The sequence below is a fragment of the Ipomoea nil genome, unplaced genomic scaffold, assembly GCF_001879475.1.
Source record: "Ipomoea nil cultivar Tokyo-kokei standard unplaced genomic scaffold, Asagao_1.1 scaffold1416, whole genome shotgun sequence".
In the NCBI taxonomy this organism is placed as follows: domain Eukaryota; kingdom Viridiplantae; phylum Streptophyta; class Magnoliopsida; order Solanales; family Convolvulaceae; genus Ipomoea; species Ipomoea nil.
In genome coordinates, this window is record NW_017617844.1 from 1,273,917 (window position 1) to 1,346,005 (window position 72,089).

General features: G+C 37.3%; 3 protein-coding genes and 1 long non-coding RNA gene across 5 annotated transcripts; 3 read left to right on the forward strand and 1 right to left on the reverse strand.

The window, feature by feature from the left end:
- Positions 1–16,043: 16,043 nt before the first annotated feature.
- LOC109187023 (zinc finger protein 862-like) lies at positions 16,044–17,246 on the reverse strand. Its single transcript, XM_019337181.1, has one exon. It carries the CDS (start codon positions 17,244–17,246, stop codon positions 16,044–16,046), a length of 1,203 nt encoding a protein of 400 aa, XP_019192726.1.
- Positions 17,247–20,936: 3,690 nt separating this feature from the next.
- On the forward strand, positions 20,937–38,086 carry LOC109187059 (cytochrome P450 87A3-like). Of its 2 annotated transcripts, none has more exons than XM_019337210.1 (9): positions 20,937–21,215; positions 23,587–23,902; positions 24,934–25,083; positions 25,197–25,445; positions 25,552–25,641; positions 26,644–26,722; positions 26,825–26,931; positions 36,504–36,631; positions 37,962–38,086. In XM_019337210.1, the coding sequence occupies exons 1-9, from the start codon at positions 20,968–20,970 to the stop codon at positions 38,050–38,052; spliced, it is 1,458 nt and encodes a 485-aa protein (XP_019192755.1). In that variant the 5' UTR covers positions 20,937–20,967; the 3' UTR covers positions 38,053–38,086. The 2 variants fall into 2 exon arrangements, with proteins under 2 accessions (XP_019192755.1, XP_019192756.1); XM_019337211.1 differs by lacking the exons at positions 36,504–36,631; positions 37,962–38,086 and adding exons at positions 33,732–33,802; positions 35,293–35,393.
- Positions 38,087–39,659: 1,573 nt separating this feature from the next.
- On the forward strand, positions 39,660–41,945 carry LOC109187055. Its single transcript, XR_002055213.1, has 2 exons — positions 39,660–40,185; positions 41,729–41,945. It is a non-coding gene; the product is annotated as an uncharacterized LOC109187055 (long non-coding RNA).
- A 2,037-nt stretch (positions 41,946–43,982) lies between these two features.
- Positions 43,983–46,455, forward strand: LOC109187024. Its single transcript, XM_019337182.1, has 6 exons — positions 43,983–44,221; positions 44,326–44,488; positions 44,648–44,897; positions 45,036–45,150; positions 45,318–45,686; positions 46,134–46,455. Exons 1-6 carry the CDS (start codon positions 43,983–43,985, stop codon positions 46,453–46,455), a joined length of 1,458 nt encoding a protein of 485 aa, XP_019192727.1.
- The last annotated feature ends 25,634 nt before the right edge of the window (positions 46,456–72,089 follow it).

The window sequence follows — 72,089 nt, forward strand, 5'->3', positions numbered from 1 at the left end:
GTGACAGTTGTCGCGAATCCGTTGGAATTGCCTGCGGGCAGCCATGCTCCGCCGGTGATCTTAGGGAGCAGCTAAATTGCCGCGCTTTCGGGGAATAGTCAGCTGCACGTATCGTGCGTACTGTCGCGCCGGCCCCTGCACCTTCAGGTGTGAACACGCCAGCGCCTGTAGCTCAGGCCCAAGCCAACTTCATAGAGTTGATTGCTCAAGCCTTTGATGCGTACGTGTGCGGGCGTGGTCAGGCACCCCTAGGCGAGGTTCAATAACCTGCACGATCGGCTCCTGTAGAGAACCCCCGGGCAGAGCTCAAGCGTTCAGAGCACTCGGGGAACCATCCGCCCGTTGATCAACAAGCAAACCGCTCGGTGCACTCCAGACTTGGACCGGCGGCCCCGGCGCAGTCGGTCCTACAACACCTGGGCAAGCAGACAGAGCAGCACCTCCCTGCCCTGTCAGCTAGAAAGCAACCGCGAGCCCTCATCCAGAGGAGGTTGATCGAACGACATTGGCGAGGAGCTATGGAGTGGGTCGAGGAGTCATTCGCTCCGCCCGATCCCGGGAACCCCAAAATAGTCTGTCTACTCGCCGCTTTGCAGGAGTTGCGACTGATGGTGGAAGGGAGAGATAAGTTGGTCACTGACAGCCTCTTGACCCCCTCACCCTTCTTAGCGCAGGTGCAGGCTTACAGGGCGCCGGTCGGGTTCAAGCTGCCCGATCATCCTACTTATGACGGCACGGGGGATCCGCGCGACTATGTCGTTAGCTTCCAGGCCAATAGGCAAGTAATAGGGGCTGGCGCCCCGATGATCTGCCGAGCATTCTCCCTGACACTGACCGGACTAGCCCAGAGATGGTTCCTCAGGCTCCCCCCGGGATCCATCAATACCTTCGAGGAGTTGGGAACCCAATTTCGGACACACTTCTCCGGGAGCATGAAGCCTAAGCGATATATCTCGGACCTGGCCAGAGTGCACCGGGATGAAGGGGAATGCTTATGCAAGTACATTGCACGGTGGCAGAAGGAGGCGCAGGCAGTAGATGGCCTGGACAACTAGACAGCCCTGGCATTCTTCATCGAGTCCTTGAGAGCATACGGACACTATAGCCGATTGCTGGATGAGAATCCCAGAACATATGCAGAGGCCATCCAGCGGGCCAATCAGCTGGCCGACACTGAGGAGAGGGTTAGGCAAAAGCACAAGCAGGAAGTATCTTTTAAAAGACCTCGTGCAGATAACTCTCGCGAGGGGTGAGCGACGGAGGAAGGCGGTACCCGTGTGAGAGCTTGCCGAATCACGGATTAGGTAGGAGCTCCAGCCCTCCAGCCAATGGCACAGCCTGTCCATGAGGTCCGCGCCCCGTTGCCTCCGCCGCCGCCCATCCGGCCGGGAGATAGGCCCCAGGTGGTCGGTAGGAACCTCCCGCCTTATTGCCGGTACCACCGCACAAGCAATCATTCCACGGAAGAGTGTGGGGGTTTGAAGGAAGAAATTGAGGCGCTCATCAAGCGTGGCCGGCCGTTGCCCCCTAACCAGTGGCGTCGGCCAGGCTCAAACAAGCAGAAGGGGGCGGCCGAGCAAGATGGAGCGAGGACCAGGAACAAGGGTAAGCAACCCCTGTGAGAGGATGACGGAGATCGGAATTGGAGGCACAAGCCTGTGATAAACATGATTGTCGGCGGCCACGAAGGAAGCGACTCTGCGAGAGCCCGGAAGACACGTGCTCGACAGCTATACATGGGCGTGATCCTTCCAGGAACCGGACCTTAAGAATTTGTGCAGGGAGCCGATTGTCTTCACGGACGACGACCTACCCAGAGGCCCCGCGCCTCATCGAGATGCCTTGGTTATCGCGATGGACATCCAGGGGTTAGTCACCCGGTGAGTGTTGGTCAACACGGGCAGTAGCGTCAACGTATTGTATTTTGAAGCCTTCCAGAAGTTGGGCTTGCGCCGGGAACAGATGTCACAAGTTAAGACCCCCTTAGCTGGGTTTACCGGCGACGCAGTCGAGGCAGAAGGGTGTGTCTCTTTCACCGTCGAGCTGGGCACATGGCCTCAGCTGAGAAGAATGGAAATGGATTTTGTCGTCGTTGCTCTGTAGTGCGTACACAACGTTATCTTCGGCCGACCTAGCATAAAGGATCTGGGAGCCTTGATCTCCATCGAGAATCTGTGTATGAAGTTTCGCACACTGACTGGCGTCGAAGTGGTGCGATGTGATAAGAAGACGGCACGCAGTTGCTACCTGCAGGCCTATCGAAAGGTAGGTCAGAGTTATGACCGGGTGAACACTATCGATCACCAGGTGTCTGGCCGACCAACAGAGCGCTTGACACCAGCGGTCGAGCTGGAGGAAATCATCCTGGAAGCTGAGTATCCCAATAGAGTGGTCCGAGTCGGGAGTGGCCTACCTACCTCTGTGAAGCAAGCAGTGACGGCAATCTTAAAAGAATACAAGGAACTGTTTGCACGGGGGCCCGAGGACATGTCGGGAGTCGATTGATCAATCATAACTCACCGATTGGCGGTTGACCCTGGCCTCAAGCCCGTGTCTTAGAAGAGGATGCATCTGTCAAATAACTGCAGGGAATTTGAGAAGAAAGAAGTGGATGCACTGCTAGCCGCAGGGCACGTTCGGGAGGTCAAATACCCCGGCTAGCTAGCCAACGTGGTGTTGGTGCCCAAGCCGCCGGCGTGGAGAATGTGCGTCGACTACACAAACCTCAACAAGGCGTGCCCAAAGGATCCGTTCCCTCTGCCCGGGATCGACCAGTTAGTCGACGATACGGTTGGTTGCGCCCTGCTCAGTTTCATGGACGCGTTCCGCGAGTATCATCAAATATTCATGCATGAATTGGATGAGGAAAAGACCACCTTCATCATCCCGGACGGGGTATATTGATACAAGGTAATGCCTTTTGGTCTTAAAAATGCTGGAGCCACCTACACTCGGATGGTGGCACGATTGTTCAAAGGGCTGATGGGCGGATCTATGGCCGCCTACGTGGATGACATGCTTGTCAAAAGCAAGAAGAAACGGACCACGTGGAAGACTTGGCGGATTGCTTTAAGATCATGAGGAAGTTTGACCTGAGGCTAAATCCCAAGAAGTGCACGTTTACGGCCCGCGGAGGAAAGTTTCAAGGATACATGGTCACTTGGCGAGGAATCGAACTGAATCCGGAGAAAGTGCGGGCCATCCTGGATATGCAGCCACCCAGCATTCTCAAAGAAATGCAGCGATTGACAGGACGGATGACTACCCTCAGTTGATTCTTGTCTAAGTCTGCTGATAGGGCCCTCCCCTTCTTTGAAGTTATGAAGAGGCAAGGCGTGTTCTAGTGGACTAGAGAATGCCAGGAAGCCTTCAAGGGCGTGTTGAAGGTTGTGTGCCCAAGCCGGTGGGCAAGATGGTTTTGGATGCCACAAATCTCCGGAGTTGCAACCTGTTTCAATTGGACGATGGTGACTACATCACTCTTGAAGAAGTCACGAGGAAAGCCCCTGCTGAGAGGAGTTCTTTGGTTGAAGAGCTTGAGATCCTCGTTGGGAAGCTGAATCAAGCGATGCAGAGTTTGGGTGGGGACGCTGAGGAAAGTGACCCTGAGAGCGAAGAGAGCTTAAGGAGGAAAGAAGTGAGGACTAAGAAATAGCATGATGCCATGACACACGAGGAACGTGTGATGACCCTCCTTCGACAGCAGAATCGGATGATTGAGGAAGGCTTCTCCTTCATGAAGGCCCAGTTTGTTACCGTGAACCAAAGGCTGGATAGGTTGGAGGCTAGTTCTAGCAGAGGTAGATCCAAGGAAGATTCGGATGAGGATGCCGAGGATTCGGATGATGATTCCTCCTAGGCCGGAGTTTGGGGTAAGCTCGTTTTCCTTCTCATTTGGTTGTTGCCGGTTGATAGTTGTTGCTTGTTTAGTTGTGTGTTTGGTTGTGCTCTTTTGTTTGCCTTGGTTGTTAGCTTGTTGGTTGTGTTGTTTGTTTAGTTATTTTGCCTTGTTTGAGCCTAGTGGATTCTTGGATTAGGATTAGTTTAGCTCGGTGTTAGATAGCCTTATATTGTGGCAGTGGTTGTGTTGCTTGAGAAGCCTCTTTTGCGACCATTGAAACCTTGCATTTCTTGATTCTTGAAAACCTTACACCTCTTGATCTTTAAAGCCTTGATCTTGCATATACACTTGTCACCTTTTGTACAATCTTTGTTTCGTTGCTACCTTCTGTTGAACCCGTTGTGCCTAAGCTTCGGGGACGAAGCTTCTTGTTAGGGGGAGAGGATGTGACACCCCGTAAATCTAAATATCGATCAAGGATTAATTGAAGAATTAATCCAAGTTTCCTTGCTAATCCATTTCTAAAAATCCTGAAATTTGATAGTCGAGGGACTAGATTTTGACTAGTCACTTAAGTCAAAAGGTTGTACCTTGTGCTTCTTGAGTTGTGCCCTTGTTCCCTTGTCTTTCCAACATAGTAAGGGTATAAATATCTTTTCACCTAAGAATTGTGATTCAAGCTAACCTAGCAAGACTTTCTCATTTCATTCATCTTTTCAACCTAAAACTCAAACACTCTAGCCTCTCTCTAAAATAATTTAGCTTCTTCTCCAAGCAAGAAATTGAACTCCTAAGCCTTGCAAGATTTTCTACCAAGATTCCTACTTTCTCTTTCTTGAGCATAGGAAAGGGTAAGATCCTTAGCTTTTTGGTGTTTTTAACCTTCTTTTAGGTGTCTTTAACTAAAGTTAGGATCTTTTTGTGTTTTGGTTTGTGTAAGAAGTTGGTGTGGAAGAAGAGCTTTAGGAAAAGGCTTTTAAAGGTGGAAAGAAGAAGTTGTTAGGCTACAAAGGTAACCCATGCTATTCAAAACCTATTTTCTTACTTAAATGATGATTCTTGGCTTCTACATGTTGTTCTTGTGATGATTTGTGAGATTTGATGCATGATCTTGTGATGATGCATGTTTAGAGCTTTTTTTAGGTTTCTTGAATGTCATTGCTTGGCTATTTCTTGAGTTCAAGTCATATCATTGTTGTGTGTGAGATTTTGGGTATTTTGGACTTGAACTTGGCCTTGTTGTTGATTTTTCCCGAAGGGAAATTTTGGTGTACAGGTTGTACCCCGCGGGCGGAACGGTGGGGAGTGGCCTACCCGCCACCCCACCAGCGAGGAACAATGGCTTTGGTGGGGTGTTCCCCACGGGCAGACCCATGGGTGGGGGTCTACCCGTGGCCAGACCCGCGGGGTACGTTGTGGACTTGGGCGAGGATTTGTTCCCCATGATTCTTTCTTCTCGGTATTAATGTTTTGACCTCCCATTGTTGATTTATTGGACTATTTGTGGGTCTTCTTGATGTTTCGTATGTCTAGAACGATGTGTTAGGAATCCATGTAGGATTTGGTGTCTTGAATCATGCTAAGTGTCCAACTTTGTGATTCATTGGGCTAATCTGAGTCTTGAATGTTCTTTGGAACTAATTTTGGTTTACCCGTTTGACAAACATGCTAGTTTGATGTTGATATGCAAGTATGTGTGGTTTGTTCCTTCGTATTGGGATTGGCAACTTGTGTTGACAATCAATTGGTGTTGGATTGTAATCCTTTGTTGTTGAGTATGGTCTCATGTCTTTGTTGTGATCTTTTGATTGATTCCTATGGTGTGATCGTATGCAAATCGTTGTACCCTTTGTTCATACTTGATTGGGGCTGTTGTTGAGCCTTAGTCTTGTTGGTAATGATGTTGACTTTGTGTGACTATGATTGAGATTGGTGGTTTGTTACTTGAGCTTTACTCACGAGATTGGCGGTTTTGTGATTATGATATTAATGGTACCCCCGTGTACTGAGAGTTCGGCGGTAATGTGGGTGGTGCAGGTAGGGGGGGGGGGCGACAGTCCCCGAAGGCATAAGGTTGGACTCAGAAGTACAGGGTGACACTAGGAGGTAACGGTTGGAACTGCGATAAGGCCGGGGGTAGCCATACGGTTGGGACAGGGCATAAGGTTGGAACTATGAAACTTGTGACATGTAGTTGTCACTGTGTGATTGTGATTTCCTTGCTTATGAGCATGTCTTGATGTGTTCTACCTTGTGAATGGTAGGATACATCCTGAGTTGTGTTGTCTATGTTGGTTGTGGTCTTGTCTTTGTTGCGAGGTTGATGATCCTCGTTTTTATTGAGAGTATGATGGTCTTTGATGTTGACTTCCCTCCTTGGTTTTAAAATGATATATATTGTATTTCTGTTTCAAATGGTTTAGGAGTATATCTATCTATATTATTCCATTTAATGCGTATTGATGGGTTACCAGCATTATTTGCTGACCGGGTGTTATTCCCATGTTTTACAGGTTTTGAGTAGATGTCGAGCGCGCTAGATGTGGATGCTAGATAGAGTAGCTACCATGTTTAGACGTTTATCTTTTGTTGGCCTGTGTGCCTAGATTAGCGGCATGTGAGCCTAGACTAGTGGCCTGTGTGCCTACACTTATGCTACCTTTTGATGATTGATAGTTTTTAACCTGTGCACCCATGGTTTATGGATGTGGCATAACATCTCTCCGATTTTAATTAGTTTCCGCTGTTGTTTATCTTGATGATTAGATGTTTACCTTTGAAATTAAGTTTTTAAAATGTTGAAAAATCGGGGGTGTTACAGATGGAGCTCACCCAATACGGAATTGAATACGCCATGCGGCCATCCATCAAGGCGCAAGCCTTAGCTGACTTTATAGTAGAATGCTCCGCCTACCCGGTCGAGGGCTCATTGGTCGAAGGCCAAAAAGCAGTGAAATGGTGGGAAATACATATTGATGGTGCGGCCGGCTCCAAACACTGCGAGGGCGGGGTAATGGTCACAACCCGGAAGGATTCCGCCTGTACTACGCCTTGAGGTACAACTTCCAGACTTCGAATAATGAGGAAGAATACAAGGCGGTTACCGGGGGGCTGCGACTAGTCATCCCCCTCCATGCCGCCAGGGTGCGTATAAAGACGGACTATCGCCTAGTGGTCAATCAGTTGAAGAACGAATGCGGGACCAGGGAAGAAAGGTTAGTACTTTACAAGGACGTGGCCGATGGGTTGCTAGATAAATTGGAAGCCAATGAGATTACTCACATCCCGCGAGTGGAGAATACGGAGGCAGATATCCTATCTAAGTTGGCTTCGGGAAGTACACCTCCGCACCTGTCAGTGGCTTGTCGCACCGAGGTCATAGAGCGGCCGAGCACCGAAGTGCTCTCGGTTTGCACAGTTTTCTGGGTGTCCTCTTCCCCGCCCGGCCACAAAACTTCCTCCGATTGGCCGTGGTTTGCGGACATGGTCAGATACAAAGAGAAAGCAGAGTTGCCCAACAAAAAGGAAGACACTGATTGCATTGGGAAGAGGGCTCTGTCCTATGAGTTGGTGGACGGGTTGCTCTACAAACGATCCTTTCGGGGGCCCTGCTACGTTACCTGCCTCCCGAAGAAGCTAAGACCGTGATGGCTACCGCACATCGAGGGATCTGCGCGGCCCACCAGGGCGCCAACACATTGTTCCAGAAAGCACATCGTTCAAGGCTATTACTGGCCGACCATGGTAAAGGATTGCGTCGAAGAAGTGCTAAGATGTTCCGTGTGCCAAATGTTCGCTAAAAAGGGCACCCGACCAGCGACCTTCTATACACCAATCACCACGGCGATCCCATTCGCCAAGTGGGGCATCGACCTGCTCGGACCGCTCCCCCGGGCGCCCGGGCGCCCGGGCGAGTGCGCTTCTATATAGCGGCCGTGGACTATTTCACTAAATGGGTAGAGGCAGAGCCCTTGGCGACTATCACCGAGTATCAGTGCCGCCGCTTCGTTTGGAAAAACATCATATGTAGATTCGGGTTGCCCGAGCAACTGGTAACAGATAACGAACGGCAGTTTGATAACCGAGCCTTCGCAGCCTTCTGCGTGCAGAATGGTATACGGCACATCAAAGTATCTGTAGCCTACCCCCATGCCAACGGAAAGATTGAGAACCTAAACCGCATCCACCCTCTTGGATGGGTTGCGAAAGAAATTGGAAGAACTGGGCGGCATGTGTGTCGAACAGCTAGAAAAGGTATTATGGGCTTACCGAACAACCCTGCGGAGGGCTACGGCCAAAACCCCCTTTGCCTTGGCATACAAATTCGAAGCAAAGGTCCCGACGGAACTCTTAGTGCCCAGCCGGTGTGTCTTACTGTATAATGAGGAAGGCAACGAGGAAACATTGCGAATTGAGAAGAATTTCTTAGAAGAAAGGCGAGATGTGGCTTATGCTCGGGTGGTCGAATACCAGCAAGCTGTCAAGCGTTATCAGGATAAGAGAGCCAAGACTAGACACCTCCAAGTAGGGGATCTCGTGTTGAGGGAAAAGACGGCTAGCCGACCCACCGAAGGGGGAAAAATGGCGGTCAAGTGGGAAGGACCCTACCGGGTAGCGAATGAAGTTTACCCGGGGACTTACCAATTAGAAACTACGGAAGGAGAGCCCTTGGAGCAAACATGGAATGCCCACCATCTTAAGAAATTCTATCAGTAACCAAACAGTTGCATCTGTCTCTTAGTATTTATCCTTCGACTAGTTCATTGTAGGCACACAGCGTGTAACACCCTGGAATTTCAACAACATTTAAAACCAAATTAAAGCTTAAGAAGGAGATGCAGTCTAAACATTAACATAAGGAAAGCGGAAGCTAACTACACAAATCCGGGAGATGTTATGCCACACCTACACAACATTAGGTGCACAGGCAAACGCTAACAACTAAGCAGTCTAACAGATCAACTACTTAGGCTCACAGGCCTCAACGAATATTAAAAGAAGAGATCTAATCTATCTACGGGCCACTAGCGCGCTCTCCAAAGCTACTCAACCTGTAAAAGATAGAGATAAGGGGATGACGCCCGGTCAGCGAATAATGCTGGTAACTCACCAATACGCGTTAAGTATTATACATAGATAGTATATACAAAATCATTTTCGAAACAGAATACTGTATATATAAGTTCAAAGCAAAAGATAGAAGTCAACCACAAGACTCTATATCACTCACAACAAAGATAAGGGAAACATATCCCAACACATCAAGAAGTAACAATGATAACTAGGGATGGCAATTCAACCCACCCCCGATGGGGAAAACCGATCCCTGCCCCGACGGGGGCGGGTTCGGGGATTGTTTTCGGGGAACGGGGGCGGGGATGGGGAAAATTTCCCCATCCCCGCCGGGGACGGGGACGGGGACGGGGAGGGCATTCCCCGCCCCAACCCCGACCCCGATCCCCGATCCCCGTCCCCGTCCCCGAATCCCCGTTTAAAATTATATATAATATATATAATATATAATATATAATATTAATAATAATAAAACTCTCAGGTGATGAACTACGTAACCTGCTTGTATTTTAGGGAATATAGTCGTATAGCACTTTAACTCTTCTTTGACTTTGGGCAATGATCCTCATTTTGACATCATCAAATATATATATAGGGGAGTCACTGTTGAACATGCACAATAGCTATCTTTTTTGATATTGCAATGGGTAAAGCTTTTATGTTTTTTTGGATTTCAATCATGCTATGAAAGCTTTTGGAAAAGCTGCTTGCTTTTGATAATCTCACGCGTAGAAAATGCTAAATAATCTTGCTATCAAATATAATAAAGCAGTCCAGGAAGAGGATGAGTTCCCACGAAAGAAGCTGGGCATTGCAAATGTGGGAAGGCAAGAAGCCAAGAAGCTTCTGCTGACTTCTCAATTTAGATAATTTTAGTCCTTTTTTTTTCATTGGGATATTTCAAAAAATGAAACGGGGATTCCCCGTCCCCGAAAAATCCCCGCGGGGACGGGGACGGGGAATAATTCTCCATCCCCGCCGGGGAACAGGGCGGGGACGGGGAACGGGAAGAGATTTCGGGGACGGGGACGGGGACCCCATTCCCCGCCCCCGCCCCGCCCCGTTGCCATCCCTAATGATAACACAAGAATGGCTCAAGGTGTATTCTACCATCACTCAGTAGAATATCACCCGACATGCACAACACAAGAGGATAAGAGACACACACTGGCAACACATGCCTTCATGACATCACTCGTCACGAAATAAGGAAACACACAACGGCAACACATGCCTTCGTGACATCACCCATTAGGAATCAATATTCCTTGGAGTCAGCAACACAGCTCGATTCATAGTGGATCAGTGTGGAGGGCTCCAAATCATCAACCATCATGCTTCACGTGGTCATCGCAACGACCCGGATCACATGCAAGTGTCATCGCAATGACAAGGACCGCAGCCCAATGGAAACAGAGCTAGCAACTTTAAGTGTATACACCCCCTATTAAGATTCCAAGATCAACGGATTAGTTACCATCTCTGGCAACGGGGATAAGTTTCCCATTGTACCCACAAGTGTCCAACGGTCATCCGGAGCTACACTACCAGTCCGTTCACACATAAGTCCCCACACTGTCCACTTTACCAACTCAAACATCTCATCACATCAATTCATGGCCACCATGAGGACCATTGTCGTACCTTGGTGACTAATGTCCCATACCATGAATCGTGCAATCCAGGTACAGCCACACACACAACACCATCACAGGAATCAATCAACGGATCACAATGAAGATATGAAACCATACTCAACAAGGAATGGATCACAATCCGACAACAACGATGATTAACACAAGTCATCATCAAAATAGGATAGGACAAACCACACACGCTAGTGTTTAAATACCGAACTAGCATGCTTTTCAAACGGGTAAACCCAACATAGTTCCGAAGAACACACAAGACTCATCATGGTTCAACGAATCACAAGGTTGAACACTTAGCACGATTCAAGACACCAAAATCTACATGGATTCCTACCATATAGTTCTAGACATACGAAACATCAAGAAGACACTCAATTAGTTCCACAAAAGAACATCGGGAAGTCAAAACATCAAATACCGAGTCAAAAGAATCACGGAGAACAAATCCCCGCCGAACCCCAAAATACGTACCCGCAGGTGGGGCCACGGGTGGACCCCCACCCGTGGTTCTGCCCGCGGGAACACAATTTCCCACACGCCTGTACCCCGCGGGTGGGGTGGCGGGTGGACGCCTACCCGCCGTTCCGCCCGCGGGTACATACCTGTACCACAATTTATCCCTTCGGGGATTTTCAACACCAAGCTCAAATTCAAGTCCAAAACATGCCAAATCTCACCAAATACAACAAAATGACTTGAATCAAAGGAATAGCCAAGAAATGGCATACAAGAACCCTAATAACAAGCTCTAGATATGCATTTTAACAAGACAATGCATCAACACTCACATTTCATTGCAAAATCATATGTAGAATCCAATAAATCATCATATAGGTAACAAAATAGATTTTGTAGAGCATGGGTTACCTCTTGTAGACAAAAACCTTCACTTAACACTTCTCAAAGCTCCTAACAAGGTTCACCTTCCACACCCACTTCAAGAACACACCAAAAGATCATAAAGATTCTACCTTTAGAAAAAGATACCTTAGAAAACACTAAAAACACAAGAGGAACATAGATCTTACCCTCCTAGATGCTCAAGAGTAGGAAAGGTGGAATCTTGGAGACAAACTTTGAAGATCTTGGAAAGTCTAAACTTAGCTTGGAGAGAAAGCTAGCTAGGTTTTTAGAGAGAAGGGAGAGCTTTTTGCTTTGAAAGTGTTAGGATAGAAATGAGAGATGTCTCCTAGGTTAACTTGGAATACAATCATGAAGGAAATGTCTTCCTTACCCTTACTAAGATGAAAGAGTGTAAGGGAACAAGGGAACTATTCACAAAGCTTTAGGTACAACACTTGACTTGGGTTGACTAGTCAATTACTAGTCCCCGACTATTGAATTTTCGGGAATTTAAAGGATTAAATTACCAATTGGATTAGGATTAATTACTTAATTAATCCCTAAATAGAATCCGAATTTACAGGGTGTCACATCAGGGACTCATAGGCAGCCTGTCTCGCCCACTAAGGGACGACCGTTTTGATGTTCCTCAGGGGCTCGTAAGTAGTCAGCCTCGCCCACTGAGGGACTTGGCCGTTTTGATGTTTCTCAGGGGCTCGTAGGCAGCCAGCCTCGCCCACTGAAGGACTTGGCCGCTTTGGATGTTCCTCAGGGGCTCGTAGGCAGCCAGCCTCGCCCCTTGAGGGACTTTACAGTTTTGATGTTTCTCAGGGGCTCGAAGGCAACCAGCCTCGCCCACTGAAGGACTTAGCAGTTTTTTATGTTCTTCAGGGGGCTCGTAGGTAGTCAGCCTCGCCCACTGAGGGACATGGCCGATTTGATGTTTCTCAGGGGCTCGTAGGCAGCCAGCCTCGCCCACTGAGGGACTTGGCCGCTTTGGATGTTCCTCAGGGGCTCGTAGGCAGCCAGCCTCACCCACTGAGAGACTTAGCCATTTTTATGTTCCTCAGGGGCTCGTAGGCAGCTACCCTCGCCCACTGAGGGACTTAGCAGTTTTTGGTGTTCCTCAAGGGGCTCGTAGGCAGCCAGCCTAGTCCACTGAGGGACGGCCATTTTGATGTTCCTTAGGGGCTCGTAGGCAGCCAGCCTCGCCCACCGAGAGACTTAGCAGGTTTTGATGTTCCTCAAGGGGCTCGTAGGCAGCCAGCGTCGTCCATTAAGGGACTTAGCAGTTTTGATGTTCCTGGGGGACTGGTAAGCGTCAGCCTCACCCCGCGAAGGATGTGGCCACTATAGAGCCCGACCGAACAACATGAGCGGTCAGCTGTACTTAGAAGATAAACAAGCCGGGAAGAAAAGAAAGCAGCTGATAGACAAAAAGCCCGAAGGGGAGATTACATTCAAAAAGGAGCAAGAGGGAAGGAAATGGACAACTAGACTACTCAAGCTTCACCCCTGCCCAGCTGGAGCGTTCTCTTGGTCGGCTCTAGCTTCGATTCGAGGATGTTGCGAAGACACATAGGCGCTCTCTCGATCATAATGAGGGTCACAACGCAGTCTTGTTCAAGCTTAAATTTGCTCCACGGATATACCGAAAAGTTTCTAGAAATCGAAACCATCATTGACCGGTACTATATCTGTGAAGAATACGTTGACTTCGTATGGGTTCGCACAGGTGATGTTTCGAAGACGAAGTCTACTAGATATGCACCATCCCCTCGATGGGTAATTGAGGAGGGGCCGTCATTCTTTCGAATCTGTACTTGCTTCACTGGTGAAGCGCCCATCAGATTCTATGCTAGCAAAAAGGGTCTCTTGTAGATTAACCCCCCCCCCCCCGCCCAACCACCCCCCCGTACGTGCTGGAAAGATTGGTCTTGCTGCAGTTGACCCCTGTTGGCGGGTTGCTTTCTTGACACAGTAGTGGCTGTACAGAGCCCGGGAAATTTGGAAAGGCTGTTGAAATAAGGACTGGGTAGCCTCTACCCTAAGGTGATAACAGTAGGTGAGGAAGGCGACTGGCGAGCAGCGAGAGTTGGGCGTCAACCGACCGGGCATTATCTTGAAGTGTTGGAGAAGAGAAGGAGAAAAGACGGGAAAAGGCTGAGAAGCGCAGAGAGGAGAATAAGGAGGAAGAAGGGTATTTATAAGGTTGGATGAGTGACAAGAATGCGACGCATGTCTCGGATTGGACGGACGGGAGTCATTGATGTTACATTTGAGGTGACGGTTACAAAGAGGCATTAAAGACCCAACCAGCGGAATTAACGGAAGAGTCATGATTACTCTTATCGCAGCTGTATCACTCCGCAGAACCAGACAGGAACGACGGGATAAGTCGGGAACGGCGGGATAAGCCGGGATCCCGCCCGAGTTGCAGACGCGCCCGGGCAAGCCGAGAAACTAGGCGGCCAGGATGCTTGGGGAACTTGCGTTCTCTTCCTTCTTTTCTTTACTTTTTCAAGTTGCGGCTGAAACCTAAAAAAGTGAGGGACTGGTGATAGATACCCCAAATCTGCTGCCTAGATGGGAAATCAGACAAGGCAGCCAGACCGGGAGATGGCTCACTACTTAGCAAGAGGAAGATCGCCAGGGACTTCTCAGCCACGATGCGAAGCGCCTTACGATGGCTATTGAGCGCTCCAACGCGGCCAGCCCGCCAGTCGGCGCGTGCTCGGGCAGGCTCCCAGATGAGATACGGTCAGGCGAGCAGTTACGGTGGTCGACGTATCCCCGGCTGAACACGTAGGGGTTTGGACAGGCGACCAGGCCACACGGGCGGTGCGTCCCTGATCGAACACTTTTCAGGAACTTGGTCGAGCGACTAGGCTCTATAAACGGGATGTCATTACCTGAAGGCAAGCACCCAGGAAGGCGCCCCCCGCGCAGTCGGGACCATCCCTGACCGGGCACACATCCGGCAACGCGTTGAGCGGATTCTGCGGAAGCAATCTTCGCACATTAGGCAACTTCTTTAATTAGTTCATACGGAAAAGGCAGTAAGTTAACAGCACGTCAACCCTTACGTCAGCACTATTCCCCCTCTAGGTTAGGTCTTGCGTCAACCCTACTTACCATATGCAAACTCCGCACCTATGTATAAATATCCCCCTGAGATCATCATGTAAAGGACTTTCGGTCGGCACTTTAAGGGCAAAACCCTAGAGAAATAACACCGCATTATTATTTCTCTATCGATTCATGTTTATTTTCACTATCTCATAAAATATCATTACTTTCTTTTCGGTAGTGTTGGCTTGCCGAGCAGCCATCGAGGTTGTACAAACCAACAATATTTATTCACATATTAATCTTTGGTCCTAGAGCCACTGCCTTTTTATTTGAAGGGGTTCTAGAGTCGCTGGCGTTTTATTTGAAGGGCAGCACTAACTATATTCCCAGAGTCACGAGGAAGAACAAGCCGGCGCCACTGCAGGCCTGTTGAGGAAGCCACCGCCTCCACAGGCCGCAGTCGGCCATTGCCCTCATCGCCGCCACGGCTACACCACAGCTACACTAGAAGAGTAGAAGAGTAAAAACCAATAACCTCGTCGTCCGTCATTCACTACCTCCTCGCCAGTTGGTCAACACCTCACTGCAGCCCATCGTAATCTCGCAATTGGCAGTCGCCACTTGCCTCGTAGTTGCTAAGGGTACGCATAATTTGGATTATCTGAACTACCATGCCAAACTCGATCTGAATTCCCGAACTAAATTTTAAATTTTTTGACAAATGCGAATAGTTATCGGTTCGGATATTTTAAAATTTGATATATCCTAATATATATTTGGTTCGAATTTCGGGTGTTAAAAATTTATCCATAGCCGAACCGAAACTCGAACTAATCGAAATTTTATTATAAATATAATAATATAAATTATATATTTTAATTTTAAATGTATTTCATAATTAATAATATATTAATTCTCAAAAGGCTCTTAATTAGTAATTAGTATTATGTCTTATTTTTAGTTTGATAGTATATGAAAAATATAAATACAAAAATAATAAAATCGTTAAAAAATCAAAATTAATAAAAATAAAATTTTGAGTATATTCAAACTAATCTGAAATCATTTGACCCGAACTGAATATATCCGAATTAAATTTAGTTTAGATATCGGGTGTCAAAAATATCACTGAAATTTTTGAATATCCAAAATAAAATTTAAGTGTCCCCCAAACCGAACCGACACCCACCCCTAGGAGAGCTTCATTGTCATGCTGGAGAGATTCATTATTGTCATGCTGGAGAGCTTCGTACTTATGCTTGAGGGAATCATAGTTGGTTTTGAGGACACAGTAATCTATCTGCAACTACTTCATGTTGAGAACACCTTAGGTGGGGTCTGTGAAAGAAGAACAACAGAACATGGGAAGACCAAAAATCCCTACTTGCTTGTGGGCAGGGGCGGAGCCAGGAGCCAGGATTTGTTAGTGCGGGGGGACCGATCAAAATTATAAAATACATTAATATTCATTTCACATATTCCAAAATACATCATTATATTACAAATCTACTAAAATTTAGAACGTCTCTCTTGCATGTCACGAAAATCATCTATAATTGAATCTATACTAAATTGTTTTGCAATTTGTTTTTCAATATACGGAGTGTAGTCTTTACTATATTCATGGCAGAAAAAGATCGTTCTGTAATAGCTGTAGATACTGGAAGTGTGAGAATGAGAGTTACTACTCTGAACACAAGAGGATAGATGTTCGATTTTCTAGTTTTCACCAACCATTGGCATAGATCAGAAATACTTTCTAGTGTTATGAAATCAGGAAGTTGTTGCACATGTTCAAAATGTTCAAGTTGCGTTCTCAGTTGTAAAATCTCATAATCTTCAAAGTCTTGAGGGTAAAACTTCTCCACCAACTTGCAAATGTCATCAATTCTGAATGATATACGCATCTCTTTTGGATCTAACGATGAACTCAGAATAATTAACTCCATTGCTTTATCATCAAACCTATTGTTCAACTCTTGCAACTGAGAATCAATCACGGCATTAAAAATATCAAATTTGTAATGATGCCCAATTGTTAATTCATCTTGTTGATGCCTAGCCCTTCCCCTTCTTGCAATATATTGAGCATCAAAATCCGGCACAGTTATGTTGACAGTTTCACAAAAAGACTTCACACTTGCAACTAATTCATCCCATCCACTATCTCTTAAATTTTGAATAAGCAATTTAGTAGATGACACAGGATGCATTGCATTCAATATTTCATGAGATTGGAGTTGTAAAGCTTGGCAAAGCATATTTGAAATCTCCAAAATTTTTCTCATGAGATGCATAATGAATACAAACTCAAAAGAAGTGAGTACCTCATAAGCTACATCGGCATCTCCACGGTGAGCATGTGTAGTTCCATCTTCAACAATATTAAGTAAAACTTCACATGTTGCACTATACATTCTCATCAAACTTGAAATAGACTTCAAATGAGAACTCCAACGAGTATCACCCGGCCTTTGTAAAGAACCAATTTGATTAAGACCTCTCCCACTTTCAAGCTCATCAATACTAAGCAAATGAGCAATATTTGAGGCATGAGCAACTTTCAACTGGTCATTGCGCTTACATGATGCCCCAACAACATTAATAATAGAGTTCAACTTGGTAAAAAATTGATGGACTGGGATGACTTCCTTTGATGAAGCTACTAATGCCAATTGCAATCGATGTGCAAAACAATGAACATAATAAGCATAAGGACATTCATCCAAGATTAAAGCTTTCAATCCATTCCATTCTCCACGCATGTTACTTGCACCATCATAACCTTGTCCCCGAATATTCTGAACATCAAGATTATGACGAGGTAAGATAGAAAAGATAGATTCTTTCAATGTTGATGCAATAGTGTCCTTAAACCAAGATGCTTGAAAACTATGAGGATGATTTTCTCCCGATTTTGGATACTTTGAAAGCAAACATTGATATGGGCCGACCTTGATATAAGCTCTCCTAACTTCATCACGCTTCTCAATTGGACACTTCCATATTGGTAGTCGCAATCCCGGATCACGTTCTAATGCTTGAATATCAAACTTCTCGTTGATTTCAACTCTTTGAGCTTTTTCAGGACGACTTTGCGATTCAATGGTTCAATACTTGAAAATGAATTTACTTGAGATGTTGAATCTTCAGAATTCTTTCTTTTAAAGAAAAGATCAATTCTTGGTGTCTTTTTCATTTCAACTTAATCTTCTCATGTTCGCACTGTTAATTTTTTTGACAAATCAATTAAATTAACTAAAACCAAATGAAAAAAAAAATAGAGAAATATTAAAGTAATAGATATTTAAAGATTTTGTTAACAAAATGACCTAATTTCAAACTCCTCAAATGCCCATTTAGCTATTTCATTATGATTTATGCACTAGTATTCAAATTCTAGCAAATCCTATTTAACTTTTAAAAGTATAAAAATACACTAACCAAATGAGAAGTGGAGAATGTCGACACTCGTAACCGGTAGCCCGAGTTCACCGTGGTTGCCGTCGTGAGTCGTCAACTGAAGAAACGAAAGAGATGATTTAACTATTTTGCCATTTACCCCGAGTTTATCGCGGTTGTTGTAACTTGTGAGGATGATGAATCTATTTTCAATAAAGATTAATTCATAAAACAAATTCAAAAATTTAAAGAATAAAAAGGAAATAGAAAATTACCCATATACTTGCAAGTAAAAATTTGAAGAGAATTTGTTGTTTGAAGAATCTGCCGCCGTGCGTCTGTGTAATGTGATTGAAGTTTTGATTTGTAAATTTTGGTTTGCTTACTCAAGAAGAATTGTTTTAGGTGGGAAAATGTTTGGTGGGCCACATGAAAATGACACTTGCTTTGTCTTTTTGCTTATAGCTATTGTACTACTTAGTTCTAAGTACAAACTAACAAAAAAAAAAAAAAAACGGGGGGGGGGGGGGCCAAGCCGCCACTGGCTATAATATGCAGCTGTGCTGCCTAACCTGCCTTATACTAAGATAAAAAAAAAAAAAAATTTCTCCTCTTACTATCAGGTGGCTCCGCCCCTGTGTTCAGAGTTTATATGTATTATGTTAAAATTTTATTTGTATTATGTTAACAATTTATGTGTATCATGTATTATGTTAGACTATGTGTATTATGTTAAGAGTTTGTGTATTATACTATAAAATTCTATACATATGAAACATGCGACTTTTTAAGGCGCATAATGCATGTGCGCTCTGGTGCACGATATAACAATTGTATAGTAGATAGTAGATATGACAAATTTTAATTGATAGACGAATATTACGTACCTCGCCCAATCAAATATTATCTTCGTGACATTACTTTACAATGGCGTCTTTAATTTGTTACTTACCCACCACATCGTGTTAAGCATGTATTGGAAAGGTGGGAGGGTTAATAAACATTGTTAGAATTTCAATAAATTCCAATAAAGTATGTTTTATGTGAGAATGTGAGATGAATTCTCGTAAAATGCGCAATACTTTTTTATAAATTTATAAATATAATTATATTTATTATCATATAAAACGGTTTTATAGAAGACTTATTTCATTTTAATAAGTGCCAATTGTTTCATATGGTTTGTGCTTAAAAAACAAATACATTTGTAACAAATATTAAGGCTCGATTCGTGAGTCTAGTGGAAAAGTTAGTTGAAAAAAATTATTTAAAAATTGAAAAGTTATTTTTAAAAAATTTGCCCACATACAATAATTTTTTGTCAATTTAAAAAAAAAAAGTATTTTGGATACTAAAATTATAAGTTTATTGAATGAGATGACATTTTTTTTATGACAATGGAAAATTGCAGTTATTATTCAAAGATGTGCATTAGATAAATCTTGCTCCTATAATAATTATTAAAGCTCTATTGGTGAAGGAAACTCATAGTTAATATCCAATATTGGTATGCACGAGGCAAATCTCACTCATGTGGAATAGCTCGTAAACCACACTATGATTTTGTGCAAAGAGCTCAACCAAAAGAATGTTGATAATAATTGAACTTTTGACATTCTTATACAAGAATTATATTTTGTCCATTTGAGCGCCCCTCTTGGGGCAGAGTAGAAATGCTATCAATGCAGGATAGCGAGGCAGGAATGTCTCTATTCTCTAACGTATTGTAATATTCTAATATATATATATACAAATATAATATACTAATTTCATTGTTGTATATTTAAAAATAGTTGACTGTGCATTTGAAAATGTTTTGATTGTGCTTTTAATTTGAAAAAAGGGTTTCCAAATGCATTGTCAGTTATCTACGAATGTACTTTCTAGTGCTCCAAAATACAAAATCATAATTACAACAATACAACCGTGGTTTTTGTTACTTTTTAATTATTAGATCTACTAAATTCACCACCTACTTATATACGGAGCGGTACGATCTTATTCAAAGACAAAATATATTTTAATGGCTATTAAGTGTGACACATACACAAAATGTACTTCTAGTCTTCCACCATACACAAATTGTACTTGTACTGCTCTGTCACTTTGCCCTGGGTTAGGGGGCACTATATCAGAAGTATTTATTAATTTCACTATATCAGAACCCATTTAAAACGCCAAGAATTCTAGAAACAATAATAATATTTTTAAATTGTCCGCATGGGTAGCTCAACTAGTTATAGACGTGAAATTTTAGAAAAATGACCAGGGATCGAGTCTCACCAGCGGCAGTGTGGGAGCAACCTCTCAAAGTGAGGGGGCTCCTTGTGCGCAGTGAGCATCGGTCTAGCCTCTGTGATTAATGTTCAGTTAAGTCACCATGATTTACATCATCCCAAATGCTCTGTCGGGCCGAGGTGTGGGGCCCTTAGGGTTGGGGTTCAGCCTTTTGGAAGAATAATATTTTTAAATTTGTTAAGTTAAACAACACCACAATACTATTACGGAGTAATAATTAATTTCACTTGTGATCCACAATCATTCCAATATTCACATTGAATTCAAATCAATTTAAATGAAACCGTGGACGAATGAGATTCATATTGAAATAAAAAATGCGATAATATAAGATTTGTATAAATATATAACAAATTTATTGCATCACTTATTAAAGTAAGACAACATTATTCTTGGATAAAATATGTATCACTTTAGCTAGCACGGAATTAACTCACTGATTCAGTAGGTATTATTTGGAAGAAGAGATTAAGGTACAACATAGTGTACGCATTGACATTTGTCCCTCACTTTATCTGCAAAGTCACTGTGATTATATCCTCCCAAATGCTGTGTCCATTTAAAGTGTGAGAGACCTTTGGAGTTGGATCGGAGTTCAACCTGTTAGGGGAAAAAAATATGCATCATTCTATGAAAATTCCACATTATTTTATGAAAAGACTGTTAAAATAAAGTTTAAATGAATGTATTACTCACCTTATAAATACCAGTTCTCAGAAGATAAAAAAGTAAAAGGAAACACACAACTTCAACCAATTCCCACTCTCTCTGTCTGTGTTTGCTGCCATGGAAACAATGTTCTCCTCCTCCATGGATGAGCTGAGGAAGATGAATGTATCAGCCATAGTGTACTCAGTTTCTGCAATGCTTAGCATTTACATTGCACATTGGATTTACAGATGGAGGAATCCTAAATGCAATGGTGTCTTGCCTCCTGGCTCCATGGGCTTGCCTTTCATAGGAGAAACTCTTCAGCTCATCATCCCCAGCCACGATCTAGCCCTCCCTCCATTCATCAACACAAGAATCAAGAGGTAACGTATATATAATTTACCATATAATAATAGTCCTGGGGCATAGCTCAGTGCCGGTGAAAGTCTGAGTGTGACTGTGGTGGCCTGCAAATGTCCCGAACCGGGAAAATAACTTGTTGGGCGGAGGTTGTTAAATGGTCAAGTTCATCAATTGATAGTTAGGGGATTGTTGGGTGGAAACCTGTAAAGGGTCAAGTCCAGCATCTTGCGTCTCCAAAACGTGATGTGGTCAATAAAGAAATAAAATTGTGTCCTTCACTATGAGCTATAGCTTTTAACGTGAGTTTGAGCCCCCGCCAGGGGCGGAGCTACAGTGGGAGCATGCAGCTGCACCCCTCCCCCACCACACCCCATATATAGCCCTAGTAATTAATTATAGAGTTAATTACCAAAATGGTCCCTTGACTATAGTGAAATTATCAATTCGGTTCTTGACTATTTTTTTAAACTAATTAAGTCCCTCAACTTTAAAAATTTTAACCAATTTGGTCCTCCGTTAGTTTGACCGTTGGTCAACCGTTAACTTGGGACTAAATTGGTAATTTCGCTATAGTCAAGAGACCATTTTGGTTATTAACTTTAGGGTGGGCAATTCAATTTAGTCTTCTCGAATCGAACCGTACCAAACCGAACCGAACTAGTTTGTTCGGTAATATACCGAACAACCGAACGGTATTGGTTTCTTGTATACCGAACGGTTCGATAAAAAATCGATCCGAACCGATCCGAATTGTTCGGTAAAAAATTGAACTGAACCGAATACCGTTTGATTTTTTTTAAAAAATAAATATAATAATAATAATAATAATAATAATAAATAAATAAATAAATAAATAAATAAATAAATAAATAAATAAATAAATAAATAAAGTAAATTCAAATCACTTGCTAATTGCTCTGCCGTTCAGCTCATATTTTCATAGGTATCTCTCATAAATGTTTTATTTGATTTCTTTATGGTTTGTTATCAAAATTTCTATATTATGTTATGGTGTTTACATAGTCCATATCCAAAGTCTAATATATAACAAAATAGCAATCCAAAGTTCAAACGATATTCAGTTCGGTTCAGTTTTTACCGAACAATTCAGTTCGGTTCGAGTTTTTACCGAACCATTCGGTATACAAGAATCTATTACCGTTCGGTTGTTCGGTATATTACTGAATCTAACTAGTTTGGTATGATACGGTTCGAGAAAACTGAACCAAATTGCTGACCCTTAAAGTTAATTACCAAAATGGTCCCTTAACTATAGTGAATTACCAATTTGGTCCCAAGTTAACGGTTGACTAACGGTCAAACAAACGGAGGACCAAATTGGTAATTTCACTATAGTCAAAGGACCATTTCGGTAATTAACTCGGTAATTAACTCTTAAATATATATATATATATATATATATATATATATATATATATATATATATATAAGAGAGAGAGAGAGAGAGTACATGTTTAAGTATAAGTATAAAATAATACACCATTTGTCTCATTTTATCTTGTCATACTTACTATTCATTAGTCAAATCAACTATACTCTTTCTTCTTTGTTCATTTTCTTTATTATTTTTAATTTGTTTTTAAATTTGATTTTTTATGTTCAATAGTACTTTTAATGTAGTTTCTAAATATATAAATTTTGTATATTAATACTAAATTTAATATTATGAAAAATAAAATTAGAAATAACTTTAGTCAAGCCTTGTTAACCGAACTAGATACACGAAATTGGACGGAGGGAGTAAAAAGATAAAGGAAATATAGTTAGTCAAGTTGGTGAGGCATGCTTGCAAATTGTGTTCAAATCTGCCCTTAACATAATTTAGTAGGGTGGTTGCTAGTTTTACCTACATTTATTATGTACTCCGTATTTTTTAAAATATATTTTTGCACCATATCCAATAATTATTGTTTTAATTAATAATGAGATTTCTGATTTATAATGCGATTTATATTCAAATCATTTTATCAAAGTAATTACGTTTCATATTTTGTTATGATTATTTTTATAAAATTTTGATGTATTTTATTTGTTGTTCATATCCAACAATATTTATAGTCATGCTTTTTATGTGTGTTTATTTATTTTTTAAAAATTATCCCTTTTGTTTTAATATTTACCCCTATTAAAAAAATTTTCTAGATCCACTACCCTTGCACTGCAAGTGCAAAAACTGTGCAGGTAATAAGACAGCCAATTCCAGCACATTATGACAGTCTATAGCTTTTTGCGCAATAAGCAAGCACTAAAATCACTGTGACACCAAGACACATCCTGCAAATTTACCAACTAATTAATGTGTTTTTTTTTTTTTTTTTTTTTTTTTTTTTTTTTTTTTTTTGTTTTGTGTGCGCTCATTCTTGATTGCAGATATGGATCAATGTTTAAAACAAGTGTGGCGGGCAGGCCCGTGATCATATCAGCAGACACTGATTTCAACAGTTTGATTCTGAAACAAGATGGGAAGATGGTGGAGACATGGTCCATGGACACATTTGCTCAAGTGTTTGAGAACCAGGAGATGCAGTCCTCCATGAAGTATATTAGGCATTTGGTTCTGAACCATTTCGGGGTTGAGGCCCTCAAGGAGAAACTCCTCCCTCAGATTGAAACTTTCATCAATCACACCCTCCACAAATGGTCTACCCAACAAGATTCAGTTGAAGTCAAAAGTGCAGCCATCACTGTAAGTTTATGCATGCCATAACCCATAATGCACTGTATATTTGGTTTGATGTAGTTGTGATTTAATTACAACACAATTCTTTGGCCACCCAAATTACAGTATTTGGTCGGAGGAAATTATAATTCCACCGAATTGTAATTTTCTCATTTTGTTGAATTGCAATTTATATGAGGGTGGATATATATATATATATATATATTGGTTCCTCTGACGTCAGGTCTTCCCGTGCGGTCAGTACGGCATACACCATTAGGTATGCATAAATGCACCATACAGTGTTCAAAAATACACCAGAATGAAATGTTAAAAAATACACCACACAAAAAAAAAAAAAAAATACACCACACATAATGATGTATTTACGAACACTTTGTGGTGCATTTATGCATACCTAATGGTGTATGCCGCACTGACCGCACGGGAAGACCTGACCTCACAGGAACCTGACCCTATATATATATATGAATTGCAATTCAACGAGAAAGAAATGGGAAAAGGAAGAAAAATACTTTTTTACCCTGGATTATTATTAGTATTATTATTACATATAGACATTTTAGTCTTTATATTACTTCTTCCCTTCTCATTTTGAATAATTTTATTCTTCCCCCTAATTCCTTCCTTCAAACCAAACACCCCGTAAAATGTTATTGTTGGGTAGAGGTCAATAAAGGGCCAATTCCAACAATTTATGGCAAGGAGTACTGTTGGTCGGAGGTCGGTGAAGGGCTAAATCCAGCCTCCTGCCTCTTAAAATTTGGTGGCAATATATGGAAAAAAAGTTGCACATTCACTGTGATTTATAGCTTATGACGAGTGATACAGTTATAACTAGCAAGCGCGGGGGAGGCGGGGGGGGGGGGGGGGGGGGTTGAGAATTGTTGGGCAGGGGCCCGATATTTCGAAAATGTGGTGATGGGATATAAAGAAGTAAAGTGACACATTTGCTGTGAGCTATATCTTTTAATGCTGTGGTAACCACTTGATCCTAACGATTATGCTCTACAACTCTGAATTTGGGGTTATGACAGGCGGCCATTGATTTCGCTGCAAACGAACTATTCAGTGGGGATCTTGAAAATGCACCATTCAGTATCAGTGACATGTACAGGGACCTGGTGGAAGGCCTAATGTCCTTCCCAATTAACCTCCCTGGAACCGCTCACCATAAATGCTTGCAGGTATGTAACACATTCAAACCCTCCCTGAAACCACTTCTGATCTGATGATCAATGAAATATGATTCTGATGAACTACTACTACTACTGTTGGGAAAACAAAAAAACATCATCAGATTCACAAGAAAGTGCGGGGGGCGATGAGGGACGTGGTGAAGAAGAGGTTCGAGACACCAGAAAGGCAGCAAGAAGATGTGCTGGATCATATGATCAGAGACATGGGAACACACAAATTCTTGTCTGAGGATTTCATAGTTCAGTTGATGTTTGGTTTGCTGTTTGTCGCATCTGAGTCAATCTCAACCACACTGGCATTGGCTTTCAAGTTGCTGGCAGAACATCCTAATGTCCTGGAGGAACTAACTGTCAGTACTATATATATATATATGTTTCTTTCATATTAATTCCATCAACTTTTTACATTATAATTTGATGAAAAATACATAACAAACTGAACTTGAATATATCCAGGCAGAACATGACACAATCCTGAAGAACAGAGAGAATCCAGATGCCCCTCTCACTTGGAATGAGTATAAATCCATGACATTTACACTGCAGGTTTGTTATTCCTCCAATCCTCCTGAATCAATTACCCACAAATTAAGGAATTTGGGGGCAACCCCTGACCATTGACTTGAAAACAATAAGGTTACAAGTTCAACTCCCAACCGGTGCGATATATTAACTTTCTTAGTCTAAGTAAGTTCGGCATATTGATTTTCTTAGTCTAAATCAGTTCACTATAGATAATCTAGGCTAATTTAACTTTTGGTCCTTTGACGGCTAAGGTCACAAGGTATATTTACCCAGTACAGAATCTTGCATTGGTTTCTGGACAGGTTAATAGAGACTTGTAAATTACAAATCTATATATTTATTAACTAACAACTTCACACGTGTAATGCAAAGATTTGTTATAATCTCTATTTATGAGGGATCAAAATTATCACCATTTGAAAATTTAGACGGTCAATAATGTCAACGTCAACAATTGAGGTATTGAAATCACAAATTTTGTATAAATACAATGATGAAAAATGTTACTCTTTCCATCTTATTTTATGTGTTTGGTTCGGTTAACATAGATGAACTGAACTTATTTTTAATTTAATTTTTCGTAATGTTTAGTTTAGTATTTTTATATAAAATTAATATATTTAGAAATTACATTAAAAGTACTATTAGAAACAAAAAATCAAATTTAAAAATGATTTTAAAAAATATTAAAGATAATAAGTAAATAGAAAAGAGTTAATTTGACTACTGAATAATATATAGGAAATGTAAAATAGGACAAAATGAATAATTTTTTTTTTCAAAAAATGCAGCATCTTTACATATTGATCTAATAATTATTATTGTCCGCACGGGCTTAACTCAATAGTTCAGTAGGCAGTATTTGAAAGAAGAGACCAATGTTCGAATCTTGGTGGCGGCAGTGTAGGGATTATGCCCAAAGTGGACATATCCCTTGTACTCACAGACATTTGATCATGTCTGCTCTTGAAGTTGAGGATTCAACCTTCTGGGAGAAGATCTAATAATAATTGTACAATTCAGGTTATAAATGAAGTCTTGAGGTTAGGGAATATTGCTCCTGGATTATTTCGCCGCGCTATTAAGGATATTCCTTACAATGGTATGATACCCAAACAACGTTTTCAACTTACTTCCTAACATCCTAAATTGGAAAGACTTTGAACTTTATGCTTAAAATCATCATAATGTTATCCATTTCCAGGATACACTATTCCGTCTGGTTGGGTTATTTTAATTGCCACGGCCGCTCTTCATCTAAACTCCGATGAATATGAGGATCCACTTGCATTCAATCCATGGCGTTGGCAGGTAAATATGTATATATATATATATATATATATATATATATATATATATATATATATATATGCTCTCAAATCTCGACCATTTATCCAGTACAAAAAGTGCAATGCCAATGATAGCTTAGGGACAAAAGGTGAACATGATCAATAATTAGTGACAAATTTTACAATTATTGTATAACTTAGGAACGAAAAATACAATTTATTAAAATAAAAAATATGAGTCAATTTTATAATTATTGAAAACTTTTTAATTTTCAATATTTATAATAAGAACGCCTAGGGACGGAGGTAGCTGCTCCCCTCACCCCACCGCCACCCCATATATAGTCTTTGTATGTATATATGTATATATAGTACATGTTTTATTATTAGTACTAGTATTTGCACCCGTGCGATGCACGGAATGAATTTGTTGTAATATATTAAGAATATATGAATTGATATATAGTTATTTAAATTAGAACATCAAATATTATATAGTGCAATTAAAGATATGGTTTGGATCGTTTATATATTTTGATGTTATCATTGCTTGAATTTGTGAAAATAATTGCTCAAATTAATAGCTAATGTCTAGATGTACGCATACGGTGCTATAACTTTGAAGATTTTATTTATCATTATTTAGAATTTTCATAAATTAGGCAAATGTGCTCGTTCTCTAACAACTCAGTTATAGAAATGAATTGGTATCCTTATTCATTTGTATGGAAGATATATATTTTTGTCTAGATATATAACAATTTTTTCATTTAAAAAAAAATTTAATATCACCGATTATATTTACACATTATTGAAACCTCTTTGTAGACAACATTGGTAGTAACAACACAATCTTGTTCATCTTCGTCTAGAGCTAACACCTTCAATCCATCAAGACGAATTACTTGGATTAAAATATATAATGGTAGAATATTACTCAATTAGTTATCATTTTATATTTTTAGTCAATTAGTGATATCGAATTCATTTTAAGCCAATTATTCTTTTTTATTTTCAGTCAATTAATCAATTAGAATATCAAATGTAGTGATATTTTTACCTAATTTTTGTTCCATTTTTAATTGATGATGTAGATATTATTATTGCAATATTTCCGTTTCATTTTTAATTTACCTTTACTATTGTTTAAAATGTGCATTTACTATTGATAATATAGAATATTATTATTGAAATATTTTTCTCCAATTTTTAATTTTCATTCCATTTTTAATTAAAATGCAATAATCTGACCATTTCTTTTTTTTTTAGTCAATTATGGAGCATTTTTTATTTGCAGTCAATTATTAATATTCATTTTCTTTTATATTTTCAGTCGATTAGCAATATTAGATTCATTTTCAGTCAATTATTTTTTTTCAGTCAATTAGTCAATTAGAATATAGATGTATTGATATTTTTACATAATTTTCGTTACATTTTAATTTGATGATGTAGAATATTATTAATGAAATATTTTCGTTCTATTTTTAATTTACATTTACTATTTTTAAAATATGACTTTACTACTTGGTGATGTAAAATATTATTATTGAAATATTTTCTTTCTATTTTTAATTTTCCTTTACTTCTAAACAAAAAGGGAAAAAAAAAAAACTTTGGACTTCTCACTACTTGCCCACATTGATGGGCAAGCAATTATGTTCCTCTTTCCAAACATTTTCAATGTGAGATTAAAATGATTTCACATCATTCTTCTTGTTTTTTTCTAATTTTAATTTTATTTTGTAATCATTTTGTTTGGATTATTATTATTATTATTTGAATATTGACGATTTAAAAAAAATTGAGATTGAGAAATTCACCAAAATTTTAACAAATTATTATTATTATTATTATTATTATTATTATTATTTGATTATTGACCATTTTAAAAAAATTGAGATTGAGAAATTCACCAAAATTTTAACAAATTAACCATTTTAACAATTTATCTTTAATCAAAAAACTAAAAATATTATTTAATAACTTAGTAATTTGCTCTAAACTGCTAAAAACTCAAACAACACATCTACATTTTGGGTTAATCTTTCCCAAATCCCCTAATAAATTTAAAAAAAAAAAAAAAAACTAAAATAAGAAGTCACTAAGATAAGGTTTATTATTGTTGTTGTTGTTGTTGTTGTTGTTGTTGTTGTTGTTATTGTAATTTGATTATTTGGCAAATTCGTCAAAATTTTAACAAATTCGTCTGTTTAACATTTTATATTTAATCAAAACCCCAAAAATATTATTTAATAACTTAGAAATTTGCTCCAAACTGCTAAAAACTAAAACAACTCATATACATTTTGGGTTAATCTTTCTCAAACCCCCTAATAAATTAAAAAAAAAAAAACTAAAATAAGAAGCCATTAAGATAAGGTTTTTTAAATAAGAGCCTTTTGACACGTTGGGCTTCAATAGGTTGAGAAAGTTTACATATAACAGGGTCAATCGAATAGTTATGCTGTGGAACCGTGTCCACCTTGCAAGGTGGACACATTTCTATGTTTATAAGTACTAAACTATATGTTCATTATTATAAAGCTATATATTCATAATTTTTGAACTTCATATTCATAAGTATTGGACTCTATATTCATAATTACAGAACTCTATGTTCATAGTTACTGAACTATATGTTCATAATTATAAAGATATTTATGCATAATTTTTTTAACTTCATATTCACAATTATTGAATCTCTATATTCATAATTACATAACTATATGTTCATAATTATGTTCACAACATTATGTTCATAATTATAGAACTATATGTTCATAATTTTTGAACTATATATTACGGAGTAATAATTATGAACAATTTTTGAACCGTGTCTACCTTGAAGGTGGACACAGATCCAGAGCATAATTTGTCAGGTCAATAGTACTAAAATAAAAAATAAAAAAATAAAAAAATAAAAGTCTTTGGACTTCTCAATACTTGCCCACATTGATGGACAAACAATTATATGTTTGTAAATGCCCCTCTTATATAGAGGAGTTTAAGAGCTCGTAGAGGAGTTTGTAAATGCCCCCTTATGTCTTCTTCCTCTTTTTTTTTTTTTTTTTTTTTTTTTTTTAATTTTAATTTTATTTTGTATATAGTTTTGTTTGAATTATTACATTTGCTGTTATTAGAGTAAATTCCATTTTTGGTCCTACTCTTATTAGGGTCTTTCCAGATTTAGTCCAAAAAGAGTAGGACCAAAAATGGAATTCATTCCTGTTATTATTATTATTATTTTGTTATTGTTATTATTTTAATTTAATTTTTATTTTATTATTATTACATTATTACATAGAATTTTTATTATACTTGAATAATAATATTATCAATTATATTATAGAATATAATACCATATATAATATTACCAATTATGCAATATTACCAACTAATAGATTTTATTTAATTTTCATTTGACATTTACTTACCAAATAAGTTTTACTACAAAAATTTGGGCGGGGAAATGAAATAGGATGATTTTTTTTATTTTTTTTTTTGAAAAGGGATGATTTTGTTTTTATATAATAATAATAATAATAATAATAATAATAATAATAATATAATATAATATAATATAATATAATATAATATAGATTAATTAGTACCCTAATACTTAATTTATAATTTTGATTTTATAATTCTTATTATTATTATTAACATTAACATTAACATATGATTAGTTTTATAAAAAAAAATATAAATTCTAAATTTTGTATGAATAAATTTAAACTATAATCCGATGCATTTTCTTATATGATTGTATAATTCATTGTATATACACATAATATTTATTAATATGTAAATAGGAAAGTTCTATAATTTAATTTCATTAATTATAAATTATATTGATAGATTTATAATTAAAAAATATATTTAAAAATTTAAAAAGTAGCATTTAAATTTTGCATGATTATTATAGTGCATAAGTGTATGTATGATTAGAAATATTCATGTTTTTTTTTTAATTTAATAATTTCATTTCTTTAAATATATTTCATATTTTATTAATTGTAATTTAATGAAATTGCCACAAATATTTCTATGGAAGAAATCTTATATTTCTCAATTTCAGTAATTATATTAATTATAATTACCAAATATTGTGGCAATTACCATATTAATTATAATATTTGTACTAATCTCTTCCAAAATTTAAATACATTACCATAATAATCACACAAAAGAATGAAAAAAAATTATTAGAATAATTACCTTTAATAAAAATAATGAAATTATATTAAAAATTAATTATATATTAAGGTAAGTATAATTTATTTCATGCGAATAATATTATACATTAGGTATAAAAATATATATGTGCATAAATTACCATATTAATTACACCGAAAAAGGTAAGAATATATAATTATTAGATAATAATCTAAATAATTAATTATTAAGGTAAGTATAATTTAGATAATTGTTAGTCAATCAATATTCAATAGTACTAAAAAGTATTATTTTGAATTTTTATACATAAAATATAATATTATTAAATCGAAATAATTAAAAATAATGTGTTCATATTACAAAAGATTTAATAATAGTAATTTTTATTGCCTAATAGAATTTGACAATTATTAAACATTATTAATGGTAATTATTGTATGACATTTAATACTAAAATTATTAGGTAGAACTTTTATAATTAAGGTATAATATTATTAAATCAAAATTATTAAAAGTAATGTATCCACAATATAAAATAAATTATACTTGTCTTAAAAATTATTTTTTTAATTCTACTGATTCTATTACATTGTATTAATATAAATTTACAATAATCATTTATTAATATAAATTTACAATTATAAATTTGTATAAGGAAAACATAGAAACTTCTGGTTAAAAAAAAAAAAAAAAAAAAAAAAAAATCTCTCCATTTCATTTTTCTCTTTCCTCACATTCCCACTCTCTTTAGAAAAAGGCAAAGTAGGATGAGAAATGGTTTCTATCTACAACGTCTTCACGCCTCAATTTGATTTAGCTTTTGCTTGATTGTTGTTTTGCCCAACGAACCACGTAAACCCTTAACGCTGCTTATATAAATCTTTTTTGACCAAGAGATAATTACCGTATTATTCTATATTGAAATCTTTTTTGAAAACACTGCTTATATATGAATTTGATAATTACCGTATTTAATAATATATATTATAAATTAATTAATTAATTAATTATCTTAATCAAAATCATGACACGGTAATATATATTGAAAACTGTAATATTGAAATCATTACACGAATCTCATTACAGATGATATTGTTGCTTCCTATTTTCCTAAAATTTTGTGAACTTTGTATGGAAAATTAGTAAGAATCTGTATAAATATTCAATCAATGTATACTGTGATATTACATATGACAATGGAAAATTGTTCATTAATTACCCGGTAAATTGAAAATTAGTAACGGCGTGTATATATTCGGCCATATGTAAAATATTTTTTTTATTCATAATATTATAAACGTGTGTTAATAAATTTGTGAACTTTGTATGGATTTAAAATTTGTGCATAACACAATAATTTGCCACCACCTTGTTTATTGAATGGATTGAAAATTAATAATTTGTACACGGTAATTAGCATTTTTTTTTGAAAGGATAATTAGCATATTTAATTTAATTATTATAGTAATACATAATTTTCTATATCTCTTGCGCGGAATATGTATGAAATATGTTAGGAATATTCCATTTTATACACACAGAATAAATTTTATAAACTAATTAATTAATTACCAAAAACGAATACGTAATATGTATGGTAACACGTTTAAATTGATTTTACTCAATTGAGTAATTAGTTTGAATTACACGGATATAATAATAATAATATATGGGTTAATTTTTTTACTACCTATCCGCTTTGAGTTTATAATGTATATAATAATATATCACGCGGCAAATTGGTTTGGAGGATCACACAGAATATTTACCTAAACAGCATATATATGAATTGACCTAAATGCCCCTAAGTTTTTTTTTTTTTTTTTTTTTTTGAGGGGGGGGGGGGGGGGGAATTGGTTTGAAGGATTTTTCTTTTATATAGATATAGATATAAATATCAGTAAAAATTAGGAATCTTATAAAAATAGATTCTTAGCTAAATATAACTTATGTATGTATTTGGCTATGTAATTTTTATTTATTTTTTTTTTCAAAACAGAATAGGTAATCTATATAAAATACAAAATTTAGAATTAATTTTTGAATAATATCAGTAAAAATTAGGATAAAATCTAAATAAAATTATAGATAATTACACCACAACTGACTGGATATAGAAGATTATAAGCAAAATTAAGCAATCTTATCTCCCCTCACCAAATGATAAAGATGAAAAAAAATTCAAGCATTAAGGCCATAACAGTTTTAAAAAGCCCCAACACATGATATGCAATAACATATTAAACCCAGTGGCATTACATCTTGAAATTTCAATCTTCACCCACTTCTGTAGCATGTTGAAATTAATTTCTTAGGATTTGTATCTTTCATTTATTGAAGTTAAAGCCTATGAATACAACCAATGCTCTGCTCAACTAAACCAAACTAAGCCTAGCTAATTAGATTTCTCCATCATGTATTCAGATTATCTTAATTCACTAACTAAAGAAATGTTAAGGTAATGAGTTCATCAATCAAATCTAATAAGTTGAAAATAAATAATCATACTGAAAATCTGAAATACTCAGTAAAACAGAAATGCACTTCTAGTGTCTTTGTATATATTTTTCGTTATATTGTATTTGGCATTAGATGATTTCAATTACAAATCAAATCTGACCAACATTTATTTGTTTTTTACAGGCAAGCCAAGTTCATTATGTTTTAATCACTCCATGTGCAAAAAATTGCAGCCTTAAAACAGTATTACCAGGGTATGTTTTAAAGTTTTGTTTTTTGCTCTATTAAATATGCTTAGCTGATAATGTTACTCTGTTAGGCACAAATATGAAAAACATATATAAAACATGCATCCATTATTTTTAAAACAGCCACAACATTGATAAAAATTAAATGTGGCATTCATCACTGCTTTCAAAAACAAATAAGGAATAAGGAATAATATAAACAGTAAAACATTAATAAGGATTTCAAGATATAATTCGTCATAGCAAAACATAGTAAAATATGCAGGCAAAAAAACATGAGATTCTGAAAAACAATTACATCAAACAACTTAAACTTCTTAGATAAAAACCATATAACATATCCCCAAAAACAGCTGAATTAAAAACTTCTCCTTCTTTATCACATCATCTCTTAGTCTCTTAGGAACTTCAATTTCCGTGAAGTCATCCATGAGACACCTCTTCACACATGCAGCAGCACTTTTGCGTGATTTCCTTCCAGATACTTCAATCAAAATCATTCTGAACACCTAAAATCCTTGCAGCTATCCAATACTCACATAATTGCATAGGAGGAAAATTTAATAAAGAATTCAACTTGGACAAACTACCATTAAAACAATATCTAAAAACTGTAATTCTAAAAATAGGCTTTCATTACCTCCTCCCTACTGTAAACATCTTCCAGCTCAGTCACCACAATCTCACTACTTGAACTGCCAATGGATATATAGGAAATGAAAGCCTAGACCTGGACTCTATCTTCCTCAAAGGAGTCATCTCTAATGGCAGACTACAACAATAATAAAAAAATTATATTAATAACCAAATAATAATAATTACCTACACTGGCAGATTAAAAATAATAATAAATACATTAAAAAACCTCTGAAATTGATCTTAAAACTAAAAATGAGAAACCTTTCTTTGAAATTGATAAACTCAATGAGTTTTGATTGAACAACACTTAGGTGACATCATAGGAGCTGCAAAGTCTCACCCCTCCATCTAAAATCAAATAAAAACCATTAGTATGTGTCTGTATATAAGAATAGTAGTACGAACATTAAAAATAAGGCTTATACTCAGTATTAACACCATGTTTAACCGTACAAAACTGTAGCAAAACAACCACAAGATCAGTGAAGTTTGATTGAAAGAATGGCTCAATTTTGGCTACATATTCATCCCAAAACGTACACCTTGGTTGATTAACCCTACAAATAAGTGTGTAGTAGTTTAATGATACTCAGACTGTACATTAAAAAATTAACAGAAAAAACTATAGATTGAATATATACTTACTTCGCATAGATCTCATATATGCAAATCTGAAATCTGAAAAAGAGAACAACTTACTAATTTCGGATGTTAAAAACTGAATGAAACAGTCTTACGTTAAATGCATGTACCTCTACATCATGGAAACAACCTCTATACTCTTGATTCCAGATGACCATTTTCTTTCCAACCACGTGCGTACAACTCTGACCTTGATTGCGCTTCTTGTTTTGAAGGTTGAGCAATCACGTTGCAGTATGAATAGACCCATGATGGAGAGAAGAAAATAACGTATAAGTACCCTACTGTATATTGAGTGTTTGTATTCGATATTTATGATGTATATATGGTCTGAAGTTGGTACAACTCAAAAGTTGGGTACTGATAGGCTTATTATGGTTTTATTAGATCTCATATATTAGGGTAATATTATTTTGTAACCATATTTATTTGTTATTATCCTTATTTGTTTTATTGTATGTTATTAATATTTAGTAGCCATAAATATTAGGGTAATATTATTTGCTACCATATTTAGTTGTTATTATTTCCTTAACTAATTAGTAAGACATGGAACATTTAGGAAACATATATAGAGTAATAAGTATGTATACGCGGATATGAATAATATATAATTTTTATAATTAATTAAATTTGAATATTACACAAATGTCCTTAAGTTTTGGGGGGAAAATTTGGGATGGAGGATTTTACTTTTATATATATATAGATTAGTATAAAAAAAACTATAAAATGTTACCAAGAAGTGAATTAGATTAGGTGGTAGAGCATATATTTGGCAATAGTGAGGTTAAGGGTTTAAATTTTAGCATCAACATAGTTTTACAATTCTTTTTACCCATTCCCCTATGACTTCTTTTTTAATATTTAACACACACACACACACACACACACACACACACACACACACACACACACACACACATATATATATATATATATATATATATATATATATAACATTCTTTTATATATATTAATAATAAGATGTGTAATTTATAATGTGTTTTCTATTCAAATTATTTTATTAAATAATTATTTTTCATATTTTGTTATGAATATTTTTATAAAGTTTTGATGTATTTTATTTTTCGTCCATATCCAACAATATTTACAACTATATTTCTTAGGTAATTTATTTATTTATTTTTAAATTATCGATTTTGTTTTAATGTTTTGCCTTTACTGAAAAATTTTTCTAAATCCGTTTGTACTGTTTCGCCCCCCTCAACCGAATTTCTGGCTCCGTGCCTGAGAATCCACTTTTTTCCCTTAATTTCTAACAAATCTCGACCATTTATCCACCGAAATTAATAGATCAAATTAGTCTTTTAATTTATATGCTCTCACCTTAACCTTCCCTATTCTTTCATCTGTCTAGTCAAAGCTGATTTCATTTGCTTTTTTTTTAAAAAAAAAAAAATAGAAAATCCAGCAAAATAGTGCTAATAAGCATTTCATGCCATTTGGATCTGGAATGAAGCAATGTGCTGGTGCAGAATACAGTAGGCTGTTTTTAGCCACCTTTCTTCACAACTTGGTAACAAATTACAAGTAAGTCCAAATTATATATATATACACTAATATATTATACTGTCATGCGTGTAAAGGAAATTTTAATTTATTGACGAAAATATTCCCAAATAATCCAATTACAGTAATCAATCAAATCAATCCAAGCGCAGGAAACTCACACTCTTTAAAGTTGAATCAGTTCCTTTTAAAATGCTAGGAGCATTGAAACATCAATTTCTTATGATGCAATGAATTTCAACGGGTCTACGTACGGGTAGCCGCCCTGCATCCTAGGCCCGCGGGCCCTGCCAAAGCCCGCCAGTTTTTATTTTTTATTTTTTATTTTTTATTTTTTATTTACTATGTGTCCCTAAAGTCTAAACTCTAATGTGTTAATAACTTAATTGTTATCTACTTTTTTGAAAGGAATTGTTATCTACTTAAAACACTTATCTAATAAATCTAAAAACAGTTACTCAAATATTGAAATATATTATAAGTTTATAACATACATTATATATAGTTGTAAAAAGTTCACAAATAATTAAAAATAAGTAAATAACACAAATTATTTCATCACATCATAACAACAATGGTACCATAGAGTCCATTCCATCCAAATAGTCAATACACCATACTGCATAAGTTCATAAAGCAAACATTCAAAGTTCAAACTCCACAAAAGTACAAAACATAACTAATTAAGTACGTAAGTTCATAAATTCATAAGTCCATTACATCATTCGAACATTCCAACATTCACATCTTCTTCTTCTTCTTCTTCATTTTTATCATTGTCATCAACAAGATTTACAACATTTGAATCTTTATAGGACAAATTTGATGTTGCACTGAACTTTCTTCAGTATCTGCATAAAATTTCAACATAAAAGAAAGTTAAAAATTAAATTACAATACACCGAAATATCAACTAACTAAAATATAATCAAATATTTCATTATTTTGTAAACAAACATAATAACTTACTAATAGCATTATATAGTTTCAGTTTTATTTTATTTTAGGATTAGGAATTTAGGATTTAGACTTTTAAAAGAATGAAAATAAAAATAAAAATAAAAATAAAACGCAGGCTGGCGGGCTACCCCAGAGGCAGGAAAATAGTCCGTTTTTTTTATAACGGACTTTTAAAACACGAGCCCATCTTGCCCTTTTGGTGGGACGGGACGAAAATACCCGACGGACAAAGTCCGTTTTGACGGCTCTGAGAACGTGACCCTATGACCAAATTACTATGCATATGTATTAGGTTTTTTTTTTTTTTTTTTTTTTTTTTTTTTTTTTTGTAGGAAGAAAAGCATATTATTATTTTATACAAAATCATTAATTATTTGTGGGATTTTGGCAGATGGAAAATGGTGAAGGGAGGCAAAATTGTCCGAGCTCCTATCATAAGATTCCCAGATGGATTTCATTTCCACATCTCAAAGAAGAACTAACTTCACATCTTCAATCATGAGTTTATATATATATATATATATATATATATATATATATAGTGTGTGTGTGTGCGCGCGCGCCGCGCTAGGACAAATATAATATCAATGAAATATCATACGAGTGTAATGATCACAAATAAAATGAATGGCTTATGTAAAACATTATTTCTTCCTCAAGAGTGTGCTAGAATGGTTGAAGACATAAAGTAGAGCAATGTATTGTATGAGAGTGAGAAATATATTCAAGTTAAGTATGTGGTGTAATTTTTCTTTGCTTAGTTACCGATCATATATTACTAAAGATTTATATAGTAAACTAGTATTGTACCCGTGCGATGCACGATCTATAAATAAAATTTTAATTTACAGTGTTATTGTAATTAACAAAAAAGAATGGATATATGATAATAATAAACTATCTAAATGATATCAAAATAGTAATAAATATGAAAATTGTAATTTTATTTACAAATTGTTAAAAACTTTTTGGTAAACGACATTCGTCGTAGAAGTACAACTATTATTAAGATTTTAACAAATTAAAATTTTTAAACCCTTAGGATTGCTAACCCTAGACGCAACAACATACAATTCGCCATGTACAAACTGGTATCTTCAATAGCAACATAACATGAGATAGTGTTTGACCTTGACTTTTATTTATTTTCATTGCATATGACAACATCTGTGAAAATTGTCTCCTTCGGAATTTGAAAGACAATCTTGTATCCGATGGAGTCATAGACATTCTAGGTATCAACACTAAACTACCTACTTTGTACCCGGTCATTATTTTGGCTTCAATCACATGTTCTGACAATCTTGTGATGACCACCGGCAACTTATTGTGTGGATCATGGTCCACACAATGTTATGTGGACCATAATAAAAAGTACATTTTTAATATACTAAATGTACATTATTTTTATACTGTATGTACATTATACAATATAATGTACGCTCAGTACAAAAATAATGTACATCCCCTAAATACAATATACATTATTTTTGTACTGAATGTACATTATTTTTGTACTAAATGTACATTATTTTACAGTATACAAAATATGGTCCATAGAACTTGTGTGAACCATGGTCCACACAATAATGATTGTATGACCACCCTTGTACTATTGCATAAGCTCAAAGAATTATCAATATTTCACAACAACATTACAGGAGATCCAACTTTTAATGTTAATGCACGATCTGGAATCCACGAACATCGCAGCCCATTAAGGAATTATGGAGTATGCACATCTCCAAAAATGCCGAGTCTGAGTTTACTCTACACACAGTATCACAACTGAAATATGTCTTACTCCCAGTCATCTCTTGTGTGAACAAAGAAACTTTGTTCCCTAAGCAAATAGGATTATATGCATTAACCACAATATTATTGTACTTAGTCTAAAATACTTATAAATATATCTTAAACTAAATGAACAATATATGTATATTAAGACAATTATTTACAAAATAATTTAAAGCTCATTTTCCTAAAAAATTTATTGTTTCATTTAAATAAAATTTGAGAAAAAAAAAAGGATAAACACGCAATGCTAGAACTATTCTAGCATTACACATGTAATCCACTATGACCACAATTTATCACCTCCATAAGTCTTCATTGCCGGCATCTCATTTCCGATGCGATGCAGCCATTAGCTCCGTTCATCTCATGTTATCTGACTTAGGTGAAAATCTATGTCCGGAGACATATTTCTGCCTCGATTGTTTTAGTGCATGTGTTCTAATTCTGGTAGTATCGATGATCTTAGAAGCACAATTGTTCGTTATAGATAAGTCTTTCTTCCCCTAATCTCTTATTTTTTTAATCTACTCTATGTAATCTTCATTTAGCAAAATTTTCCATTACAGTGATGAAGAAATCTTAGTTTTTAGTATTCTATTCTGAACAATAGCTAGAAGATTAATATATTAATTGTGAAATTTTAGATTGTACCCTAAGTTTTCTTGAATTTGTAACTGAAGTGCATGTTCAAATTTCAGATTCAACACGGTTGAATATACTAATGGATGGAGTCCCTACAACATTCAGTGAGAATTTCTAACCCTAATACATTTGGGGCCACAGAATATTCTAAGTATGCTATATTGTTCGTAACTCAGGTATTTGATGCTTCGTTCGCAATATAACTACTGTAAATACATACAATTTCTAATTTGCCTAAAATTGGACAATTCTTTATCTGATGATGGTGTTGGTAGAAGGATTTCAGTTGTATGTATTAGCTACCCTAATAATTGGCTCTGTATCTATTTATTTACCAAAAAACATTTTAACTCAGTACTTCTTTTCATTCTCGACAGAATAAGTGTGCGTGTGCCCTGAGATTGTTCTATGCTATCATATTTACTAACCAAGCATGTTCATAATATGGTTGCACTGTATAGAATTCGCAGTGGGAACATACCTGTGTCCTGAGATTGTTTTCTTTTTCTGCCAATTATGGTAGAACTCGTTAACTTCTTCATTAACTCTGAACTTGCTTACCCTCTTCTTAATATGTCGTTAGTAAAGTTCTCTGTGAGGGATTTTTTGTGGATTTATATGGGGGTATTCTGTATTGGAAGACTAAGGGACCATTTATTGATAATCTGTTCACCTTCCTAGATTAGTTTAGCACAATGAGCTGTATGTTTTATCATAATTTCATCCATATTATAAATGAGATGGATGAGTATTAAGTTGTTTTAATATATTTGTATTTAATGTTGCTGATCAGGAACTACTTTTTAAAATTACTGAGCATATGTTTCTTCTCAAACTTACTGACCATATGCTTGATTTGAGCAAATGATGATACCATAATCGGATGCAAAATACATCAAGAACTACATGCTTGTTTGCATATACCCGTATTTGTTTTCTACAAGCTTTTTGCTTACTTGGCAGTATTTGTCAAAAAATATGATTTTGAATTTCATAAGGCAAAGTACTTACAATTGTAAAGTACTTAAAGATGTAGTGAACTGTAGATTACAAATTAGAGATTGCATAGAGGTGTAAAATTACAATTCAACTACAATAAATAGTAAATATGAAATGCGGACTTATAGATGTCCAAGACAAAGTCCAAGCTTTCTTTGTCTATACCTTCTTGACCTGAAATTACAAAGTGAAAAGTTAAAACTAAGTGTTAGCATAGAAAACTAAAACCTGTATCATCTTTCCCATGTAGCATAGCAAGCTATTCTGCACTACACAAATCATCTCTGACGAAAACTTTATCTGGTATCTTTCATCTATATAGTACTTTTACAGTACTATTACCTGCCATGAATTTACCACAAAAAAAATCCAAATACCACAAAAAAGGTAATATACAATTTGACTAAAAATCCAATTGAAACTACCCATTCCTTAAACCTAGATTGATACTTGTCTACATGCTCCCTTGGAATATGAGCATAAACAAAATTCCCCCTACAATATTTCAAAAGAAATAAACCATATACTTTGTGGAAAAAAAGTTGTAAAATGGTAGAGCTGGTTGAATAATTTATCTACTGTATTTTTTTGAGTACTATATCATCTATTGTATTTTAATTTAAATGCATACCTCTTGTGTCTTCACTAATTACACTTTATCATTTCGCCTCCTCTTCTATCTTGGATTTCATATGTATGCACTCAACTCTTTAATTGCAGAGATTGTTTTTGAAGGACTTGTTCCATTCGCCAGAAAGTATAGAGGTGGCATGACAATATGCAATTTGTATATGAATTGTAAACAACCTCTGCAATCCCTGTAATATAGAGTGTTTGTGGTGTATTGGAATTGATATAAACTGAGCTATTTACATAGCTTGTAAGAAAGAGTTGTATACATACAACTAATTAATGCTAATTGTTCGGATACCAAAGAGACTCAACTGTAAACACGCTAATTACTGCAAATATTTTGGATACCTATGTTTCTTTATCGAAATATGAAAGGTCGCAATTAATATAGGTATGCAGATCATGTTCAATATCTTCTAATCTTCTAACCGGCCAAAAAGTCTAAAATGCGTATCCCACCTTTCGTATCACTAAAAACGATTGTGTTTTGTTTGGGCGGAATTTTTAACTCTATTGTGAATCCCTAGGCTTGTGACTTTTTTAGATAGTAAGATAAGATAAGATAAATGTATGTTCGAGCTGAAAATTTTAAGTATATTATTAAATTTAAATAGAATTTGGTGTACTATAACGTGTGTTGTTGTTAAGAACATGTGTTGCCTCCAACTTGTTCTATTCTCAACGTGCATTACGTCTTATATTGGTTATGTTTCAAACTAACTAAAAAGATAGTTAAAAGCTGAAAGCTAAAAAGCTATAAGCTAGAAGCTGAAAATTAAAGAGTTGTTATGCTGTGTTTAGTAAAATTAACTTTTTGATAAGTTGATAAATGTAGAAAGATTAAAAAGGACATCTTCATAAAATTTAAATATGTTTGTTTACATATTAAAATTTGACATTTTGAAATAAACTATTAGCATAATCATGATTTAACATTCCACAATAAAGTAGCAATAGTATATTGTTGCGAATCTTCTTCATCTCAATAGATGTCTCACTTAAAATTTGTTGATGAAGATATTACTACTTGAATCTTGAAGTTCATCGCGCGGTACATGATATGGATGCTGCTCAAGCACATTAAACATCATGTGAATTTTTCCGATTATAATTATGTAATGCAAATGTGGCCATAATAAAATCAATTTGGGCTTCCACACTTAACTGTGACATTTTAGCAAGTATCTTCTATCTCTTCTTCAATACTCCAAACAACCTCTCAATACAACTTCGAAGAGAAGAATGTGCACGATTGAATGCTTCTTGAGCATTATTAGTTGGTGGCTCTTGTTCAAATTGAGATTGATGATACTTTATTTTTCCTATCCAATAGATATAAAAGTGAAACACATATCAAAGTCACACGTTGCCATAACAAATGCTCAATCAATGCATTACGAAGTGCATGCCGCACTTCTCTATCTTTTATTTGTCTATGTCGTGCAAAAAATTCTTTAAATAGAGTAGCTTCATCTCTACGTATATCAACTTCAATAGCCGGCGCTTCAAGTAGTCAATGAGCAAACACATGGAGGAAGGGTTGAGTCAAGTAGTCAATTTAATCAATATTTTGATAATATGGGAGGGAATGGAGGTGGTCTTGGAGACTATTAATTCTAAGTATGTTTTGTTTAATTTCGAATGTATTCGTTTTTATATTATGAAAATTATGTTTTATGTACTTTAGTTTTTAATTAATCTATATATAATATTAGGCTTGTTTTAATCACCTTGATGCGATTTTTCAAATGATATAATTTATTTTTAATTATTCAAATTTTATATTTATGTATTTAACAAAATATGTAAATTTATAAAAACAAAATAGGGATACAAAAGGAATTAATAAAAAAGACTAAGATCAAAGTGAGAATTAAAATTGTTAACACCATTTTGTGCACACCATATTTGGCGCTGCACTGTAGATCATCAGCAAAATGGCGCCACTTTTGGCGCTTCATTAGAGGACTTCAGCGCCAAAAGCATCGCCATTTTGGCATTTGTGGAGCAGTTGGCGCCCCCTTGGAGAGGGCTTTAAATTACACTTTGGCTCATCAAATTAAATATATTTACTTATCTTTCTAACAGGTTACAGTACACGAGTATGGCCATATCTGCAAATATGGTTCAACAAGGAGCTTCAATTCCAGCCCCCTGTCAAGCTTCTGCTTCGAATCAAAATCAAAACCCTACTTAGATCCCTGCTTCGAGTTCAGTTGGGAATTTTGATCCCAATGATCAGACGAATCCCCTTCATCTTCATGCTAATGAGAGCCTTACTCTACAATTAGTGACTGTTCAACTGGAGGGAAGAAGCAATTACCATAGTTGGGCGAGAACCATGGAAATGGCATTAAGGTCCAAGAACAAGATGAGCTTTGTGAATGGGCTTGTGGCTGCTCTAAACAAGCTTGATCCAAGATATTACTACTGGGAACGATGCAACACAATGCTCTTGTCATGGATTCTGAGGGCTCTATCTCCCACTATAGCCACCTGTGTACTTTGGATCAACACGGCTGAAGGAGTGTGGAAGGACTTGAAGAAGAGATTTAGTCATCAAGGCAAGGTAACTCTACTGTAAATGAGTACTTTACACAGTTGAAACTATTGTGGGATGAACTACTTGTTCTAAAACCCATTCCTAATTGTGAATGTACTCCTAATTGTGCTTGTGGGAACAGCATGTCTGAGAAAGTAAAGACACATTTGGAAAATGATATGTTGTCTGCCTTCCTTATTGGCCTAAATGATAGTTATACAAACACTAGACGACAGATTATGTTAATGAAACCCCTGCCTGATGTTGGTGAGGCTTTCTCTATGGTTTCACAACAAGAGAGACAAGTAAGCATAGAGGCTAATGGATTAGGAGACAGTATCACAAGAATGAATGGTTTTTTCACAAAGGCAGATAACAATAGAAGAGTCTTCCCAAAACAGAAGTAGAAACCTGTGTGCAGCTTTTGTGGATACACATGACACACCATTGAGAAATGTTATAAGAAACATGACTATCCCCCTGGTTGGAAGCCAAGAAACAAGGGCATGAGTTCTGTTAATCAAGTGCAGGGACCTATGCAAGAGTCTGTCAGCTCTGGCAGTTTAAAAATCAGTTCTTCCTTTACTCAAGAGGACTACAGAAGGTTCTTTGAATTCATTCAGCAGGAGAAAATCAGGGCTAATACTCCACTTGGTCCTAATCCACAAGTCAATACCATAGCAGCTAACTTCATTCCCAACACTCAGTTTGAAGGTAAAAATGCTAATACTGAATCTTAATTGATTATTGATAGTGGTGCCACACACCATATTGTATGCAGTGTACTTTTACTTCACACATCCAAGAAAGTGCAAGGAGTTCATGTGAACTTGCCAAATGGACACCATGCAGAGGTGTCACACATTGGGACTGTCCACTTGTCTGCTGATTTGACTTTGCAGAATGTCCTATGTGTTCCTTTATTTCACTATAATCTCATCTCTTTAATTGGGAGAGCTTCTGAGAGGTTCTAATTATAACACACTCTTCCATACTGAGCAATGCATTATACAAGATCAACACCATGGGAAGATGATTGGTGTGGGTAAGGCTGAAGGAGGGACTTTATCACCTTACTTTTCCTGCTTCTGCTCACTGTAAACCTGTTGTTTTTCCTGTTGTAAATACTTGTAGTTTCTGGCATGCTAGACTAGGGCATTCTTCAGAAGAAAAACTAAAAGCTCTTCATGCTTTAGACAACAAAATTTGTAATGACAAGCCCACAGCTTGTGAATGTTGCCATATGGCTAAGCAAAAAAGATTTCCTTTCCAGTCTAGCTCATCTGTTTCTAGTCACTGTTTTGACCTTGTTCATATTGATATATGGGGTCCTTTTCATGTTGCAACTATTTATGGTCACAAATACTTCTTAACCTTGGTGGATGATCATAACAGGGCCACTTGGGTTTACCTCATGAGGAACAAGAGTGAAGTAAAACACATTATGCACAATTTCTATGAACTAATCAACACACAGTTTGGGAAGAACATTAAGTGTATCAGGTATGATAATGGGAAGAAATTTCTTATGGAAGAATACTACCAGAAGAGAGGAATTATTCATCAAACATCATGTGTTTATACCCCTCAATAGAATAGTATTGTATAGAGAAAACATGGGCACATTCTGTTTATGGCAAGAGCCATAAGGTTTCAGGCTAGTCTACCTGAGGAATTTTGGGGTGATTGCATCTTTCATGTAGTATACTTGATAAACAGGCTCCCATCAGCAGCTTTAGGTAATCAAGTTCCATACCAAATCCTCTTTAATAAAGTCCCACAATACCAGCACCTTAAAGTGTTTGGATGCTTGTCATTTGCCACAATTCCCAACTGCCAAAGAGATAAGTTTTCCCCAAGGGCCAAGAGATGTGTTTTTCTGGGTTTGCTAATGGGGTAAAGGGGTACAAATTGCCGGACTTGCACACTAATGAGGTTTTTTTTGTCAAGGGATGTCTCATTCCATGAGAACATCTTTTCTTTCCAGAATTCACAAATCAAGAAGCCTTCCAACTTGATTCTACCCTCAGAGGATGTGTCTCAGTTAAGATATGATGAGGACACTATCATGCCTGCTAATGATATCACAGCCGATTCACCTGGTTCACCTGAGATTCCTTCTGATGTTCCAGTTCAGGACAACAATCTTGGCAACATAGAATCAACAACACCAAAGCCAAGAAGATCAACAAGAACCAGAACTAAGCCTGCCTACCTTGATGATTATACCTGCCAGAATGTTATCAGGAGAACATCTCCACATGACATGTAACACCCCGTGTTACGGCCTTTAAATCCCGGATTAATTATTTAATTAATTCCGTTAATAATAATTAAATAGGATTTAATTTGGTTAAGGTTTCCTCTAATTAATTAATGTGGTCCACCATGGACCGTGGACCCTTGCCTGAACTAGAGTCTTAAGCCTATTAGGAATAAGAGAGTAAACCTTTTACTAGTCAGATTCTAATTAGGAATCCTAGACCTATATATCTATTAGGGATAAAGAAAGTAGGCCTTTACTATTCAGATTCTGATTAGGATTCCTGGTTCTATAAATAGGGGGTTAGAAAGGAATTAGAACCCTTACCACCCATAGTTATATTACACGAAATTATTCCCAAGAGATTCCCCACCACCAAGCCTAGGGAGATCAATCAGATGGAAATCTTAGGGAAGAACCTTAATAGCGAAGGGAGGATTAATTAAGGCTAAGAAGTAACCTGTAACACCCCGTGTTACGATCCCTAAAATCAATTAAATCATTTAATCAATAACCCAAAAGAAAGAATTAAATTACAGAAATTAATTCGGATAAAAGCCCACCATAGTCCGTGGGCCCTCATCTCTAAACCCAATCCTTAGTCCTAAAAGGAATAGAGTTAGCAACCTATAGTAATTAGGCCCTAAGTAAGACTCTTAAGTATATAAATAGGGAACATAAGGAGGCACCTAGAACTCCCACCACAATAATCTCTCACCACACCAAGAATTCCAAGAATTCCCCTAAGAGAAATCAAGAAAGAAGAAAGCTTAAAGAAAGACCCTTCATAGCCAAGGAATTAATTAAGGCTAAGAGGTAACCCATGTCTCAACAAAACCTATTTTCATAGCTATGATTCCCCTCTTAGGATTTCCCCATATTATTGTGTATTGATTGTTTGTGATATTATTATTGATGATTGGTGGGATGATTCCATGGGTGATCTTGATGAGGAGAGGTTCTTGATAATTATGGTGTTCTTGATGATTATATGACGTTCTTGATAATTATATGGTGTTCTTGATGTTCTTAATGATTATATGAGATTCTTGATAGTTATATGATATTCCTACCGAATCTTGATTTTGGAAGATGAATTGTGTTCTTGTTGATTTAAAAATAATTAGAACCCTAGGTTATATCGTGGAATTCGTATGGTATTATCCTTGGTATATTGGGTGGGAATTCGCATGATTGGGTGTTGATTATGTTTAGAAAAGCATGATAGGTTATGTGCCGTATGTTTCTTGATTTTGATCCATTAATTGTCTACGTGTGCTATCAATTGCGTTTGAAAGTGTCTAAGCATGGTTTCGGGTTCCACAAAGGTTCCCGGGGCGTTTTTGGTGAAAAAGAGTCAGTGGGGGGTAGGGGACCCGCCACCTACCCGCGGCCAAAAAGGGCAGCTCCGGCAGCTGGCAGCCGGCGGGTGGGCAGCTGCCCGCCGGGCACCTGCTGCCCGGAACAGTAACACCGGCGGGTGAACCCCCACCCACCGGCTACCCGCTGGAAATTCCCACACTTTGGGATCCTGGCTTCCCCGTTTGATGTTCCCCCGACCCCCGTGGCGTCCCAACGGACCCCTCCTATCGTGCCTATGTCTAGTTTGATGTTCGGGTACCGTTCGTAGGTCGAATGAGTCTTGTATATTGCATACTAGTTGAATTGGTATCCCGTTGACCTAGGTAAAAGAAGTATGAACCCCTTAGGAGTATTCTTAGTTGTGGATGACCACGCATAGGTTTCGTTACACGTTTCCCCCTCCCCAATGTGTTAATGTGGGTTGCATGTGCTTGCTATGTGTTATGTGTGCATGTTATCCCGATTTGGTTGAGATCAATCGGGCTATACGGGCAGTCGGATGGGCTGAGAACCAAACCGGCTGTTAACCAGGCTGGTAAAGACCGGCCATGTATATAAATATTATATAGGACTGAGGTCCACTATACGGGCAGTTGAATGGGTTGAGAACCATCCCAACTGTTAACCAGGCTGGTAGAGACCGGTCAGGTATATAAATATTATATAGGACAAAGGTCCACTATACGGGCAGTTGAATGGGTTGAGAACCATCCCAACTGTTAACCAGGCTGGTAAAGACCGGTCAGGTATATAAATATTATATAGAGCTACGGTTCATCGGTCGGTTGCGATCGACCCCTCCGTATTGTGAGACGGGGCAGGGTGCTGCGCGGCCGTGTCAGAGCTATATGCGCTGACCCTCATGTATGGGCATGCGATTGGTCCTGTGGCGCCAACAAAGTGTGCTATATGATGAGATAAGAAGGATTGATGTTGTGACTGATATGGAAACGTGACTGTAGGATTCTTACTAGTAAACTATACATGTTTAATTGTGATTATTGGTTGTGTTTATCTATAACTGTGCCCTATGTCGAGAATCGTATATACTTGGTTATGACTGTAGATTGTGTGTACCCCTATTTGTCGAGTCGGTTCCCTGATTTGAAAGCTAGAGTCTCTTAGGATATATCTTCATGCTTCGAAATGACTTTTCGTATATATATATATATATATATATATATATATATATATATATATATATATATATATATATTTGTATTGTATTTCAACGCGTTGGGGTGGGTTACCAGCATCTCTCGCTGAACAGATATATTTGGCTTTCAGGCACAGAAGAATAAGTCACTGGAGCGCGTTAGATCTTGGAACATAGAAGTAGATAGTTTCCCTTTCGGCCTGCGTGCCATGTTATGCATGTACTTTATTAAGGATATTAGTTAGTTGGCCTATGCACCAGAGTTCTCTAGCTCAGGTGTGGCATAGCACCCCGTACTCTTTATGTTACGTTTTTGGGAATTAATGAGATTTCACCTTTATTTTATAAGTTTTAAATGTCCTGAAAATCTGGGGTGTTACATAACCCATGTCTCAACAAAACCTATTTTCCTTGCTATAATCTTCTTCATTGGCTCCTTTGATATATGATTCTGTGCTCGAGTCTTGATAAGGCCTTGCCTGAGATTGATATGATGTTGATGAGATAATCTTGATGTTTATGTGTTAATCTTGATGCTTATGTGATAATCTTGATGTTCTTGATTCTATGACAAATTATATAATTGATTTTGTGTTTTAATTATGACTAGAGCCCTAGGGTTATAACGTGGATTTCGTATTGTGTTATTCTTGGTATGTTCGGGTGTTGAGTCTTGGCATGTTTAGGAGTTGTGTTAGGATGTATTTGGTGTCGTTCTTGGTTTTAATCCGTTACTTGATTACGTGGTGTCGTCGTTTGTGTTTGAATGTGTCTGGACATGGTTTCAGGTTCCACAAAGGATCTCGGGACCAATTTATTACATAGGAGTCAGTGGGGGGTAGGTGGGGGTAGGGGTACCCGCCACCTACCCACTGCCCAACGTCGTCTTCCCAGCGGGCAGCCGGCGGGCAGGCGACTGCCCGCCGGGCACCCGCTGCCTTCTAGTTCACCGCCGGCGGGTGGAGTCACTCGCTGGAACTTCGGTACGAATCACGGTGTTTTTTCCCGTTTAATTTTCCCCGTGTCCCATTGTGTCCCGTTGTACCCCGTTTGTCGTATATGAGTCTAGTTTGATGTATCGGGTACCATTCTTAGGATAAAAGATTCTTGTGTATTACATGCTAGTCGAATTGGTGTCCCATTGGCCTAGGAGGAAGGTGCATGACCCCTTAGGCATGTGTTGAGTAGTTTAATGTGGTTTGCCATACATAATTTATATTAGGATAAGTGTTCCCAATAATTCCCCCTCCTTATGTGTTAATTGTGCATGATACCCCAATTGGTTGCGATCAATTGGCTATAAGGGCAGTTGGATGGGTTGAGAACCATCGGCTGTTATTTATATATATATATATAGGGTTGCGGTGTGACACCCCGAAATCTAAATTCGGTTAAGGGATTAATTAAGTAATTAATCCTATTTCAATTTGTAATTTAATTCCTTAAATTCCTGAAATTTAATAGTCGGGGACTAGTAATTGACTAGTCAACCCCATAGTCAAAGTTGTACCTTGAGCTTTGTAAGGGGTTCCCTTGTTCCTTACACCTTTCCATGATTAGTAAGGGTATTCTTGACCTTTCACCTTGTGTTAATATTGTAACCTAACCTAGTGAGAACACCTCATTTCTATCCTTACACTTTCCAAAATCCTAGCTCCATCTTCTCTCTAAAAAGGTGGATAGCTTTTCTTCCAAGCCAAGTTGAAACCTTGTCAAGACTTCAAGAGTTGTCTCCAAGATTCTACCGTACATACATTTAGGCATCTAGGAGGGTAAGATCCATGTTCATCTTGTGTTTTTAGTGTTCTCATAGGTGTCTTTTCTTAAAGATAGGATCTTTATGATCTTTTGGTATGTTCTTGAAGTGGATTTGGAAGGAGAGCTTTGATAGGAGCTTGGTGTGGTGCTAAGTGAAGGTTTTTGGTCTTTGAGAGGTAACCCATGCTCTACAAAATCTATTTTTCTTACCTATGTGCATATTTCTTGGATTCTACATGTGTTATGCTATGAAATGTGAGTGTTTATGCATTGTCTTGTGAAAATGCATATCTAGAGCTTGTGTTTAGGGTTCTTGTATGCCATTGCTTGGTTATTCCTTTGATTCAAGTCATTTTGTTGTATTTGGTGAGATTTGGCATGTTTTGGACTTGAATTTGAGCTTGGAGTTGGAAACCCCCGAAGGGATTGTTTTTGGTACAGGACGTGTACCCGCGGGCGGAACGGCGGGCGGGGCACCACCCGTCGCCCCACCCGCGGGGTACATGGCCTCGTGGGAGATGTTCCCGCGGGCGGAATCACGGGCAGGGCACCACCCGCGGGGAACATGTTGTGGTCGTTGGGGGATTTGTTCCCCGTGATTCTTTTGACTCGGTATTTGGTCTTTTGACTTCCCGTTGTTCTTTTGTGGAACTATTTGAGCATCTTCTTGATGTTTCGTATGTCTAGAACTATATGGTAGGTATCCATGTAGGTTTTGGTGTCTTATATCGTGCCAAGTGTTCAACATTGTGATTCGTTGAACCGTGATGGGTCTTGTGTGTTCGTCGGAACTACGTTTGGTTTACCCATTTGATAAGCATGCTAGTTCGTTGTTTAAATGCTAGCGTGTGTGTTGTTTGTACCTTCCTATTGGTTGATGATAACTTGTGTTATTCATCGTTGTTGTTGTTGTTGGGCTGCGACTCATTCCTTGATTGAGTATGGATTCATATCTTTGTTGTGATCCGTTGATTGATTCTTGTTGTGGTGTGATGCGTGTGTGGCTTTACCTAGATTGCCCGATTAGTGGTATGGGACACTAGTCACCAAGGTATTGCAGTGGTCTTCGTGGTGGCCATGGCGTGATTATGGAGTTGTGACCTTTGTGTAAGGTTCACGTATTTCTAGGATGTCATGTGTTGCCGTGTGTGTGAACGGTACCCTCGTGTACTATGAAATCGGTGGTCTCGTTGGTGGTCGTTGTTGGTGGACGACGGTCCCAAGAGGGAAAAGGTTGGACTAAGAAGTATAGGGGTCCTAGAGGTAATGGTTGGAAGAAGATGCAAGGTTAGGGGTAGCCATAAGATTGGAACCGGGCATAAGGAAGGCATATCAACTCGTGATGGGTGATGTCAAGAGGGCTTGTGTAGCCGTTGTTGTGAGTTCTCTTCTTGTGACGTGTGTAGTCACAAGGGCAGTTGTTTCCTTGGCATGTGTTGCCGTTTGTCATGTCTTATTCCTATGAGTTATGCATGTCGGGTGTTGGTTTATTGTGTGATGATAGACCATACCTTGAGACTTCCTGTGAGTCGTTGTTGTTCTTTGTAGTCTTGGGAAGTGTTCCCGTGTTCTTGTTGAGAGTGTTGAGTCTTGTGTTGACTATTACTCTTGGGTTTTGACTTATAAATATGTATTCCGTTTTGAAAATGGCTTTACAAACTTATATCTTATCTATGTATGATATTTCACATGTATTGGTGGGTTACCAGCATTATTCCCTGACCGGGCGTCGTCCCAAGTTTTATATGCTTCTTTCAGGTGATGCTTAGACAAGTGCGCGGTCTAGTGCTTGCTAACATAGTTTCCCCTTTGTGTTTTGTGGCCTGTGAGCCAATATTGATGTAGAACTCTGTTGGATGGTTGTAGATTTAAACATTGCAGATTTAGCCTGTGCGTTCACCTTTGGGTGAGCGTGGCATAGCACCCCGTTTCCTCGTTTTATATTTATATTATCTTTCAATCTTCCGCTGTGTTTGTTGTTTTGGTTTAAGTTATCTGCATGTTTTAAGGCTTTAAATAGCTTGGTTTTCGGGGGTGTTACAGTTGGTATTAGAGCCTAGGATGTTTAAAGTCTAGACTTTCTAAGTGGCTAAGAATAGTTTGAGACCTTAAAGTGACCTTAAGAATCTAAGTATTAGGCTTAGGGCTCTAGGTTGCGCGGTGAGCTGAGTGTTGCTTGCAGTTATTTGCGTGCTTGTTGTCTTTTTGGTAACCGTGTTGTTGTTGTAGAAGTTTGTGATGCCTCCTCGTCCCCGAGCGCGTACCCCGGAGACCCCGACGAATGAGCAGCTTGCTCAGAACCTCCAGCAGCTAACACAGACGATGCAGACGCTTAGCGAGGCTTTGCTGAAAAATAACCACCCCTTGCCACCTCCTCAACCTGCTGGGCACAGGGATGTGGGCCGTTTGGTGTCAGGTCATAGGCCGCCATCCTTCGCGGGTGAAGAAGACCCAGTGGTTTTGGAGGAATGGATGAGTGTGTTCGACAAGATCTTCGCGGTTATGGGTTGTCCCGAGGAGAGAAGGGTAGAACTGGCAACGTTCTACTTCTGCTAAGAAGCTGATCTATGGTGGGTCCATGAGGGCCCGACCTTCCTTGAAGAGCCTGAGTTCGAGTGGTCTGCGCTTAAGGATAGGATGCGCGAGAGGTTTTACCCGGCGCACGTGCGAGCCGCCATGTTTGATGAGTTCCTTCACCTGCAGCAAGGATCCCTGTCTATGGTCGAGTACCACAAGAAGTTTTTGGAGTTGGCGCGCTTTGCTTGGATGCTTGTGCCTACGGAGCTTGCTAAGGTCGAGAGATTCGTTGCCGGTTTGAATTATGAGGCACAAAAAGCATTGACAATGAGTAGGCCGAGTTCTCTTAAGGATGCGTATCTGAGTGCCGCAGATCTGTACCGCGTTCAGCAGCTTCAGCGGGGATCTTTTGAGCAAGCGAGAAAAAAGACCGAGAGCGGAGGTTCTTCCACCTTCAAGAAGCCACGGCCGAGTTTTCAAGTCAAGAGTGGGCCATCTTCGACTCAAGCACCCAATCGGATGGAGCAAGGGAACCAAGTCAAGACGGTTGTTTGTCGTAGGTGTGGGAAGGTGCATGCGGGCCAAGATTGTTATGGCCAAGCGTTTAGGTGCTTCCGATGCGGAGATAGGGGCCACAAGGTTGCTGAGTGCCCTCATCCGGCCAATCAAAGAGCGCTACCGCCATCCCCTGGTGCCGGAGGAGCAGCGGGGGGGGGGGTAGCTCCAGCCGCAGAGCAGCTGGGGCCAGGCCAGCAGGGAGAGTCTTTGTGATGGGGCGTTCGCAAGCGGAGTCTGAGGGTTTGGTGGAGGAGGAGCTAGCAGGTAACCTTTTCCCAGCCTACTCTTATTCCTTGTGCGCATCTTGTTCCTTGTTGTCTTGAGTGTTGTCCTATGTCCTTGTTGCATACTTGAGTTACTTGGCTATCCTTATCATATTTTCGCTGATAACAATTCTTTGGAGTTAAGTGTAAGCCCTTCTTGATGGATTGTTTCCCTAGTTTTGTGGGCAAGTCTCGTTGTGAAAGTAGTTATTCATCTCTTAAATGAATCATGCTTGGAAATTCTTGCAACCTTTCCTTTGGGAACCCTCTAAATTTCCCAAGTTTTCCTTGAAATTGAGAATAGAAAACCCATACAAAAATCCTATCTTGTGTAGCCTAAAATCCAAGCAAAATGTTAATTACAACCATTGAGTTTCAAACTCGGGCCTATTCTTTACTAACCCAACCTCTAAACAACTTGAACTAATCATCCTTCTTAGAACCTACCCAATCTTAATTCCACTCAAACCATAAATTTCCATTTTACCCAAATCCCCAATTAAATCATCTTTTCCCCAATTTCCCCCCAAAATCCCTAATTCCCAAAATTTCCTTTCCCTTTCCCCTCTACCCGTGTGTTCAGCCGAGACCACCCCCTCAACCCGTTGCCTTCCCGTCGTAACCCCAAGCCACCACCGACGCCACCCCTTCCGCCATCGCTGCCGGAGCCGTGCCGCCGCCGACCTGCTGTGTCGCCGAGAGAAGAGCAGCGAGAGAGAGAGAGAGATTGGGCAGCGCGAGTGAAGAAGAAAAAGAGGAGGAGTTGTGGGCTTCTTTTGTTGAGCTTTGGGTCATCTCCTATCATGCCTAGAAGGTCAAGTTTTGCTAGGAAAGCAGAATGGGTGGATGCCCATTACCTTGTTCTTGAAGGTAAAGCCTTTGACCCGGAATCTTTTTCTAATTCTTTGTTGGATATGCTTAGATTCCAAGGTTTGTTGGATGGGTTTCTCGCCATAAGGGCCGAGACTTACCCGAGTTTGGTTAAGGAATTTTATCATCACATGGTGGTGACAAAGGACGGTGATAAGCTTGAGATAATCTCAAAAGTGAGGGGTGTGAAGGTAGTTCTGTCTGAAAAGAGGCTGGCTCAACTTTTGAGTTTATCTGCTTTGGGAGTTGCCCAGTATAGCGGTAACTCATGGATTAGTACGAATACCATGGGGTACCGGGACTATTTGAGTTATTTGTTGGGTCGTACGAGTGGTTTCACCCAAGCTTCAAGGCCGAAGAAAAAGTGGTTGTCTGCAGAACAGAGGATCTTGGTTATGTTGGTCTCAGATTGTTTGTTGCCCAATAACAACAAAAGTAAGTTGTTGGGAAAGTTGGAGTGCACCTTTGCCTTTTGCCTCAAGAATATGGTCAAGTTCAACCTGCTAGCTTTGATGTTGCAACATATGGTTTTCTGTCATGATCATAACCGGAAAAGCCTACCGTATGGGATGGTGTTGAGCTGGATCTTGGTTAAGAAGGGAGTGAGTGTGGTTGGTTATTTACCGAAGGCTGTGGGAATGTTGGTGTTGGATGCCACCAATCTTCGGAGTTGTAATCTGTTTCAGTTGGATGATGGTGACTACATCACTCTTGAAGAAGTTGCAAGGAAAGCCCTTGAAGAGAGAGCCGAGTTGGCAACAGAGCTCGGGATTCATGCCGGGAAGTTGAGCCTCGCAGTCCAGAGTTTGGGCGGTGATGAAGAAGATGAGGGAGAAGCAGACCAACAGGAAGAAGAGGAAGCACCAGAAGCTGCCGAGGCCGAAGAAAGTGATTCTGAAAGTGAGGAAAATCGAAGAAGGAAGGAAGCTCGCACCAAGAGGGAGCATGATGCCATGGCACATGAGGAGCGTGTTGTCACCTTGCTTCGGCAACAGAACAGTGTGATCGCAGAAGGCTTCGCGTACATGAAGGCGCAGTTTGTCGCAGTGCACCAGAGGCTAGACCAGATCGAAGCCAGTTCTAGCCGTAGAGGACAAGATGAAGAAGAGTCTGAGGAGTCGGAGAGCGAGTCCTTCTAGAGTAGAGCTGAGGCCATCTTGTTCGCCTTTCTTTTGGTTGTCGTTATCTCCTTAGCCGTTTAGTTGTTGTTTGCTTTTATGCTTGTTTTTGCTTGTTGCTTTGTGGCTTAACTATTTTGTAGTTGGTGTTTGGAGTTAGTCGCTTAGCTCTTAGTTGTTTTCTAGAAGTTGATGTTTGTGTTGGGATTAGAGTTCGTTATGCTCAGTATATCCGTTTGCTTAATTCTTGTCAATTCTTGTTTTGAACTCTTTTTGCCTTGAAATCTTGTGGAATCTTTTGGAGTTTTTGACCAAAAGAAATTGTTCTTGACACTCTTTGTCACATTGTTGTTCTTTTTACCGCTTGTTCTAATTCGTCGTACCCAAGCTTCGGGGACGAAGCTTCTTTGAAGGGGGGTGAATGTGACACCCCGAAATCCAAATTCGGTAAAGGGATTAATTAAGTAATTAATCCTATTTCAATTTGTAATTTAATTCCTTAAATTCCTGAAATTTAATAGTCGGGGACTAGTAATTGACTAGTCAACCCCATAGTCAAAGTTGTACCTTGAGCTTTGTAAGGAGTTCCCTTGTTCCTTACACCTTTCTATGATTAGTAAGGGTATTCTTGACCTTTCACCTTGTGTTAGTATTGTAACCAAACCTAGTGAGAACACCTCATTTCTATCCTTACACTTTCCAAAATCCTAGCTCCATCTTCTCTCTAAAAAGGTGGATAGCTTTTCTTCCAAGCCAAGTTGAAACCTTGTCAAGACTTCAAGAGTTGTCTCCAAGATTTTACCTTTCATACATTTGGGCATCTAGGAGGGTAAGATCCATGTTCATCTTGTGTTTTTAGTGTTCTTTAGGTGTCTTTTCTTAAAGATAGGATCTTTATGATCTTTTGGTCTGTTCTTGAAGTGGGTTTGGAAGGAGAGCTTTGATAGGGGCTTGGTGTGGTGTTAAGTGAAGGTTTTTGGTCTACGAGAGGTAACCCATGCTCTATAAAATCTATTTTGCTTACCTATGTGTATATTTCTTGGATTCTACATGTGTTATGCTATGAAATGTGAGTGTTTATGCATTGTCATGTGAAAATGCATATCTAGAGCTTGTGTTTTGGGTTTTTGTATGCCATTGCTTGGCTATTCCTTTGATTCAAGTCATTCTGTTGTATTTGGTGAGATTTGGCATGTTTTGGACTTGAATTTGAGCTTGGAGTTGGAAATCCCGAAGGGATTATTTTTGGTACAGGACGTGTACCCGCGGGCGGAACGGCGGGCGGGGCACCACCCGTCGCCCCACCCGCAGGGTACAAGGCCTCGTGGGAGATGTTCCCGCTGGAAGAACCACGGGCAGGGCACCACCCGTGAGACCACCCGCGAGGAACATGTTGTGGTCGTTGGGGGATTTGTTCCCCTTGATTCTTTTGACTCGGTATTTGGTCTTTTGACTTCCCGTTGTTTTTTTGTGGAACTATTTGAGCGTCTTCTTGATGTTTCGTATGTCTAAAACTATATGGTAGGTATCCATGTAGGTTTTGGTGTCTTGAATCGTGCTAAGTGTTCAACATTGTGATTCGTTGAACCGTGATGGGTCTTGTGTGTTCTTCGGAACTACGTTTGGTTTGCCCGTTTGATAAGCATGCTAGTTCGGTGTTTAAATGCTAGCGTGTGTGTTGTTTGTACCTTCCTATTGGTTGATGATAACTTGTGTTATTCATCGTTGTTGTTGTTGGGCTGTGACCCATTCTTTGATTGAGTATGATTTCATATCTTCGTTGTGATCCGTTGATTGATTCTTGTTGTGGTGTGATGCGTGTGTGGCTTTACCTAGATTGCACGATTTGTGGTATGGGACACTAGTCACCAAGGTATTGCAGTGGTCCTCGTGGTGGCCATGACGTGATTATGGAGTTGTGACCTTTGTGTAAGGTTCACGTATTTCTTGGGTGGCATGTATTGCCTTGTGTGTGAACGGTACCCTCGTGTACTATGAAATCGGTGGTCTCGTTGGTGGTCGTTGGTGGGGGACGACGGTCCCAGGAGGGAAAAGGTTGGACTAAGAAGTACAGGGGTTCTGGAGGTAATGGTTGGAAGAAGATACAAGGTTGGAACCGGGCATAAGGAAGGCATATCAACTCGTGATGGGTGATGTCATGAGGGCTTGTGTAGCCGTTGTTGTGAGTTCTCTTCTTGTGATGTGTGTAGTCAAAAGGGCATGTGTTGCCATGGCATGTGTTTCCGTTTGTCATGTCTTATTCCTTTGAGTTATGCATGTCGGGTGTTGGTTTATTGTGTGATGATAGACCATACCTTGAGACTTCTTGTGAGTCGTTGTTGTTATTTGTAGTCTTGGAAGTGTTCCCGTGTTCTTGTTGAGAGTGTTGAGTCTTGTGTTGACTATTACTCTTGGGTTTTGACTTATATATATGTATTCCGTTTCGAAAATGGCTTTACAAACTTATATCTTATCTATGTATGATATTTCACATGTATTGGTTGGTTACCAGCATTATTCGCTGACCGGGCGTCGTCCCAAGTTTTATATGCTTCTTTCAGGTGATGCTTAGACAAGTGCGTGGTCTAGTGCTTGCTAACATAGTTTCCTCTTTGTGTTTTGTGGCCTGTGAGCCAATATTGATGTAGAACTCTGTTGGATGGTTGTAGATTTAAACATTGCAGATTTAGCCTGTGCGTTCACCTTTGGGTGAGCGTGGCATAGCACCCCGTTTCCTCGTTTTATATTTATCTTATCTTTCAGTCTTCCGCTGTGTTTGTTGTTTTGGTTTAAGTTATCTGCATGTTTTAAGGCTTTAAATAGCTTGGTTTTAGGGGGTGTTACATGCGGTCCATAATCTGGTTGCGATCAGATATACATAATCATCGCGCTGCGGTCCACCGTTTGGTTGCGATCAAATGTTATGATATAATGAGCTGCGGTTCATCGATTGGTTGCGATTAATCTCCTTGTGCTACGGTACAGGCAGGGTGCTTCGGGACCATGTCAGAGCTATATGCACTAGCACTTCGTGTATGGGCACGTGAAGGGTCCTGCGGCACCACCAAATGTGTAAACGTGATTTATTGTTGATTGTGGTTGGAATAGTGATTGAATACTGATATGATTGATATGGAATAGTCATGTGACCTTAGGGTTCATGCTAGAATCTTTATGTGTGTGATTAATTATATTGAATGTGCCTACCTTTGCTTGATTGAGTCTATCCTCGGTTTTAAATTAGAGTTCCTTAAGTATATATGTATTCCGGCTTCAAAATGATTTTCTTTATATATATCTACCTATATTGTATTTAACACGTTGGAGTGGGGGTTACCAGCATTATTTGCTGAACAGATATATTTGGCTTTCAGGCACAGATGAGTAGCTCTGGAGCGCGCTAGTTGGACCCGTGGACCTAGCTAGATTAGTTCTTTTATTGGCCTGCGTGCCTTGATGTTATAGTAGACATTGATTCGAGGATTTCTGTTGTTTGGATAGTTTAGCCTGTGCATCTGAGTTCTCCTGCTCAGATGTGGCATAGCACCCCCAACAATTATGCTTAGTTATGCTCTGTTTGGGATTTAATAATAGAATTGCCTTTATTTCATAAGCATTAAAAGTTTTAAAATTTAGGGGTGTTACATGACATATCCAAGTTTTTGTGTTATGACAGACTATCAAACACATATAGGGTGTTTGCTGTGAATGCTCTGAATGCCAAAGAACCAAGGACTTATAATGAAGCTATAAAAAGTGAATGCTGGAAAAAGGCAATGGAATAAGAAATTAGTGCTTTGCAGACCAATAATACTTGGGTACTCACTGATCTTCCTCATTCCAAGGTACCTATAGGATGCAAATTGGTTTTCAAGACTAAGCTAAAGGCTGATGGGACTATTGAAAGACACAAGGCTAGGCTTGTGGCTAAGGGATACACTCAGACACCTGGGCTGGACTACCTGGACACATTTAGCCATGTGGCAAAGATAACAACAATAAGGGTTTTACTTGTTGTGGCTGCAATTAAAGGATGGATTCTTCATCATCTGGATGTTAATAATGCCTTCCTACATGGAGATCTAAATGAGGAAGTTTACATGGCCTTACCTCATAGATTTACATCTCCTAAACCTGGCTAAGTAGCAAGCTAGTCAAGTCTCTATATGGACTAAAGCAAGCCAGCAGACAGTGGAATATAAAGCTTACTCAAGAACTTCTAAGCATGGGATTCAAGCAAGCTATTTCTAATCCCTCAATCACTAGGGGCAAAGGTAATGACTTTGTGGCCCTATTAGTGTATGTTGATGATGTGGTAATTGCAAGCCCAAACCTGAATCAGATGCAACAGATTAAAAAAAACACCTAGATGTTGTCTTTCACATCAAGGACCTAGGTCCTTTGAAATTTTTTCTAGGATTAGAGGTGGCCAGAAGCAATGAAGGAATTACTGTGAATCAAAGGAAATACAGTCTAGAACTACTTGGAGAAGCTGGGTTCTTTCATTGCAAACCAGCTAAAACTCCTATGGTAACAACAACTAGACTCAGCAAATCCACTGGCAGCATACTTGAAGATATCACTCAATACAGAAGGCTTGTAGGGAAGTTGTTATACCTTACAATCACAATGCCTGACATAAGCTATGCTACACAACATCTATCTCAATTTCTAGATTGCCCTACTGATGAGCACCTACAAGCAGCACATAGAATCTTAAGGTATGTCAAAGCAGCCCCTAGCCAGGGTCTCTTCTTCTCAGTATAATCATCTCTGCAAATCAAGGGTTGCAGTGGTTCTGATTGGGCTGCTTGCCCAGACACTAGAAGATCTGTGATTGGTTTTTGCATATTCTTGGACTCTACCTTCATATCTTGGAAGTCAAAGAAATAACACACCATATCTAGGAGTTCATCTGAAGCTGAATATAGGGCACTTGCAGCAGCAACTTGTGAGATACAGTGGTTGGTCTATCTTCTGCAAGATCTAGAAGCCTACACTGATTCACCACCATGCTATACTGTGATAGCAAATCTGCCATTGCCATAGCTGAGAAGCCAGTCTTCCATGAGAGGACAAATCACATTGAGATAGATTGCCACCTTGTGAGAGAGGAGTTAGAAAAACAAGTGCTGAAACTGTTGCATGTCACCACCAACAACCAGCCAGCTGATGTTTTTACTAAGCCCCTCGGCAAATTGACATTTTCTGCAACCTCATCTCCAAGCTGGGCTTACATTGCATGTACACTCCAGCTTGCGGAGGGGGGAGGGGGGAGGGGATATCAACATCTAACTCTCAACCTATAGCTGATTCACCATCCATAGTTGACATCATACCATCTAGCTAACTTTGTAACTGCCATTGTTAGATTAGTTTAGAAGTTAGTTTTTGGAGGATTAAGCAAATGTACTGAGTCCTCCTCTCTGTGAGATAACTACATGTGATGAGAGTTCAATGAAACAGTAAAACCACCATTCTTCTTTCTTTCAGTCTTATTTGGTAGCAAGCTTCTTGATAGACCTTTCATATATAAATTAATGAGTATGTTAAGAATAATAAATAGTTAATGGAATATTCCGTTACTAAAGTTTATACTAACGGAATTTAGGGTTATTTAATGGAAGAAAATAATATAATTGAGGGTAAATAAGGAAAATCGTTAAAAAAATACTAAAATCAAAATAATATGAACCATTCATTTTAAGAAACAACTACTACTGACATTTTTTTGTTCCAGTTAAGCGCCTAACATTATTGGCTCTTATTAGATTTGTAGAAATAAATTAGTAGCAACAACAAAAAATAATACATATGCAATTTAATTAATTTAGAATTAGATGTCTATAATGCCTTTATTTAAAAAAAATTATTCATTATGAAAAATTTAAAAAGAGATAATTTCATTAGTTATATCATCTTTATTTTCTATAATTCAAAGATTCATTACCTTCAAATTTATTAATTTATTATATTCCCTACATTGTCCATTGTCTTCTTTTTACATTATCTTGTAATTAAATATCAAAGTTATAATACAAAATATGTTTTATACACACACACACACACACACACACACACACACACACACACACACACACACACACACACACACACACACACACACACACACATATATATATATATATATATATATATATTTATTTATTTATTTATTTATTTATTTATTTACCAAGTATTATATACAAATATAATAAATATTAATATTTTGTTCAATACTTTCACATGATAACCTACGGCACATATCTCACAACCCATAAAACATGTAGGGAAAAAACTACTATTACCAAATATTAATAGGTGTTTGTGAGATAAAGAGTTAATAGTACAACTAAGATCCCATCATATACACAACAAGACAAATCTAAAGCTTCGTACACCATAATCTCATTGCATGATGAATCCATCTATGTTACCACCAGTAATCCAATTGCACATGACACACTAACAATAAAAAAAGGTGGACATGTACTGAAAATGATGATAATGACAATGCTACCTAAATGAGAATTAAAAAGAATTAGAGAAATTTAAACCAAAAGTAGTATTTATTTAGACTATCGTTAGACTTAGTATTTAAACTAGCGTTATTACAAAGTTGTAAACATTTATTTTAGTGACAATATAATCAATATCTCTCATATATTATCTTACATTATATAGTTTAAATTATCGATTTAAATAAACAAATTCAATATTTATTTACCTATGCATGAACATCTCCGATATAATATTGCATTGATATACTTTGAAATACTTATTTAAAAATAATCATTGGACATTATTCTATTCAAGTAAAGCGCGTAAAAGAACTAGTATAAACCTAATAAGAACCAATAAAGTAGGCCCTAATGGAAACTAAAAAATGTTGGGTGTAATTGTTTGTTCAAACGAATGGTTCATATTATTTTGATTTTAGTATTAGTATTATTATTATTATTTTTACTTTACACTCTCTATTATATCATTTACTTTTCCTAAATACTCATGCATTCTGTTAGTGTAAAGTTTAGTAATGGATAGAGGTGTGCGTCAGTTTGGTTCGGGTGACACCTGAATTTTATTTTGGATATTCGAAAATTTTGGGTGATATTTTTGACACTCGAAATTCGAACCAAAATTAAATCGGATATATTTGGTTCGGGTGAAATTATTTTAGGTTTATTTCGGGTTAGTTTGGATATACCCAATTTTTTTTTTTATCAATTTTAATTTTTTAAAAAGATTTTATTATTTTAGTATTTATATTTTTTCATATACTATCAAACTAAAAATAAGGCAAAATACTAATTACTAATTAAGAGACTTTTGAGAATTAATATATTATTAATTCTGAAATGCATTTACAATTAAATATATAATTTATATTATTATATTTATAATAAAATTTTGATTAGTTCAGGTTTCGGTTCGAGTATGGATAAATTTTTAACACCAGATATTCGAACAAAATTTATATTCGGATATACCAAATTTTTAAATATCCGAACCTATAACTATTTAAGTTCACCCAAAATTTAAAATTCAATTCGGGTTTCGGGTGGTAATTCAGATAATCCAAACTACGACCACCCCTAGTAAGTAGTAACAGAATATTCAGTTAACTATTTATTATTCTTAACTTATTGATTTTCATGAGGAAGATATTAGATCGAACCCCATCCCAATCAAAATTTACATAATTGTTAAACTTTTACTATGAAAAAGAAATTGTTAGTGTGATTGTTTGTTGAAATAAATGGTTAATATTATTTTGATTTTAGTATTTTTTTTCATACTTTACCCTCTAGTAATCTATTATATCATTTACTTTTGCTAAATACAACTGCATTCTGTCAGTGTAAACTTTAGTAACAGACTATTCCGTTAGCTATTTATTATTCTTAACTTATTGATTTCATAAAGAAGATCTTAGGTTCAAACCTCATCCCAATCAAAATTGCCATAATTGTTAAACATATATTATGAATATGTTTGAGTGTATTAAAATATATACAATATAACAGCCAATGTGATTGCTCACTCTCTGCCTAGAGCTTCTTGCTTGTATACTGGTTGGAAGGTGCTCTCTAGCTAGAGCTTCTTGCTTGTATACTGGTTGGGAGGTGTGGGACGCAGATATCCCTCATTTGTATTCGTTATTTGATTTTGCAATAGTAATTTGCTTTGATGGTTTTTTTTTTTTAAATACAATATAAAATTTGACATGAACTTTGGTTAATTAATTAGAATCAAGCATTGTGCATTGATGAAATGGAACACCTAATTTACAATATATATTCAACATAGATGAGAAACTGTGTCTATTATCATTGTCTTTTTGGGGAAGGAAGATTTGGTTATGTTTTTGAAGGTGCACTACGCCAAGGCACTAAAATTTTAGTGAAGCACACCAGGAAACTAGATCAAATCAAAAATTCATTTATGCCGGAAGTGGTAAGAAGAGGAAGCATGAATCACGCCAATAATTACTAGGGTTTTGTGTTGCAAAAAAACTACGCTCAGGGTACTTTCCAGCGAGGGTGTTTCCCCCAAAAATTGTTATTGCACCAGTAAATCCACTGGTCATAGTTATGCATTCTTGAAATATTTACTTTAATGAAAAATTTGATAATCTTGCATTGATATACACTAGGATACCGAATAATACTTTGATAAATTTTGAAACACTAATTTAAAAATACACATTGGAGATTGGACTATACATGCAATACATGTGGTAACTAATTAAAAAATAAAAATCGATGATAACTATATATATATATATATATATATATATATATATATATATATATATATACACTTGCGTTCAAATGAGGACAAATATATTATAGAGGACTGTGAAGACAGATGTAGTGTGTGCCATTAGCCTGTATGTTGTGTGCATGGCTGAATGTAGCCGTGTACCACAGTTTATATGTCACGTGCATACATTTGTTAATTAATAGAGCCTGGGTTCAAAACCTGATGCTTACATGTATTCTTGTGTGCCATTGTGTACTAAATTGTGTGCCTGATAGTAATTTGTTGTGTGCGCATTATTTGTCCTCACAATCCTCTATATATTGTTGTCCTCATTTGAACTCAACCCTATATATATATATATATATATATATATATATATATATATATATAGTTAAGTTCATGTGTGGCGGACCCTTCCCATGCGGCGGTGCGGCGTCACTAATAGTTGAGCAAATATACACCATCAACGTTAGGAAATGCACCACAAAAACACACACGAATTAAGTATGCATCACCAAAAACACACCATTAGGTGTGAGTAAAAGCACCATACAGTGTTCGAAAATACACCACTAGGGGTGGTGAGTTATATGGTGTATTTTTTTTTGGTATATTGTGTATTTTTTGGTGTAATTTTACATTTCATTGTACTTTGTTTCCCTTACACTGTTGGTGTATTCTGAAATCCCGCCATATATATATATATACACACACACACACACATATATATATATATATATATATATATATATATATATATATATATATATAGCTTTAGGATCATGTGAGAACATATATTTAGGTGAGATCTTAAGATCAAATCATGGCCATTAATTTTTTAGATTCAATGGTTCCGATTGATTTAAAGATTGGCGATTCTTTTTATTTGATTGTGAGATAATATTGTATTTTTTCTTTTGATGTTCAATAATGAATATGGGAATAAATGTGATCTTCTCCTTTATCATTGGTTGCCTCTTCATTTTGTTCCTTTTTGTTTTTTTTATCTACCGTCGTCATCTTGGAGATTGCAGCCGTCGTTTTTTTTTTTTTTTTTTTTTTTTTTTTTTTTTTTTTTTTTTTTTGCTGTTTTCCTCTCGCACATGCCTTATTTGGTTTATTTTTCTCATTCCATACTACCTCTTCGCACACGCCGGAACCACTAAGTTGTTTATTATACGGCGTTTGTGTTCCTTATCGGCGTCCGACTGCTGGAGTCTTCCACTTCGACCTAAAGCTTTGTGGATGTCGCTTTTGCTGTGGAGTTATTATAGAGGGTTCTGGTTTCAGAAGGTCTAAGCGAAGAGTGTCTTGTTCACGCACTGATACAAGTATTCAGATTTTTAAATTCTTATTTTTTGGGTTCGTGTTTGTGGTTGTGTTAGGTTAGGGTTTTGGATGTTAGGGTTTTTTTTTTTACTTGAGTCGGGGATTATGGGTTTGGGTTCGGAGGGCTATGGTTGGCGGGATTGGTTTTTGCTATTGTTTTTGACGATCATAGGATTTTTGGCTGAATCAGGTCTTATGGTATTGCGGGTTGGGTGTTATCGTTAAATGCTGAAGGATGACACGCGTTGGTGGGGGTGATGGGGATAGTGGTTAGCGATGGTTGGAGTCGTTTGGTTGTCTGGGGGGCTGTTGGGGTTGCGGCAGTGGTTGTTTCTTAGTTTGTCATTGGTGGTTTTGGCTGTGGGTTATGTATGCAATTTAATGGTGGTTCTATTTACGTTGGATTTGGGGGTGGTTTGTTTGTTTGTTTTTTGTTTTAATGCAATTATGTAAAAGAACAAGGAATTGAAGTAACATTTATGTTAGTTTAAGTGTTTATTGTTTTTTCCTGGTAATGTATGTTCTTAGTATATTTTGTTTGTTTGTTTTTTTTTTTTTTTTGGTATTCAGTAATCAATTTTATTTTTTTTTTTTAAAAAATATTTTAGTAATCTTATAAAATCATGTCACCATGATTGTGCAAATTAGTCTTGTCGTTATATGTTTACTATTGTTGTTAAGTGTATGCGTACGAGCTATGATGTGTGTGCATTCATTGTGTAGTGTTTTTCTCTGGTAATGTATGTTCTTACAGGCCGTTTGGTTCACGGAATGAATTTGGAGGGAATAGGAATGTTATTCCATAGGGAATAGAATATGTAAGGAATAGAATAGGAATTGTATTCTGTTGTTTGGTTCGCTAAAGGAATAGACATTGGGAACTATATTCCAATGTTTGGTTGGTTAAGGAATAGGAATAGAATATATGTTTAAAAGACATAAATGCCCTTGTACAAAAACTATTATTATTATTATTATTATTATTATTATTATTATTATTATTATTATTATTATTATTATTATTATTATTATTATTATTATTATTATTATTACAACAACTATTATATATCATCATCATCGTCATATCAAGTGATTACTACTCAAAACAAAATAGTCATATAAATAACAAACTTTTGTAAAGAACATTTAACAATATTCAAAAGAAGCATAACATATGTTATTTTTAACAAAATACTCAAAACAATCCAATGCAAGTTACAATGTTCATAAAATGATTAATTGATAGCAAGGAATCTTCTGATCCATTATAGTCTTCGATCAGGATCAAGACTGAGAATGAATAAACTCACAGAAGCACACATATCTAACCATACACGCAATACAACTACACATCTTTTCCTTCTTTAAGTACGAGTTATTAAATGCAATCGAGCCATAACTGCAAATTTAATTTAAAACTTACAATAACTTATACAGATTATAATAACACTACGATAAAAAAAATAAACAATAACATTGATATGACAAAAAACAAAACCAAATAAACAATAACACTTTTCAGCAAAAAAAAAAAAAAAAAAAAAAAAAAAAAAAAAAAAAACAAAAAAAAAAAAAAACAATAAACTAAACTAAAAACCAAAAAAAAAAATAAAAAAATAAAAAAAATAAAAAACTAAGTCAAGGACCCATCCATTTTCAATTCGTGAGTAAGTATTACAATTCCTAACTAAGTATTACAATTCAATTCAAGATTAAAAAAATTCAATCTTTTCTTTCATTTTCACCAATTTCTATATTAAAGATTATCTGTGTGTCAACCTTAATCTTAACTAAATAAACTTTGATTGATATTAGATGGGTAAATTATTAGATGAACATATCATTATTTGGTACTCCCACCAAGTCTATCATTATAGAATCGAACTAATTAAGCTGACTCTTTGAGTCGATGACTGCTAACGGAATTCCTCACTTTGGACCTAGAGTCTTTTGTCATTCTATATAAATTTTGTGATAATTACATTAATGATATAATAAACTAAAAAAAAAAACATTAAACAAAACTGCTGCGGCTGCAGAACCCTCCGCGCCGCAGCAGTGTGTGTATATATATATATATATATATATATATATATATATATATATATATATATATATATATTACTGCGGCGGCGGCTCGCCGCCACAGTATATATATATATATATATATATATATAATTATATATATATAATTAAATATTTAATTGGTAAAAAATAAAATTCTGAAAATTTACCTTTGATGTTTTAATTTGATGTGGCAGAAAGATTTGCTTGATTTTGATGTTGATGATGCTTTAATTTGATGTGGCTAGAAAAATTGCTTGACTTTGATGTTGATGAAGAAGGAATCGATGATGATGAAGAAATCGGGGAAGGGTAGAATGATACTTAGGGAGAGAACGGTGAGAAAGATAAGGTTAAAATTGAAAAAAAATATATTCTATTCTTGAGGACTCAGGAATAAGTTAATACCGGGGGGGGGGGGGGGGGGCTGGTAATAGCTATTACCTCATCTGAGGTAATAGGCTATTACTAGGAACATTATTCCTAGTAATACACATTGTTACCAAACAGAAGAATAGGTCGGTTACTGGGAATGCTATGCCATTCCCAACCTATTCCGTGAACCAAACGGACCATTAGTTTATTCTGTGGGTTTTTTTACTTGTTTTTTTTTTTTTTTTTTTTTTTTTTTTTTTAACAAAAAGTATTTTAGTAATATTATAAAATCATGTCACAAGATTTGTGCAAATTAATTAGTCTTATCGTTACATTTTTATTACTGTTCTTATGTGTATGCATACACGCTATGAGGTGTGTGTAACACCCCCTTTTTCTAAAATCTAGAGCGCAAAAAGAGGCATTCTAAATAATATAGAACAAGGGTAAATCAAGAGAACTAGGATATATAAATCCAAAAACAACCTCTGAAAGGGAATGTCACCGCCACAGTTGCCCACCCTCGAGTAACTGCACAGGCTAAAAATATTAATATACTAGAGTCAGTGCTCAACATATCAACAAAAGGGGAAACAAATCCCCAGTGACTACGAACCAACAAGTACCGTAGTCTAGCTACAACCATAGTCAACGAAATATCCAAAAAGGGAAGAGGGATACTAAGTCTAGCATATACTAAGTACTAGAGCTACACACTACTATAATGAATGCGTGCTCTCATGCATCATGCATCAAGTCCACCTGAATGGGGTTATAAAACACATAGGAAAATAAACCCGTTAGCATATAATGCTAAGTATAAAGCCACTCAACCCTGTAACATACTATAGATATAGATTGGAAAATGATTTGCATTCATACACATCTCATGTATGGATACTTTATATACTTCTATATACTCAACAACTTATACTCATATCAATACATTTCTACTCACAAATCATGCTCTTGCATATAACATGTACTAGAGTCTATAATGCAACACTTCTATAAAGATACTATGCACTTCTTGCAATTACGAAGATACTAGCAAGATAGATAATGAACGAGAGATATAGCTAGCAAGTAAGACCATGCTTTCATGCTATTTCTCAAGTAATGAATGATACTTCACTTCTCAACTACTCAAGATAAGACATATGCTATGCCATAATGAAATTCAATAGATATGGATATGGGAATTTGTATATACTCATACTCTCGATCATAAAAATATTACTTTTATGTAGAGGAATTCAATTGAGTCTCTTGACTCACTTTTCTCTTCTTTCTTTACTTCTGAATTCGTGGGGGAGGTAGAAACTTCACGAATCGTGAATGGACTTATTAGGGCTCGGCAAATATCGGCCGGTCTAATCCTCATCTCGCCCATAGAACCGGTACTCGTGGTTCTTAAACTCTGTGGAATCAGGTATCGTACTTTTATAGCTGAATAACATGAGTCAGTATCTGATCCAGACTAGGTAAATGATGATCCAGTTGAATTTTTAATTAAACAACTTTCAAAGCTTTTGAAACAGGTGAAACAGATGAACAACTCTCGAAATGGAAAGTTTCAAAACCAGAAGGGATCAGCATCAAACGCATCACATAACAACCAAAAGTCTAGATCATCTAATTTTCGTCCATCACGGAACTCTCAGTCCAGGGAGAAATCAAGTGAAAAAGGCATTAGGTGTTATGAATGTGAAGGTTTCGGCCATGTTCGAGTAGAATGTGCAACATACCTAAGGCGTAAAAAGTCTATGAAGGCAGCTCTAACCTGGAGTGACGATGACGAACCTGAACCTAATCCTGATCCAGAAGAGATCTCCGGTAACCTTATGGCATTCACTGCAATAGCCAACATGGAGTCTGACCCAGAAGCTGGAGAATATGTGTCGGCTGAAGACCATGATTTACCAGTTCCCTCATTTGAAGTTGAATATAAAAAGTTGTATGCAAAATGGGAAATTCTTCTAAAAGTAAATAAATCTCTGTCTAGTCAAGTCAGTAATCTAGAGAATGCAAGGAAAGTGTATAAAAATCAAATTACTGATAGGGACAACATCATCAAAGACGGGCTCAAACGCGATGAAGAACTCAAACAAGAGTTGGACATGCTCAAAAGGAGAATTAAAATGATGAACAACACTTCTACTCTCGACTAAATCTTGGATTCTGGAAGGACAACATCTACCAAGTATGGTTTAGGGTTTTCTGGTAGAAAAGACAAGGATGTGATAGTTTTTGTAAAAGCTTCTAACTGTGAGTCAGCACCTGGACCATATTCGGATACTCCAGAAACTAGTACAGTGCGAGAAAGGTTTGGTAATGTAAGGCGTGACGATCCGAAATTTAAATTCTATAACCCTATTTGTCATTATTGCAGGGTTCATGGTCATACTAAACCTGAGTGTTTTTACTTTTATAAAGATCAAAGGCGTGAGAAGTACACCCACAAACACATTGCACCGTTTGTAAAACAAGTGTGGGTTATGAAAGCAGATTTTATATCCCAATTAACTCCAATCGCATCTCAAGGGAAACTAGCAGAAGACTGAGGAATTGGAATAGAGAATCTGCAAATACAAGATTGAAGGGTCATTATCGAAATAAAAACAGGTATTTTATAATTCAATAATTTATCTTTAAAAAAAAAAAAAATTGCTCACTGTTTCAGATCCAGAAGAATTGTTGGCCTAGTCTAGAAAATATTAATCCTAGTTCTCCTATTGCTGACTTGGAGAGTTCAAAAATCTGGAATTGTGGTACCATTTTCTACTCTCTCCTCTACTAGTGGTGGTATTTCCTCAATATCAATTTCAATTCCTATCTTTTTTTTTTGTCTTTCTCGTTGTCTATTACACTGCGTAGTTCTATTTTGCGTAGATTATCCTGTCTTGTCTTCTTTGACTGGTTCTATGTGTTCATTAAATGTCCATCTATGGTTTGATGGATTTTGTGTAATTGTACCTTCTAATTTATTTGCTCCAGTTATGCTTGTTGCTAATCCTGTCCAGTCTGGTTCTGTGTTAATTTCTGCTCCAGAATTCTCACTTTCTATCTCTGCTTATGTCTCTACTCCAGGAACCTTTGGTCCAGTGTCTATATCTACATATTCCTCTGAATTGGTGTCTGAATTTGAAAATTCTATTCTTTTAATGTCATATGTATTTGTTTCTGTGTGTTATGTGTTTTGTCCAGTCATGACCGTGTCTGATTTTGGGTGTGTGCTTTCTGTGCTAAATTATATGAATCTGCTTTACCTAAATGTGTCTATTTTATTTACTAATCTGTCTATTTTGATTGACTCAATTTGAAAATCCTTGTTTTTTTTTTTTGTAGTACTTCTGTGTTATTTGCTGAGTTGTTTGCAAATTGATGTGTCTTGTTCTGAGTCTCTTGTTTCTATTTAGCTTGTGCAGGTTCATATGGATACTTTGATGAACAGTTAATGTACATATAGAGGGGGAGCATGCTTATTTGGATTACCCTATTATTCGG

Bases quoted from the DNA above. Each gene is read 5' to 3' on its own strand.
- LOC109187023 (XM_019337181.1), bottom strand. From the start codon at position 17,246: ATGCGTGGAGAATGGAATGGATTGAAAGCTTTAATCTTGGATGAATGT.
- LOC109187059 (XM_019337210.1), top strand. From the start codon at position 20,968: ATGGAAACAATGTTCTCCTCCTCCATGGATGAGCTGAGGAAGATGAAT. The intron at 21,216-23,586 runs GTAACGTATATA...TCTTGATTGCAG, and splicing joins ATCAACACAAGAATCAAGAG to ATATGGATCAATGTTTAAAA. The intron at 25,084-25,196 runs GTATGTAACACA...AAACATCATCAG, and splicing joins CTCACCATAAATGCTTGCAG to ATTCACAAGAAAGTGCGGGG.
- LOC109187024 (XM_019337182.1), top strand. From the start codon at position 43,983: ATGGAAATGGCATTAAGGTCCAAGAACAAGATGAGCTTTGTGAATGGG. The intron at 44,489-44,647 runs GTAAGCATAGAG...AAATGTTATAAG, and splicing joins TTTCACAACAAGAGAGACAA to AAACATGACTATCCCCCTGG. The intron at 45,687-46,133 runs GTATGATAATGG...TTTTTTGTCAAG, and splicing joins AAGAACATTAAGTGTATCAG to GGATGTCTCATTCCATGAGA.